Raw genomic sequence first — 72,089 nt, 5'->3', positions numbered from 1 at the left:
TACTTTCTCCAATCTCTCCTGCCTCTGCGTTTGAGCTTGTGTTCCCTGGCTCGCTGCAACTCTCCCGGCCGGAATAGCTTCTTCCCCCATCGCGTAGAAACGCGGTACTCCCTGCCTCATGTAAACATTATTCGTTCGGACAAATAATGGTGTATCAAACAGACCAGGAGGGTCCACCATGGTTAGGGGGGATAAGTCTTCAGCCTCCGAGATGATGATGTTGTTTCTGACGAATGCGCCCAAGATATGGCAGAGGGAGAGGTTCCTCGCAGGATGGGTGGCAATGAGATGGCACTGGTAAGCTATCCAGAATCCCAGATGTATTTTCCTCCCGCGCTTGGCGCACCAAAGGAGGTATAGATCTATCATCGATGTTCGGACTGCTGAATTCGACTGTCCCAGCAAGTTGAAATGCAAGTAGAGTTGTACCAGGCGTAAGATCGGGTTGTTGAAGTGGATGGAGCGGGAGATAGTGGATGAAAACTGCCCAGCGGCCGGGTGAGTTAATTCTTCCCATGCCTCCTGTGGCTCAAAATCGACGTGCCTGCGGGGAATTCCCCGTTCCCTGCTTCTCCACTCCGGCCCTATGGCCTCCTCCAGACTACACATCCCCAATCTTACTGTCCACTCAATCAAACTCATGCATATCTCACCTCCAAACAACCTAAAGCTTATTGACTCCTCATCCAAGTCTGAGGTGACCCTAAATCTGAATGTAGTGAAAAACTCATTCGCTAGCCTAATAGGGATATTCAGATCCCCATTCTCCAATAACCAAACAAATCCTAACGCACGCACATATGATAGAAAAGGTTCACGGGCATCCAACTCATCGAGGGAAGGGAAATAAAGTACCTTTCCACACTTAACTTGCTTGCTCCGGTCATCCTTGTTATCGAAAGCATCTTGTAGCTTTTTGGAGTCGAACAACTTCATCTCATCCACCAGTTCATCAATGAGGTCCACTGTCTAGTGTTTATACTTCAATCTCTCCACTGGAGGATGTACCAGTTCCCGATGGTTCAGTGGAAGCTGTTGTTCTCTGTACTCCTCGTCCTCCAGGGAGATATCACTGTCGGAGTCCGAATCTTCACTAGCAGCGTAGTCGCTGTCGTCTGTCTCCTGACGGTGCGGTGGGGTTCTCACAGCTGGGTCTGTGATGACGATGCCTATGTTCACTGTGCGTTGCTTCTTGCTGCTTGGTTTCCTTGTAACATGGGCTTTCCCCTTTCGTTTCCTCTCTTCTTGGTACCTGTCCTCGTCACTATCATGCTTATCTTCCGGATTCTTTTCTGCTTGTGTTGAAGGCTTGTCCTGGGCAGTAGGGCGGGTTTCCACATGGGTATGTGTACTATCATCTCTTGGCTCGACGTGACCTACTGACTCAGATGCGAGGTCCAAACCCTCAGCCACCTGTTCAGTCTCATCTCCCTGGTCACTCGGCGTTGGTGAGACCACTTCAGCTTCCCTCTGGGCATCCTCCAGGTTAGTAGCCGGTAAGGACTCATCCCCAGGTTTTGTAGGAGTAGTCCTGTCCTCTTCACTTAAAACTTCCACTGGATATGCTGCTGTGTTCGCCTTCGTCTTGCTGGATGCCCATTTTCCTAGGCATTTCTGCGATACTCTCTTCGGTTTTGGTCGTACTGCCTTGGGATCGTCCCTCAACACCAACTTCCGCTTGACGACCTTCGGTTTTATCACTGGAGGTGCCACTGGTTCTGGTACCTCTGTTCTTGCTACTGTCTCCTCCTGATCAATATGCGTATCACTCTCCCCTGCGTCTGGCTGGGGAGTCACTGATTGTGGTACTCGTTCTCCGGTTTGCCTCTCTTCCACCTCTTCTTCTGGCTGATGGGCTGGGCCTTCTGGGTCGTTCCTCGTACTAGCTTCTCCACCCTCTCCTACTGCCCTTGATGCGAAGTCTAGACCTCAGCCATCGTGGCAGTGTCATCGTCCATCCGAGTCACTTCGCTCAAAAGCGCTTCAAAATCCTCATCGGTCATAAGGCCTTGCTTTCTGGCCGTTTCATTCAGATCTATTTCTTCTCTCACCATTTCTTGGGGGATAGTTTCCGCTACCGGCATCCTTTCTGGTTCATCTCCTCCCTTCCGGCTATTCTGCTCATTCCTTCTCCTTTCTGCACGTACCCCTGGGTCAGAGTCGTAATAGGCGGAGATGGGGTCAACATCCATCGAGTCGCTATGTTCTGATGGTGCGGTCGCCGAGGGAGATTCCCTTTCTGGTGGAATTGCTGAGGAAATCGGAATGGAAGTGGGTGGTTGTACTGTGGGCTGCACGTTCGATTCTGCTGCCGGTGCTGCCGGGTCTTCTCCGGTCATGCTTGCTCAGCCTCCGATTTGGCTAAACCCTGCCAACGCAGTCGCCCAATCTCTGTTCGGGTCCTGCTGTCTGAGGAACTCTGCCAGTGCGTTCAAAGAAACCATCGGCGGAGCCTGAGGAATCGGCTCCTGTGGTTGTGGGTTCGGCGGCCGCTCTCCCAGTGGGGGATGCAATTCTGGGGTTTCTTCTCTGTGGGTTGAAGGGCTTTCTCACCGGTTTGTTTCTTTGCCCATTTCTTTCTTCCCATGGCTTAAATCGACGATTTCTGGTGGAAATATGGGTGTTGGTTTCTATGGATGACGGCGGAAATTTTTGGAAGAGAGAATTGCAGGTGAGGGTTTGTGAGATGAAAGGGGAGAGACGGTTTGGATATGAGAGTAGAATGGGTAGTTGAGGGTTTGTAACCGGCTATGAGCGGTTTCCAGGTTGGCGTCGATTCGTGTGGGAGACGGTTGAGAGCTCTGCCTCCTGATTGGACGTCACTTATCTTTTTTCTGCACACGCGCCTTCCCAGTCGCTGTCCGCCTGCAAAGCTGCAACAAGCCCCCAAATTCAAATTTCGTCTCTTAATGATTTCCCCCTATATTTTCCTAGAGTAGTAACAAAGTAAAAAGGACACTTAAATAAAATCGAGAGTTTCACCAAAATGGCATTCTGGTGGTCAGTACGTACTCTAAATTAAATTTAAGGACCGAAAAATATTTTTGGATTTTAATTTTAATTGCATGCAGAGATTTAATTAACTACCACGTATTTACAATATTTACATTTCCCTTAGAAAATTTGGAATTCTACTTGGTCAGTATGTGCAAACTTCGCTCAAAAGAGACTAGCCTAGTGGAATTCCAAATCTCTATCTTTTCCGCCAGTATGCAACCTTAGTATGTGGTTGCAGTGGGATCTCATCCACTACACCCACATCATTATTCTCCTTAAACACTTTAAGTCTATGTCCATTTACGATAAAAAGTTCAGAGTTAGGAATACTCCCTGAAATCTCCACTGCTCCATTAGAACGGAGTGCGGTTATGATATAGGGTCCTGTCCACTTTGACTTGAGCTTCCCAGGCATTAGCTTCAGTCTCGACTGGAAGAGTAGTACTTTCTGGCCAACATGGAGGTCTTTGGTCCTTAGATTTCTGTCGTGCCATAATTTAGTTCTCTCCTTATACCACATGGCTGAATCAAATGATTCCAATCTAAGTTCTTCTAACTCCTGTAGCTGTAGCTTCCTTTCCTCTTCACAGGCTGTAGCATCCACATTTACTTGCTGTACTGCCCAGTATGCTCGGTGCTCAATCCCAACTGGTAAGTGGCACATCTTTCCAAAAACGATTCTGTATGGAGACATTCCTATGGGAGTTTTGTAGGTTGTCTGATAAGCCCATAGAGCATCCTCTAACCTCATGCTCCAGTCCTTCCTAGAAGGGTTTACCGTTTTCTCCAGAATCTTTTTTATCTCTCGGTTAGAGATCTCCGCTTGACCGTTTGCTTGCAGGTGGTAGGGGCTAGATAACCTGTGGTGCACATCGTACTTCTTCATCAAGGTTTCGATAGTGCAGTTACAGAAATGGGTTTCCTGATTGGATATGATGGCCCTTGGTACTCCGAACCGACTGAAAATGTTACTCTTGAGAAACTTGGCTACCTCATTCGCCTCACACGTACTTGTGGCCTTGGCTTCTACCCACTTGGAGACGTAGTCAACTGCGATTAAGATATACAAGTTCCCATAAGACGAGGGAAAAGGACCCATGAAGTCTATTCCCCATATGTCGAACAGCTCACAAATAATGACCGGTATTTGTGGTATTTCATCTCGTGCAGAGATCCCACCGGTCAGTTGACAACGCTCACAACTTCTACAGAATTTGTAGGCATCTCTATTGAGGGTTGGCCAATAAAAACCGATGTCCAGAATCTTCTTTGCCGTCTTCTTGGGACTGAAATGTCCTCCACATGCCAAGGAGTGGCAATGTATTAGCACGTCCCTCTGCTCCCAGTCAGGAACGCATCTTCTTATCACTTGATCGGCTCCTACCCTCCAAAGGTACGGGTCGTACCAAAAGTAGTATTTTGCTTCACTTTTGATCTTCATTTTTTGAGCTTTGGTGACGTTCGGCACTTCTGGAAGCTCTCCTGAAACTAAGTAGTTGGCTAGGTCCGCATACTATGGCTCCTGCCCTACTTTTTCTTTTCCTTTTTCTGTCACATCCTGGCCAGTAAGCTTCATCACTTCTTCCCAGTCAATTTTTCTGGAGGCGAAAATCACTTCACACAAGTGTTCCTCAGGGAATCGATCTCGTACTTCCTCGCTGCTCCCATCTTGCACTATCCTGCTCAAATGATCCGCAACTTTGTTTTCGACCCCTTTCTTGTCTTCTACCTCCCAATCGAACTCTTGTAACAGGAGTACCCATCGGATCAAACGGGGTTTGGATTCTTTCTTGGTAACTAGATACTTAATGGCTGCATGGTCAGTATAAACGATGACCTTGGATCCCAAAAAGTACTGCCGAAACTTCTCGAATGAATACACCACGACCAACATCTCCTTCTCAGTGGTATCATAATTCCTTTGAGCTTGATTCAAAGTTTTAGACGCATAGAAAATTACATACCTTTTCCCGTCGATCTTCTGACCCAGAACAGCTCCCACCGCGTAATCGCTGGCATCACACATCACTTCGAACGGATGATCCCAGTCAGGAGCCCGAATAATTGGTGCAGATACCAGCTTTTCTTTGAGGAGGTTGAAAGCAGCCTTGCACTGTTCATCGAAATTTAATTCCACTTTGTTTTGAAGAAGTCTGGTAAGAGGCTGGGCGATTTTGGCGAAGTCTTTTATAAATCGTCGATAAAATCCTGCATGCCCCAGAAAACCCCTTATTTCCTTCTGGTCAGTAGGGAAAGGTAGTTTGGAAATGACGTCCACTTTGGCTTGATCCACCTGGATACCTCTCTCTGACACCACGTGCCCTAGGACGATGCCCTCTGTGACCATGAAATGACACTTCTCAAAATTCAAGACTAGGCTCTTCGCTTGACATCTCACCAAGACTACATCCAAATGATGAAGGCATGAGTCGAAAGAATCTTCGTAGACTGTAAAATCGTCCATGAATATCTCTATGCACTCCTCGATCAGATCGGAAAATATGCTCATCATGCATCGTTGGAATGTTCCCGGAGCGTTGCAAAGACCGAACGACATGCATCTGTATGCGTAGGTTCCAAATGGGCAAGTGAAGGTGGTCTTATCCTGGTCTTCAGGGTCCACGTAGATTTGAAAATACCCGCTGTACCCATCCAAAAAACAAAAGTACTTCTTCCCCGCCAGTCGCTCCAACATCTGATCGATGAACGGTAGGGGGAAGTGGTCTTTCCTGGTTGCAGCGTTCAACTTGCGGTAGTCTATGCACATTCGCCAACCAGTGACTAGCCTTGTTAGTATCAGCTCATTCCTTTCATTTTGAACTACTTGAATCCCAGACTTCTTGGGAACCATGTGGACAGGGCTGACCCACTCGCTATCGGGTACCGAGTAGATAATCCCTAATGACATCAACTTTAAGATTTCCTTCAATATTTCCTCCCGCATATTGGGGTTTACCTTCCTCTGCGAGTCTCGATGTGCTTTCGCCCCTTCTTCTAGCCTGATATGATGCATGCAGACTTCGGGGCTTATTCCCACCAAATTTGTAAGGCTCCATCCAATTGCTCTTTTGTTCTTGCCTATAAAGGTCAGTAGCTTTGCTTCTTGTTCTTTCGTCAGGCTGCTGCTAATGATCACCGGGTACGAGTTTTCATTCCCTAAGAAAGCATACTTCAGTGTTGTTGGTAATTTCTTCAACTCAACTTGTGGGGGAAGTGTGTCTGCTGGTAGAGGGTTCCTTGCAGCATCCTCTTCCTTCTCTAACTCTCCATCTGAAAATTCATCTATGCTGACTGGTAGCTTAGCCCCTGCGGCTCCAATAAATTCTGATTTCTGGCAGAAGTCCTTAATTGCTCCTTCTATCTCTTCGTCAGTTAACCCTTGGCTACTGATCAGATCGCACCATGCAGCCACTTCTACATCAGCCTGCTCATACACATCCAACGCTTGGAGCTTTTCCTGCAATAATTCGGTCTCAAGAAAATCTTGGACTAGGGGGTCAATTACATCAACATAGCATAGATTTTCAGAATCGATAGGTTTTTTCATGGCCTCATTGATATCAAATGTGAATTTCTCTCCATGAAAATCGATGCAAATTGTACCTTCAGCCATGTCCACGATTGTCTTGGTTGTTCTAAAAAACGGTCTCCCTAGCAAAATACCACTAGACTCTCTAGCTTCAGACTCACTCATCTTGATCACATAAAAGTCAGCAGGATAAGTAAAATCATGCACTCTCACCAACACATTTTCTAACACACCCTCAGGATTTATGCATGACCTATCAGCCAGTTGGATTAATACCCTAGTGCTCGATAACGTTACTCCCGTCAGCCGATTATATGCTGACAATGGCATAACATTTATAGAAGCTCCCAGATCACACATTGCATGCTTGATTTTTACATCTCCTATAGTTATAGGCAAAGTGAACATACTTGGATCAGTTCTCTTGGGCGGTAGATTTTCCTGCACAATTGCTGACGCTATCCCTTCCACCACGATCTTTCCGTCCTTCTGGGCTTTCCCGGCTATGAATTCTTTGATAAATTTTCCAAGCGGGGGTAGCTTCACGGCTTGGAGGAATGGTATGGTGACATCCAGCTTCCTAAAAATTGACATGTAATCCACTGGGTTTTCCTCCTTCCTCTTGGTCACGAAACGGTAAGGGAACGGTTTTTTTCCTTTCGCCTCTTCAATCGGTCCTTCAACAGCCTTCCCGGAGTTTTCCTTGGGTACATTCTGGGCTGGAGCCTCCTTCGTGGGTTCTGTTTCCTTAGGATGGTCTCTCTTGGGCAGTACGCCTCTTGTTTCATTCTTTTCCAATGGTGCCTTATCCAAAAAGAATGGATCCTGCATCTGAGGTAGAGGTCTGTTGAGCTCTTCTCCCGAGACGACGTCCTTCAGTATATTCGTCCCACTAGGCTCTCCATCGGGCTTCTTTAGTTGGGGTCCCTCATAGGTAGTACCGGACCGCAATGTGACCTTGCTTACGTTTGTCTTTTCAGGCACATGGACTGTAGATGGGAGTTTCCCTGAATTCCCTTTTAATTCACCCATCGAACTTGCCAGCTCGGCCAACTGCCTGTTCAACATGCTATGTTCGCCTTGTGCTCCTTCTAGGCATTCTGCATCCCCTGCACTACTTCATTATTGGACTGCAACTCACCCTTGATACTTTGCTGCGAAGCGAGCAATTCTCCCATCATGTCCTCCATAGATCTCCTCGACCTGTTAGGATATTGGGACTGATTTGGTCCTTGGTGATGGTTATACTGGGGGTTTTGGTTGGGTTGGTAATTTTGGAGGTTTTGCTGGTTCTGGTTAGGTGGGTAGTGGTTATACTGGCCAGGAGGGTTGTACTGGTCTTGGTGATATTGATTCTGGTTCTGGTTTTGATACTGGGCCTGGTTTTGGAACTGGTTCTGGTTCTGCTGATGTTGGGAACCTTGATTATGCTGACTCTGGTAATTTTGGAAGTTTCTCTGGTGGGGTGGTACATAGACAGAGTTTGAGTTTTGGTTATGTGGGATCTGGCTATGGGGTTGTTGGTTCCTTCCTGACCAGTTGGACTGGTGGTCAGGATTCGCTGGGCCACGATTGGGATTCTGGTTCGGGTGGGGTGGTATTGGTTCTGACCTTGACCTTGGTTCTGATTCTGATTTCCATCCCCCCATAGAAAGTTTGGATGGTCCCTCCATGGTGCGTCCCGCTGTCTCCTCTGGATCCAATTCCCACTAGAGTTATAATAACCTGCAGCATTGACTTGCTCCATGTTGACGAAGTCATTAGGCTGATCATAGCCCGACCCTTGATCTCCCTGCTCTGCACCCTTGTAGCTCCCAGTTGGGAGAGGTGGTGGCGCGTTCTTCTCAATCGAGCTCAGGAGTGTCTTTTTCAGCTCTTCCATTTTCAAATCCATCTTCTACTCTATCTTCTGCTCCTGGTCAGTAGACGAAGCACTCGCAATTCTTTCTCTGCTTAGCCGTCCCTTGAATTGTCGTATTCCTTCTTCGCGCTCAGAAGCTTCCCTAGGACCTTTTTCGCTTCACTGACCCTCAGTTGTGTGAAACTTCCTCCTGACGAGGAGTTTGCCAAGTCTTTTGTTGCCTTGTTCATCCCCTCATAAAAGGTATGATGTATCTCTATATCGGCCATACAATGGTTCGGACATGCATCCAAAAGACTCATATACTTCGCCCAATAATCACTCAAGGGTTCATCGTAACCTTGCTTCACACTGGTGATCTCTCTCTTCAGCGCACTCGTCTTAGATAACGGAAATAATTCGCCTAAGAAGGCTGACTTGAAATCGGCCCAACTCTCAATGGAGTCGGGTGGCAGGCGCATGAACCATGTGTTGGCCTCCCCTTTTAGGACGAACGGCAGAGCCTTCAATCTGTAGTCATCCTCGGTTGCCCCTGCCGGTCTTCTCTGTGCCCTACAAATCTTACAGAACTCATGAAGGAATTCGTAGTGGCCTTCATAGCTCTTTCCACAGTACGTGGGCAGAATTGCAATAACATGGGGCTTCACATCACAAGCCGTCTATCCTGGGGTGATAACTATAGCTTGCGGCGGTTCTCCGTCGGTATGCGCGTTCAGGGTCCCTATCTCCGGATCTTCATCTATATGGGCAGCCATTCTCCTTTGGTTACCCTCCAACTGTAGCACCTGTTCTGGTATTCCTCCTTCTATGGTGTCTTGCTCTTCGTCACTACTCGTGCCTAGGTCAGACAGGGCCGTCGACAGGCCAGAACGAGTGGTCACAAGTATAGTCCCTCGTTGGAGTATTTTCGGTCTCCACTGGTCAGGAGCCGAACTGCTTCTCATAAACTGAAAGAAAAAGAAAAGGAAAAAATTATGAACAATATATACGCCAAGTATCACACACAATAACAGTTAATAACGCCATTCATCACCGGCAACGGTGCCATTTGAAAGAGCAGGTTTGTGCAGGTGTCGTTAAAGCAAGGATGTATCCTACTGATTAGGATGGAAACCCCAGCTATGCCTGAACCTGGTATCAATAATTCCTCAACCCACTTCTACTGACTAGTATAGTGGATGTAAGGGTCGAATCCCACAGAGATGAATGCGCTTTGGAAATTGTGGTGATATTCTGGAAGGGTTGGTTAGCTACCACGCTTGGGTTGAGAACCTACCTAGACAAGAATTAAAGATGGTACTTTACTGACCAGGAGAGGTGAAAGATGATTGATAAGCAGTTGTGTATGTGAGAGTAGGGAACATTATGTTTTAGAAATTATGTGGGAGGTACGGGGTTACTATAAAAGGCGAAACGACATATCAGAGAATAAGTGGTAGTTAGGTGACTAGGCTGACAGATCTGTAGGGTACCAGCAGAAAAAGTAAAGAAAAGTAAAGGACAAAAGCAAAGAGTAACTAAAAAGTAAAAGTGGTCCAAAATTTGGATGTGGACATTGTCTTCTCCAACAAGTATAAACTCAAATCAAACAACTCAGATTTCATGAACGAAAATTTTAGGTTAACAAACTCCACAAGAACAGATTTACAATCTAAACTCCAAATCAAAAGATTAAACTAACGAAACTGAAATTACGCTTACTGGGTGACATGCAAGGTGGCAGAAATCACGTAAACTAGACTTTCACACTTAACCATTTCAGATCTAAAATCTAACAGCTATCATGAACTCGGATCTATCAATTCGGAAATGAAAACATGCTCGCAATACTTGAAAATTACCGTAACAACTAGATCTACGCTATCTAGGCAGAAAGAAACAGAATCAAACAGGAACCGATGCACAAAAACGACTTCATATCATAAAAATATTTGGATCACAACTAAGACTTCAAGGTAAGCAAATATCGAAAATGTAACCGATCCAACGTAAGAAAATAAAGTGCGATTAACTAAGAAAGCAAATAAAGATTATTTTGCCACTCCGGGCGATGGAACTGCTATCACTACTCAACAACTGGCTGGAACGAAGGACGGTGGATCTCCGGCAGACTGATGGACTCAGGTGACCATGGCTGTGGCGAGGAACGAGAATATGAAGGACGATGCTGTAGGAACTGATCTACCGAGAGAATTTTAACTAAGTGTGAAGGTTCCTAAAGTTGATGATCGATCCTCTCCAAGTGGCTTCCTTTTATAGGGAGGCCTGCCCTTGATTTTTAGGGTAGACTCTCTTCACGAAATTACCCTTTTGCCCTTACTTGTGGCTGATCTTCCCAGCAATCCTTCTTCTCCATCTCGAGCCTTTTTGGCATGCATACTGGTCTGTATAGCAACATTCTGATGCCCTTTTCACCTAAGTTGTCCGAGCCTTTCCATACTGACTAGAACACTTTCCTTGCACACTTTAGCAACTGTTTTGCAGATATATTCCAATTATGCACGTTATACTGACCAGTAACCAAGGCCTAGAATACGACTTATCAACTATATTTACAGGAGTTACGCGCAGGGAAGGAGCCAGGAATTCTACATAGGTGGGGCAAAAATATACATAAAGATATTTTAATACATTGAGAAGGGGAAAAATTAAGGATATTTAAAATAAATTTAAAAATAACTATTTAAAATTAGCATACATGAATTTTTTTTAGGTGGGGCATTTGCCATATAGATCCATCCCTGGGTACGCGGCTGATGTGGGTATGCTGGCTTTTTAGCTTCTTGTGGTTGTGGTGTATGTGCTCCAAGTGACTTTGGTTTGTTGTTTTGTTTTCTTTGTTTTTGTTTTGTAACTCTTTGCTCACCTCTCGATGGGTGCATCTAATGCACATATCGAAAAAAAAATCTAGAATTAGATTTTACTCCTATATAAAAGTTATCTAATTATGAACGATGAGTTTTAACGTGCTTTGTCTCGTCTCCTTGAAGCATGACGTTTAGAGTTCGATTTATCGACTTATCAAACGGTTCATTATCTCCTTTGTGGCATCATTCAACCCATCAACGACTTATCAAACGATTCACCATCCGTATGTGGCATCATTCAACCCATCCACGACTTATCAAATAGTTCATCATTGTGGCGTCATTCAACCCATCCTATCAAGTTCTATAGGTGTCTTTTCGCTTGTTTCAGCAGAGCCAAAAAACTCAATTCTGGATGGACAAAATGTAAATAAAATATGTTGAGTGGGATAATTTGCCCCTTATACTCGTCAAGTGGTTCTGCCCTTGATTTATTGGAGCGTGCATCTCTGTCGTCATATGTAACCGGCGACGGCGAGGATCACATGACAATCTATCTCTCTGTTTATCTCATCCGAGCCCACAACATCCGCACCATGTGTATTTATGTATGAGTAAATTATTAATTGGCCTTAATCTCATCCCTATCTAGGGTTGGAACGGTACGGTATACCGCGCTGAAATGACCATACCGCATACCGTACCGTGCGGTATGACCAAAAACCATACATTTATCGTACCGCTTTTGTTGCGGTATACCGGTATACCGAAAAGTCGGTATACCAAAATTTAGATATCGTTACCGTACCGCTTTTGTCGGTTTACCGTACCGTTATACCGCGGTATACCGTGATTTCCGGTATATACAGCAGTTGCGGTATATACCGTATTTGCGGTATACCGTGTTATTTGCGGTATATACCGCAATTGCGGTATAACGCGGTATACCGCGGTATATACAAAATGCATACCTTTACCGTACCTAAAACTGTCGGTACGGTATGATACCGTACCGAAAAGTACGGTATACCGAAAATTCGGTATATTCGGTATTTTTTCGGTACGGTAAGTGCGGTATTTTGGTATTTCGGTATATTTTCCCAGCCCTATCCCTATCTATAAAAGTGAAGAATACCCTACACAACAATAATTACGGTTATCGACAACTACACTTACCAATACTACTAAACTTTGTTTTAGGTCTTTTATTTTCTATTATGGACTTACGGTTATGACACTTATCAATACTAAACTTATTTTGGGCCTTTTATTTTGGGAAATAGAAAGCTCTGCAATATTATACTTGTTGAACTTTCATGTTTGCCCAAATAGATGGACACTTGCTTTTTTTTGGTTCGATTCCCCCTCTAAGCAAAGTGAAAATTTCCGTACATTTATAAGGACTTGCGGAATATTCGTAATTCAATTAATTTAGGCAACATACATATAGAAGTGATCCATGTATAAATATATTTTATTTTATTAAATTTTTCTACAAATATACTAGTATGTTTTTTTAGATCATTGTATTAGTCATTTTGTTTCATTAGGTTCTTTTATAATTTTTTGTTTAATGAGGTCCTTATACTAATTAATGCATTTCTATTTAATGGCTGGATTTTTATTTAACAAATTTTAGAATTATTTAACTTTTCCTGTGTTAATTAAATATATTTATATTTATTTTCTAATGATATAATTTATGCATCTAAAACTCCATAATTTAATAGTAGTATGATTTTTAATTATTTAAATAATCCTAACTACATACTATTATTATTAATATGGACCATATCACCAATTATAAGACAGTCGATTTTGTAAGAAAATTATAAAAAGAAGAAAAGAAGTGAGTGCCTCATATCCAAAGTACATATATAGTGCTCGTGTGAAAAATGAGTCAAATATTCCACTCTGTTCCACCTTGGGCACGGCCCAGTAGATAAGAATATATTTTAGGTAACAAGATCTGATATAATACAAATTCTCTGTATTACTATTTATTTGAATACTTAGGAGACAACTCATGCTTTCTAGCACGTTTATCATATTTCATGAGATGGTGACCTAGGTTCAAAAGTTATACTAGTTTGGTATATGTTTTAATACATAATTGATAAAGTAAAAGAGATATAAAAAGAATAAGTGATTAAAGTATTGTTAGTAGAGAATAGATTTCATCTTATTAGAAAAAAAGAATTTTTATAACTAAAAAGTTCATACTTTTAAGTGATGGATTAAAAATAAAATAGTCTATATTATTTTAGTGACGAAGAGAGTACCGAAATTTACACAAAGTTAATACAGTAACTTTGATATCAAAATCCCTACAATCTACAGTAATATCAAAATCCCTACAATCTACATCACTGATATTTTAGTTGAATGAATGTTGACTTGTAGAGAATGTTTGCACTTTGCAATAATTACTAGTCCATTCCATTGTAACACTCCTCGATTTGTTTATTTATTTGGCATTCAATAAACAGAACAGAAGTTATAGAGACTATTCATAAGTTCAAATATTACATGAAAGTCATAAAATGGTTTTTATTTTATTTTGTTTCTTTCATTTCTAATAATCATGATTATGAACGTAACATATGCTAATTAATACTAATAAAAATGAGTTACAATCATAGAATTTAAAAAACAATGATTGAACTTGAAAAAGGAAAAGAAAAATGTAGATTTAGTGGGATGGAGAGTATCTAAGTATGATCAAAGAAAACAGATGTGGTGTTATATATGTGATTAGGGATGTCAATCGGGCCGACCCGTCGGGTTTCGGGCCAACCTTACTCGGGTTGCGGGTCAATCGGGTGCGGGCTAATCGGGTTGTGATTTCTTTCGGGTTATAAAAGCTCAACCCTAACCCTAAAGGCTCGGGTTTCGGGCTAGCCCATCGGGTTAATCGGGTTGTTGCCGATAATATTAACATTTTGTCAATCCAATAAATAATGATTAAAATTACTAATATTCATACAATGTAAAACATTTAATTATGATATATCTGATATATATGCTTAAACTCAATCATAAACATGATAAATAATAATATTTGAGATATTTCATAGAATTTTAATGCATGTTTTAGAAATTTAAATATTTTTTTGAATTTGAATTTGAAGTTTTTAATTTATTTATCAATTATTATATTAATAAAAATTCAATATATAATTTGTATATTTAATATAAAATTGAAAGTTATTTTTTTATTTAAAATTAATCAATGAAATGTCGAATTAGGAGTAAAAAAATAGAATAATCGAAATTTTATCGGGTTTTCGGGCCAGCCCATCGGGTTTTCGGGTCTGGCCCTAATGGGTTGCGGGTTAATCGGGTGCGGGCTAATCGGGTTTTGATTTTATCGGGCTAGAAATTTCCAGCCCTAACCCTATAAAATTGGCGGGCTATTCGGGCCAGCCCACGGGTTACGGGCTACATTGACATCCCTATATGTGATGGTAGGGTTGATTACCGCATTAAAAACCCAATAAGCATCCACTATAGGGGCGGCGCGTCGGCCGCCGCCACGCCTACCTATAGCGTGGGAAGCGTCCGCCCCGAGGCGGACGCATTTTTTGGGGCGGAAGGCACATCGGCGAGAAGACGCTGATGACGCGCCGGGCGTGCCTCGCCGCGCCTATAGGCGCGCCGGCCTATAGTGCGCCGGTCATCGGTGCGCCGGCGGTAGCCAGACAATTTTTTTTTTGAAATTTTTTTTATAAATACCACTTCCACACACATAACTTCACACACTCTCCAAACTCCATCCATTTATTCACTCTCTAAAAATGCACGGTGGAAACGACGAATCACCCGGCACCGATGAATCGGGATATGACGACTATCCTCCTTCCCAGCCGTGGGGTTCGAGTCAAACGCCCCCTCTGTGGGGTTCGAGTCCCACGCCCCCTCCATTCCAGTCTGGATCGCCGACATCCCCGCCCTGGCAACAGACCCAATTTCGGGGTCAGCATGGACGCGCTTAACCAACCGCGACCGGAGACCCCTTTCCAATCCAGCCAATATCCTTTCATCGATGCATATAGATTCGCACTAGAGCAGATGATGGGTTGTTTGAGTTCGGGATTACCGGATACTCCGCCAGCCCGTGTGGATACGCCCTCCCGACGAGAGTCGGCGGTTCGGTGGGGCAGGTAGAAGCAGCGGCGGCGGCCGCGGCAGGGGAGGCTGCGGAAGCGGCGGTGGTGGCGAGGGCAGCAAGGCAACGGGGGCTGGCGGTAAACGGTCCACGCATTACACCAAGGGAGAGTCCATTGCTGTGGCGAGGGCGTGGGGTGCCGTCACATCGGACCCCATAGTGGGCACCGATCAGACCGAGCTGAGCTTATGGAAGCGTGTCCTGTTGGCATACAACGAGTTCAAGCCGAGAGGCGCCAAACCGCGTGACGCGGAACAACTCTGCAAAAAGTGGTCTAGGATTCTGCGAGCCACCAAGAGGTTTGCGGGCATATACGAGAACAGCCTGCTCACTGCTGAGAGTGGCCGGAGCGAAGCCGACGTGAAGGTGCTGTCTATGTCTCAATTCAACACGGAAGGCTGACCGAAGTTCAACTCCTGGGAGGAGTATCTCGTTCTCAAGAACTGCCCGAAATTCAAGGCCATCTGTGCGGAGGAGAGGGGGACAGGTCCTGGGGCGAAGCGAACTAGACACAACATAGCCGGGGACTACAGCAGCGGCAGCGGCTCGCAATCAATCGACCTCAACGACGCCCAAACGGAAGAGCCCTCCGCTACACACTCTAGGCGCCCACGGCTTCCGGGCCAACATGCCTCTATCCGAGGCGCTAGAGTGGCTGCAAGTTCCTCCCGCCTCTCGTCGGCCGCGTCTGGATCGCGCATCTCGCAGCCCGCCCCTATACCGCACTCCGTGGGCACTGGTCCCCATGAGGTCTTGCAGAGGAACCTTGATGTGCAGTTGATGAAACAACTGCAAGAAAACTGCCGTTTCTACGAGACCGCGACCGACCCGATCACCAAGGATATATACTACGCGCTCATGTGTCGGATCAAAGATCAGCTGGGGTTGTCTGGGCTGGGGCAGCGGCGGCGGCGGGGGGGGGCGGCAGCGGGGGAGGCAGTGGAAAAGAGGCGGAGGAATCCAACTCCGCCACCGAGCAGACGGTGGCAGAGTTTTTATTTGTATTTTTTTTAAATGTTCGTTGTATAATTTTCCCGTTTCCGTAATACAACGAATATTTGGTCTCAATACTTTTTTTAAATTTCAGTATTACCTCGTTTTCTAATTATTTACATTCCGATAATTTTAATTATAATTGAACTAAAATAAATAAAAAATAAAATAAATAAAAAGTGGCTAAAAAGTGTTCTTTATAGCTGCGGACACTTGTTTTTGTGGATGTGGACAAAAAAAAGTGGTTTTAGAAAAAAAAATGGCGAGGTTATTGGAAGTGTCCGCCTTATAGTGGATGCTCTTATAGTGTGAAATGGATAGGTACACCGTACACAACACAACGACGTAACCAAAGTGGTGTGCCGATGCGTGCGTCGTTTTCTAATGCACCGTCCCACATGTGATTGCTGGCTGTGTGCTACGTGTCCCATTATTACTGGGTGTTGCATACAATCTTGTTTATCGAAGATTCTAGTCACCAAAATCTACTCATTAGAGCACCCGCAACGCGGGCCGCCCGCGTTCCGCGTTTCGTACCGGCGGAACGGAACCGGCGCGCGACGCGTTGCAAAGGTGCGTTCCGTCTCCGTGTCGTTCCCAAGCCGTGCCGGGTGCCGACGGCACGACCCGCGGCACGGTCCGTGCCGCCACGCGCTTCGGCGACGTGGCTCGCCCTGCGTCGTGCGTGACGCCCACTCGCCGGCCCGCGAGTGGGCGTCGTCACGCTGACGCAATAAATTCATTTTTTTAAAAAAATGAATTTTTAAAAAAATATTTTTTATTTATAAAAATTATTTTTTATATTTAAAAATAATTTTTACAAATAAATGAATACTAGAAATTCGTATTAGCCCATATATATTTGATGGGCTTGCGAATTTATGAAACTCATTCTTGGTTGTCTCTCTTTTATAGAGACATCCTTGAATTTTTCATATTCCACTTTCGATGTGGGACAAACTCATTCTTGGTTGTCTCTATTTTATAGAGACATCCTTGAATGTTTTATGTTCCACTTTCGATGTGGGACAAACTCATTCTTGGTTGTCTCTATAAAATTGTATTTTAAATTATGTCATTTTTTATTTTTTTAGGATTTTAATTATGTCTTTTTCTATTTTTTTGAATTTTAAGTTGTAATGTTATTTTAATTTTAATGAAGTGTTGAATTGAGTTGGAAATAAAAATAAAAAATGAAATTGAATGAATAGTAATTTAAGGAACGGTTAAGGAACGGATAAGAAACGGAGGGTTGCAGGTTTCGTTCCTTAGTTAAGGAATGGAGTAAAAAAGTACAGTGGGGCCCGCAAATAGTAGTTTAAGGAACGGTTTAGGAACGGTGGGGGAACAGCGTTGTGGATGACCTTAATAAGGTTTGTTTGGATTAAATAAAGATTTGAAGTCAACGGCCGTGCCCAACTTAAGAGGAAGGAACAACTGAATTCGATCTACTACTCACTTAGTCACTCAATCTTGATGACTATGATTAGTGGGGTAAGGGATCTAATAAGTATAGTATGAATGGAGAAATAAATCTTATAGTATTATGATTAACCTTATAGTATTTGATGGTTTGGCGAATTTTTGATGGTGATGAATGCAGGAAAATGCAGATCACGACACAGAGATTTACGTGGTTCGATTTACTGAGGTAAATCTACGTCCACGGGAAGAAAAGAGGGCAGAGTTGTATTGCTTGATCTGTTTTCTACAGCTTACAATACAGACTTGCTATATGATCTTTTATGTCTCGAGAGCTCCTTTTTCCTTCTGATCTAAGTTCTATTTATACATTGAACTAAGATCGTGGCTTGCATCACCACTAACTAGGTCGTGGCTTACATCACCACTAACTAGGTCGTGGCTTACATCACCACTAAGTATGTCGTGGATGTCGTGGAGGTCATGAGATCCTGCATGGGTCCACCACGAAATAGATCGTGTAGTGGAGGTCGTGGAGGTTCTGCATGGGTCCACTATCTCCCAGTTCGGTCGAATACTGAGACCGAACTGCTGAACTATTGCCGAGCAGCTTTTGCCGATCTGAGAGTAGAGCTTGATTGGTCGGCTTTTACCGAGCTGTAGGCTAGGGCCGAACTCTTTGGTAATGCCGAACTGATACTCTTCCTTGGGCTTTGGGCTGATGGGCCGTCACTGCTATTGGGCTTGTTTAGTACGTACCCCATCACTACCCCCCCCCCGAAAAGCGAAGTGAATCACTTCGGCGAAGCGAGTCACTTCGGCATTCTGGATAAAGGTACGGGGAAGGCTGACGTCAGGGGACGTGCCTTGCGCGTGACTGCATTAAATGCGACAGTAAAATCCGGCCGTTGAATCCTGAAAAGGTGGGATTCGAAACGGTGCGATGATTTTGAAATCTTCTCCGAATCTGATAAATACGTCCTTTCTTCATCAGTTGAACACTTTTGCTATTGCTTCTTCTGCAATCTCTCTCTTTTGCGTAAAAAATTTCCTTCCGCTTTCAAGAATTTCTTCAGACTTTCAAAGAGTAAGAACCATGTCTTCTTCTTCTTCTGAGTCAGGTAGCGGTAGGAAAGGGGATAAGGGGTCTTCTAGCCGGAAAGAATCCGGGGAGAAGACCGTAGAGTATTTTCACAGCATCTTGAGCAAGGATACTGTGATATCCTTACACGAGAAATATTTTTTTCCTGGGGGGAAGGTTGCGATTCCCGACGACCTTCATAGGGCTGACTCGCCGCCGGAGGGTTACGCCACCGTTTACGAAGCCGGCTTGGAATGCGGGCTTCGTTTCCCTCTTCCCCCTGCCTTTGTAGAGCTGCTAGATTTTTTTCAACTCCCTTTAGGTCAGGTGACTCCGAACTCTTGGAGGCACTTATCGGCCTTTGCTGCCGAACTGCGTAGGCTAGATAAGGATCTGTCTCTGAGGGCAATCCTTAATTTCTTCCAGTTTAAGAGGAAGGGATCTTGGTTTTACTTGATCCCTTTACAGCCCTTTAGAGCCTTTTGTAAAACCAAATGGCCGAAATGGCAAAATCGCTTCTTTTTTTATAATAGGACTTCGGCTTCGGACTTTTCCTGGAGAGGGCCGAAGTCCGTTATTCCTCATCCTCGGGTAGAACCGTTGGACGAGCTCGAGGCCGAGCTCAATAAGATTCCTATGATTAGGAAGCAGTACCTGGAGTCTGAGCTCGTCAAGGGCGACTTCGTGTTCGACTCCTCGTCTTCGGACGAAGAGACTGAGGGTGAGGAATTCTTTTTTATGCATTACTGCCTTGACGACGAAAACTAACCTTGTTTTCTTGCTTTTTGGCAGTGTACATGCTGAATAAGATTAGCCGCAAATCCTCCGAATCTAAGGAACCGGAGAGGCCAAAAACCACCAGCTCGGCGTCTGATGCCGAGAAGAATCCGAAGAGGCAGAAGACCTCTTCTTCGGATCCAAAAAAGCCGGAGTCCACTTCGGCAAAGGGGAAGGGGAAGACCCAGAAGCCCCCAAGAGCGCCAGAGAAAGACGTGGTCTTGGCGCCTCCTTCGGAACATATCTGTGAGCCATTTTTATGGCCCACGGACTTTGCCGAGGTGAATTCTCTTCTTGATTTTCTGGCCTTGCTTTTTTTCTCTGTATTTTTTGTAGCCCCTCTGTTGACTTTTTGCTTTTTCCATTTTCAGAGGAACGATATGCTCTCCAAGCTCGTCGCCGTCGAACTCTCCAAAGCGTCCAACGACTATGCTGAGATGCAGAGGAAGTTGGCGGCTGCTTGTCACCGGGCCGAGCAGGCTGAGGCAAACTTTGAGAAAGCCAGAGCTGCTAGGATTTCGGCCCAGGATGAAGCTCAGTTTGCCAAAAACCAGTTCGTCATCCAGCGAGAGCAGACGAAACGGAGGGATGCTGCTGCCGTGGTTGCCCAAGGAGAGGCTCTCCGTGCTTTTGCGGAGAAACTCTTTCTGAGCAACCAATTTTCGGCCTTTGTCGGTGATCTGCTGAAACTGATGACCGATAAAGCCGAGCAGGGTCCCGAAGTCATCCTGCCGCTGTACGGCCGAGAGATAGCAGCTCGGCTTCAGAGTCTGCCGGTGCTTGAGGAGCTTGCTTCGTCCTCGGTCCTGCTTTCTGCAGACCAAGTTCGTAATTGCCGAGCTGACCGCGATGAGAACATGGAGGCTATCTTTGCCTCCATAGGGTCAGTTTCACCCGCTCCAATTTTCCATGGAGAGGGTGAGACCGAGCAGCATGAGCGGCAGACCGGCGATGAGCAGGCCGAGCAGGAGGCGCAGCAGATCGGCTACGGTGGCGCCGAGCAGGCTGGGGAGAGCAGGGAGGCCGAGGCTGAAGCTGAAGCAGACAAGGAGAAGGAAGCTGAACCTCACCGAGAAGGCGGAGACGAAGCTGGCGGAGTATGATTTCGTCTCCCTTTCTCTTAGTTTAGTTTCTTCCTTCTTGTAAAACGGCCTTGAAGCCCTTGTGTAGAAAAAATTTTTTCTTATGAATGAAAAAATTCTTCTTTCTGCTCTTGTGTCTTTGTATAGCCTTTCGTACTCTCTTTTACTCCTGTTGTGGTTTACTACCTGCTCAGTAATCTGAAATGCCGAACTGACATAGCTGCTCTATATTCTGAACTCTTAAGGAGCTGGAGGTACTTCACTGGAAGCGGCTGTACTCTTCGGCTTTAGACGAAGCTGAGAAAAGAGCCATAGCTGACCAGGTGAAGAATGACGAACTCTTGGCTCGTTCAGTGAAGCTGGAGGCCGACAATAAGGACTTAGAGTCTGAAAAGAAAGATCTGGAGGCCGAGCTGAATACCGCCGTCGCTGAGAGGACTGCGTATGAGGATTTCATCTGCAGGCGCGGGGGAATGACCATCTCTGAAGTTCAGGAACGAGTTGACGAACTGTGGGAGGAATATCATGTACTCCGGAGGAACAATGCGCTGGAGAGCTCGGCTTGCCAACAAGTCGTGAAATCATTGCGGCGCTGGGCTTCTCGGTACGACATCATTCTTTCCCGGCGTCCCTCAATCGAGAGATTCCTTAGGCATTTCCCGCCAACAGATGGTCACACTCCAGCTCAAACCCCTGATTCACTTGCTCAAAACCCTACTCCAAGTCAGCAACGAACTCAGGAACAGCCGGAAACGTCAAGACGAGAACAGACTCAGGAGCAACCGGAAACGTCAAGACAAGGACGGACTGAAGTTCGTAGAGGAGCTGTGATTATGAGTGAGCAAGATCAACAAATGCTTCGTGAAGAGACTCTTCGCCGCCGAGGTGCTAGAGCTTCCCGGGCTCAGGGAAGAGGCGGTAGGTCGATTAGAGCATCTCGTCGACCTGCTTATTCTTCAGCTGCCGAGAACGCCCGAACTCGGCTTCACGAGGATTTTGTGAATAGATGGCTCAACTTTAGCAACCAGGGACAGTAGAATAGTCCTTTGTAATAGCGTAACGCCATTTTGTAGGGTAGCGGAGTTGTATGCCGAACAAGATTTAATAAATGAAATTTTCATTTCGCTTCTAACACTGCGTATTAACAGCTCAGCGAAATAATTTCATCGTACTTGTCCTCGGTCTTATGAAGTAAACTTCTTTGACCGGACATGGTCCTCGGTCTTATGAAATAAACTTCTTTGACCGGACTCGTCTTTGGTCTTATGAAGCAAATTTCTTTGACCGGACTAAGCTTGTGTCCTAATTTGGCGAGTTTTATCGCTTGGATCGGACTTTCCCTTGTCCTAATTCGGCGAGTTTTATCGCGTGGATCGGACTTTCCCTTTGTTGCAGTTCGTTTCAGACGAACTGCTTGTTTCTTAAGCCGAATTGTGGTCTTGTATCCTCCTTAGAAGCTTGGACTCACAATCGTTGGCTTATTGTTGCAGTTCGTTTCAGACGAACTGCTTGTTTTTTAAGCTGAATTGTGGTCTTGTATCCTCCTTAGAAGCTTGGACTCACAATCGTTGGCTTATATATGTTCTAAAAAGGGGATCAGCCTTTGAAGAACAAGATACCTCAGTAACATTTGTAAGAGACGACACGCACATAGACAGACAAAACACACCTAGACAAGCAAGACGCACATAAACGAACGAGACGCACATAGACAAACAAAAAGCACATAGACAAAGTAAAAAAACAAAGAAAACACATACCTCTAGGACCGAACTAGACACAAGACGGACTGACCGGACTGTCTCTTACAAATGGAACTTCTTGAGGTTGGAAATGTGCCATGTTCGGGGTACTTGTTCTCCTGACATGTGAGTCAATTTGTAAGACCCTTTGCCGAGGACTTCTGACACCCGATATGGACCTTCCCATGTGGGTTCGAGCTTGCCCAGCTTTTCTGCTCGGCTTACTTCGTTGTTTCTCAAGACAAGATCTCCCACTTGAAATTGCAGCTTTTTCACCCTTTGGTTATAATACCGGGCTACTTGCTCCTTGTACTTGGCTGTTTTTATGCAGGCCAATTCTCTTCTTTCTTCGGCCAGATCTAGTTCGGCTCTCAGTCCGTCATCATTCATTTCTGAGGAGAAATTTAGAGTTCGGGGACTGGGTACGCCGATCTCAACTGGAATTACGGCTTCAGCGCCGTACACCAGACTGTACGGAGTTTCACCGTTAGAAGCTTTGGGTGTAGTTCGGTAGGACCATAGGACTTGAGGGAGATTTTCTACCCATTGTTCTTTGGCTTGTTCTAACCGAGCTTTCAACCCTTTCACCAAGATACGGTTTGTTACCTCCGTTTGTCCGTTTGCTTGTGGGTGGGAGACCGAAGTGAACCGCTGTTGAATATTCAGCTCTTGGCACCAATTCTTGAATGTCTTGTCGGTGAACTGAGTCCCGTTATCCGAAATGAGGATGTGGGGTAAGCCAAATCGGCACACTATGTTCTTCCAGACGAAATCCAATGCCTTCGAGCTCGTTATCGTAGCTAATGGTTCAGCTTCTACCCACTTTGTAAAGTAATCCACGGCAACGATAAGGAATTTCATTTGCCGAGGAGCTTGTGGTAGTGGTCCCACTATGTCTATGCCCCATTGCATAAAAGGCCAAGGGCTTTGCATAGCATATAGATCGGTCTGCGGCATCTTTGGGATATTTGCATGGATTTGGCACTTCGTGCATGTCTTGACGAGCTGCATTGCGTCTTGTACCAAAGTTGGCCAATAATACCCCCATCTCAGAACTTTTTTAGCTAAAGCTCTAGCTCCGATGTGGCTACCGCAAGATCCTTCATGAACTTCTCTAAGGATGTAGTCCGTCTCTTCTGGCCCTACACATCGCAATAACGGCTGAAGGTAGGACTTTCTGTATAGGACTCCTCCATGAAGTTCGTACCGAAGGGCTCGGCATGTGATTTTCCGAGCTTCTCTCTTATCCTCGGGCAGTTGTCCTTGATCTAGATACTGTAAGATCGGCGTCATCCAGTTCGGCGAGCTGGCTACTGAAAGTACCTCAGCTTCATCAATGCTTCTGTGCATCAATTCCTCCACCTTTGAACTTGGATATGAGGCTAACTTACTTAAAATATCTGCTCGGCTGTTTTCCGCTCTGGGAATGCGGATTATCCGAAAATAAGAGAAACTTCGGCTAATGCTTTGCGCTTTGTCCCAATATTTCCTCATCCTCTCATCACGGGCTTCACTTGTACCCAACATGTGATTCACTACGACTTGTGAATCACAATGGATTTTGAGAGACTTGATAAATAGACTTTGCGCTAGCTTGAGTCCGGCAAGGAGAGCTTCGTATTCGGCTTCATTATTAGTAGTTGGGAATAAGAACCGAAGTGAGTAAGTTACCTCGTGTCCGTCGGGAGCGATAAGTAAAATACCAGCTCCACTTCCCGTTTTATTCGAAGCTCCATCTACGAATCCGCTCCAGCAGTCCGGTGGCTCTACTTCGGATTCCAGGGGCTGTGCTAGTTCGGCATTGGTAGAATTTTTCTGTTCGGCAATGACAGGGATTGCTTGATCGAACTTTGCTTCTGCAAGAAAATCTGCCAAGGCTTGTCCCTTGATGGCTTTCCGAGGTAGGTATTCGATTGAGTGTTCTCCCAGCTCTATGGCCCATTTGGCGATTCTGCCTGATGCTTCTGGCTTGGTCAAAACTTGCCGAAGTGGAAGATCGGTTAAGACGCATACCTTGTGAGCATAGAAATATGGCCGCAGTCTCCTTGCTGCATTTACTAATGCCAGAGCAATTTTTTCCAGAGGTTGATACCTTGTTTCTGGACCTCTTAATGCTCGGCTTGTAAAGTAGATGGGAAGCTGCTTTAGGCCTTCTTCTCGTACAAGCACCGCGCTAATGGTCTGATCCGATGCCGCTAAGTATAAGAATATCACTTCAGCATCTGTTGGAGCAGAGAGAATAGGAAGCTCGGCTAAATAACTTTTGAGCTCGTCAAAAGCCTTTTTCTGCTCGACTCCCCACTCAAACTTTGGTGCCTTCTTTAACACTTTGAAGAATGGCATTTGCTTTTCGGCTGCTTGGGAAAGGAATCTATTCAGTGCGGCTAGACATCCAGTTAGCCTTTGCACATCATGTATGGACTTCGGCATTGCCATGTTCTGAACAACTTGAACTTTTAGCGGATTTGCCTTGAGTCCTTCCTTTGAAACCCAACAACCTAGAAACTTTCCCGAATCTACCAAAAAGGTACATTTTTGGGGATTGAGTTTGAGGTTGGCTTTTCGGAGCACGTCGAGAGTGGACTTGAGATTGTCTTCGTACTCCGAAGTGCTTCTGCTTTTAACGACTATGTCGTCAACATACACTTCAACCTCCTTTCCGATCAAATGCCGAAAAAGCTTATCTACCATCCTTTGATATGTGGCTCCGGCATTCTTTAAACCGAACGGCATCTTTTTATAAGCAAAGATGCCGAAGTCAGTAATGAAAGCCGTTTTTGGAGCATCATTCTCATCCATTAAGACTTGGTGGTAGCCTTTGTATAAATCAAGAAAACAGAAAATTTCGAAGCCGATCAAAGCTTCTACTTTTTTGTCTATGTTTGGAAGGGGATAGCAATCTTTAGGACAGTGCTTGTTTAGATCGGTAAAATCTATGCACATCCGCCATCCTCCTTCTTTTTTCTTGATCATCACAGGATTGGCCACCCAAGAGGGATATTTCACCTCGAATAATACATCCGCTTTCAGTAATTGGCGGACTTCGTCATGGATGACTTGATTTCTTTCTGCCGCAAAGAGTCTTTGCTTCTGTTTTATAGGCCGGACTGATGGATCAATATTTAACCGATGAGTGATTACCTCAGAGGGCACTCCGGTCATGTCCAACGGAGACCATGCAAAGACATCTTTGTACTCCTTGAGGAGCTGGATGGTCTTTTCCCGGAGTAGAGGCGTTCCCGCGAAACCGATCTTGACCGTTCTGGATGGATCATCTTCGTATAACTGAACGGTCATTGAGTTCGGCTCTGGTGTGACTTCGGTCATTTCGCTTGCCTCTGACTCCGGCTGCTGTGATTGCTATGCTTGATGATGCCGATCTGATTGCTCGGCACTTTTAAGCGCAATCTGCAGACACTCTTTTGCTCTCTTTTGATCACCTCGGATGACCGCTATCCCCCCTTTAGTGGGGAGCTTGATGGTGAGATGATAAGTAGAGCAAACGGCCCGAACTGCGTTGAGCCAGTCTCTTCCCAGGATGATGTTGTACGGAGACCGAGCTTTTACCACAAAGAACTCGATCATCGTACTGGAGCTTGTAGGCGCTTTTCCCACCGTGATCGGAAGGCTGATAATTCCTTCAGGGCGGGTGTCCTCCTGGGCGAAACTTTTCAGAGGAAGTGGTGCCGGACTAAGCCGAGCTGGATCCACTTCTAGTTTATCAAAACATTCTTTAAAAAGAATGCTGACTGACGCTCCTGTATCCACAAACACTCTGTGGATCAGTTTGTTTGCCACTCCGGCTTGGATGACAATAGCGTCTTGATGAGGAGAGATGGCCGGGACGGGATCTGCATCTGAAAATGTAATCACTTCGTCCTGCTTCAGCCTTTTATGCGTTGGCTCCTCTCGATTGAAGCCTCTGCGCTCTGACTTCAGGGACGATTTAGTCTTCCCGGCAGGGAGAGCATCAATAGTCAGGATTACTCCATCATATTGCTGCTCGTCATCGTCTTCGGGATCCTGTTGCCTTTTCGGATCCTGAGGAGCGCAGTTCGCACCTCTCTGCTTTTTGTTCTTTTTCGGCCGCTTGCTTTGGTATTTTTTTAATGTCCCTGCTTTCACAAGAGCATCAATATCTGCAGCCAAATGTCGGCACTCCTCGGTATCGTGACCGTGGTCTTGATGGAAGGAGCAATATTGATCCTGAGGTCGACGCGCGGCCGATTTCGTCATCCGCTTTGGTTTTTCGAACATATCGGAATGCAGTTCGAAAATTTCCGCTCTTGACTTGTTCAATGGTACGAACTGAGCGGGCGGCTTCTCAGGATTGAGACGTGGCCCCAATCGGTCTTGCACCGGAGTCCTTTGAATCCTTTCAAAAGGAGTTCGGCGAGGATGTCCCTGATCGCCAAAAGGAGTTCGGCGAGTTTGTCCCTGATCGCTGTGATCGGGCTTCCTCCTGTCTCCTCGGGATGAGCTGTCTAAAGACCGTTTGCGACGGTCTGCCTCATCGGCACGGGAGAACTGGTCCGCAATGTCCCACATCTGTTGAGCTGTTTGCGGACTGCATTCCACGAGCTTTCTGTAGAGAGCTCCGGGCAGGATTCCATTTTGGAATGCCGAAATGACAAGTAGATCATTGAGATCATCTACTTGTAGGCATTCCTTGTGGAATCTCGTCATAAAGTCGCTGATCTTTTCGTCGCGACCTTGACGTATAGAAAGCAGCTGAGCCGAAGTGATTCGGGCTTCCGCTTTCTGAAAGAACCTCCTGTGGAAAGCATCCATTAGATCTCGGTAAGATCTAATGCTGCCTTGGGGGAGGCTATCGAACCACCTTCTTGCGTTCCCGATAAGCAGCTCGGGAAACAGCTTGCACATGTGGACCTCATTGAGACCCTGGTTCGCCATGTTATACTGATAGCGTCCCAGGAAGTCATGAGGATTCACCAACCCGTCATAAGTCATCGACGGAGTTCGGTAGTTCTGTGGAAGGGGAGTTCGGGTGATATCGTCCGAGAACGGAGTCTTCAATGCTCCGTACATGGCGAACCCGACATCTCTTCGGTATGGAGGAGATGGAGATCTCCTGTGATTCCGGTACCGAGGAGGAACAGGAACATGTCGGGGTTGAAGATTCTTCTTCCTGGAAGACACGGCACTACTGCGGTAGTGACTTTCATGTCTGGATGAGGAAGGAGAATCCACCGTTTTCGTCTTCGGCTCTTGGCTCTTTTGCAGGAAGGCTAAGAACTCATCCTGCTTCTCAGCCAAGAACAGCTTGACAGCCTCATTCAAATCAGGCTGCTGGGAAGACTCGGTGTGTGGACCTTTTGAGCGGCTTGTTCCTTCATCGTGAAAACTGGAAGTAGATGTCTCCCGAGGCTGTTTTCCGGACCTGCGGGCTGGACTAGCTTCCTCATGGTTTTCACGAACGGTATTACGGGTAGTATGTGATCTGGTATGCATTTTTTTGGGGTGGAAAAAGGGGTCAAAAATTTGCTTTATCACAAATTTGGTTCTCTGTTTCCCACAGACGGCGCCAGTGATGGTTTGGCGAATTTTTGATGGTGATGAATGCAGGAAAATGCAGATCACGACACAGAGATTTACGTGGTTCGATTTACTGAGGTAAATCTACGTCCACGGGAAGAAAAGAGGGCAGAGTTGTATTGCTTGATCTGTTTTCTACAGCTTACAATACAGACTTGCTATATGATCTTTTATGTCTCGAGAGCTCCTTTTTCCTTCTGATCTAAGTTCTATTTATACATTGAACTAAGATCGTGGCTTGCATCACCACTAACTAGGTCGTGGCTTACATCACCACTAACTAGGTCGTGGCTTACATCACCACTAAGTATGTCGTGGATGTCGTGGAGGTCATGAGATCCTGCATGGGTCCACCACGAAATAGATCGTGTAGTGGAGGTCGTGGAGGTTCTGCATGGGTCCACTATCTCCCAGTTCGGTCGAATACTGAGACCGAACTGCTGAACTATTGCCGAGCAGCTTTTGCCGATCTGAGAGTAGAGCTTGATTGGTCGGCTTTTACCGAGCTGTAGGCTAGGGCCGAACTCTTTGGTAATGCCGAACTGATACTCTTCCTTGGGCTTTGGGCTGATGGGCCGTCACTGCTATTGGGCTTGTTTAGTACGTACCCCATCAGTATTCTATAAATGTTAGTCATGGAATTCGTTGAGTCAAATTAGGTGAAGAGTGATAGTTCCATTGGGATTTGTATGGTTACATGGGATTTCGATGTTTCCATTCACTGCATAATCATACTAGTTCGTAAGGTAAGTATGTTGCCCGATTTTGATTCAATTGTGGTGCAATATTTGTATAGAGTAATGGTTTTTCTATACAATTTTAAGTGAGCCTTTCATGTCTATGAGGCTAACTGAAGGGTTTAGCCACTACTTAGAGCACCCGCAACGCGGGCCGCCGGCGTTCCGCGGGCCGTTCCGCCGGAACCACTTCGCAGCGGAACGCGTTGCGGTGCATGGTGTCGTCGAGGAGCCGTTCCCAAGCCGTGCCGGGTGCCGACGGCACGACCCGCGGCACGGTCCGTGCCGCCACGCGCTTCGGCGACGTGGCTCTCCCCGGGTCGTGCGTGACGCCCACTCGCCGGCCCGCGAGTGGGCGACGTCACGTGCTGACGCAATAATTATTTTTTTAAAAAAAATCGATTTTATAAATTTTTTTATTTTCCCACGTTTCTCGTACACGCTTATGGTGGCGTACATAACCGCCACAATGGCGGACACTTCCCGCTTCTCGTACGCCCAATTCACGGCCTGGTGGAACGGAATTGTTGCTATGGCAGCACAACTTGGCCTTCCGACTCCCCTTAAACCTCGACCGCCTCCGGAGGATGATTCGCCGACGGAGTAGTTTTTTTATTTTCCGACGTTTAATTGTGTGTTTTTTATTTTTTTAGGATTTTAATTGTGTGTTTTTTATTTTTTTTAAGTTTAAGTTGTAATTTTTTTTAATGTGTGTTTTTTAATAAAGTGTGTTTGTTTTTTATTAAAGTGTGTTTTTTTAATTGAATTGAGTTGGAAATAAAAAAAATGAAATTGAATGAATAGTAATTTAAGGAACGGAGGATTGCAGGTTCCGTTCCTTAGTTAAGGAATGGAGTAAAAAAGTACAGTGGGACCCGCAAATAGTAGTTTAAGGAACGGTATAGGAACATCGTTGTGGATGTCCTTATTCATTCTTCTGATGCACTACTGCCTCAACCCATTTAAAATAAAAACTCTTTCTATTTTAGGCCGGTTTAAAAATAATTTTTTTTTAAATTTTCGAATATGGATTCCATAATCTACCATATTATTTCTATTCTCTTCTCCCATTTTAGGAGTTCTAATTTAGTATTTTTTAGTGTTTCACTCTAGGAGTCTCGGTTGGAATTTTCATAAATAGTAATAAACCTCGCAATACCCTAACATTTTTCCACTCACATTTTATTATAAAACTAACATACAAAAGTAGGACCTACATTACACTATCTTTTTTCACTTAACCTTCTTTTACATTTTTTAAAACACATGTCGAACTCAAGTGGGACTCTATTTAAGCGTTTATTTATGATACGAGATTATAAAAGTATGCAGTGCAATGTGCACAAATGATATTAATAAAATATGTTATAGCATAACATTTCTCTTATTTATTAAGTATTGTTAGTACTTATTTTTATTTTGTTGTTTACTACTTTCTCTGTTCCACTACAAGTGAGGCGTTTCTTTTCAGCCGTTGTTTTGCGAAGATGATAATACATAGTTAGAGTAAAGAGAACGTAAAGTCAGAGAGAGAATAATATAGAAGAGAGTCGTATATACATTATTCTCCTACTTACTTTATTTTCTTTCTATTCTAACTAATTATTACTCTCTCTGTCCCTAAATAATATGCACTTCGGGTTCAACACGGATTTGAATGCAAAAATTGGTAAAGTAAGAGAGATAGAAAGAAAAAGTAAATAAAGTATTGTTAATGGAGAATGAGTCCTACATCAGAGTTTTTAAAATTGGAAAGTGCATATTCTTGTAGCAGGGACTAAAAAGGAAAGAGTGTATATATTCTTGTGGGACAGAGAGTATCATTTTTTGCAAAATAACGTCCAAATTGAAACGTCTCACTTGTAATGGGACGGAGGAAGCACGTACTAACTCATAGTTTAAATTGAAAAATCTACTCCTTTCGTCCCACTCAAGATGACCACCTTTCTATTTTTATTTGTCTCAATCAAGATGGTCACTTTCCAATTTTGGAAATAACCTCCTATATCCTCTATTCTCATTAAAATATTCAACTACTTTTTTTCTCTCTATTTCATTCCACCTAACGATACTTCCTAAAATCTCATGCCACTCAAGAATATGGTCATCTTGAGTGGGATGGAGGGAGTATAATTTAAAATATAATAATAGGTTGGGCGGTACATTGATTAGAGTGCCAATTAAAATCGGTGGACCCCATTTATGAAGTCCGTGGATGATCACCATTGATCTTAATTTCTAAGGTTGTTTTATTATAAATGATCATTAAACAAAATATACTAAACCAACTACTCAAATCAATGATTATGGACTACAATATTTTTGCATGCTCGCTCGCGGCCATGGCCCACCACAATATATGTTGTGTTGCACTTGCCTACAAACATCACTTTCGAAAATATAATTTCAGAATGGAATATTTTATGCTACGATATCCTAAATCTCAGCTATTTGGAGAGTCTAAATATCCCTTAAGATCAAGTCGGACATAGCAAAATCACCCCCTCTATGCGATGAAAAATCTGAGTTTTCAATAAATGTGACTTTTACAATCTGAGTTTTCAATAAATGTTACTATTACATTAACTTTAGTGACCTAGTGGTTGGATTGTTGGCCTTTTAACTAAGAAGTCTATGGATCAAACTTTGAGAGTTAGTATTAGTTATATTATTTTTTAGGTTATATACTTATTTCTTTTGGCTATTTGGTGTATATTTATTTGTTATATATGCATTATGAACTCATAAACAAAATTATACGATATCAAGATCATATAATCTTTTTTGTATAAAACTTCTTAGATTTTCATTGAAATTACTAATGTTAAATTACAATATTTTGTATACATTTTAATAAGTTTGACCGATGTTCCTTAGAAAAGTATTGTGATGAGTGTGACTTAAAGATCTTATTGGTGAAACTAAGACCATCAGCCGTGGAGCGGAATTCCCGGTGAAATTCCCAAAAACACCTCCTCCTGCCACGTCATACGGACTTTCCACTGCCCTGCCACGTCATACGGAATTCCCACTGTACACTGCACAGTAGCGGAATTCCCGAAAAAAAAAATTTAATGAAAAAAAGCATAATTCTGCGGGCGTCAACGCAATGACGGACGTCCGCACGGAATTCCCCGCGGAATTCCGCGAAACGCCGTGGAACTGCGAATTCCTTCGCGGAATTCCGTATCCGTGCCTGGGACGCGCAATGACGGACGTCCGCCACGGAATTCCCGCATGCCGGTGGGAATTCCGCGTGGACGTCCGTCATTGCTGATGCTCTAATGCTTGAATACTAAGTATGCCATCTGTGCTCATCGCCACCGTTTATTTTGTTTTCCAACTGGAAATAATCTACGTTTGCTAATCTGATCTAATCCAATTGAATAAACTGAGAGTACCTATTGAATTGGACCTCGATTATTTTAATCATTGGTGGGTTTATTAGTAATTGCTAGAAATCTCTGATATTCCTCGTTTTTCACCATACCCTCCTAACCTAATCTTCTCTGTTTACTTTTGATTGTAACCAATTGTTTTCGATCGATAAACTATATATATATTAAAATATAGTCGTTCAATTTTCCTGTTTAAACACGCCAATTAATTATAGTGTCTCAAAGATTCCCATAATACTTAATTTAAAATACTATGACGTATTATGATTAGGTAGTCTTAAGACTACACCAGAGTCAAATATTAAACAATAATTACAAAGTATTTTTCTCAATCAAGCACTCAAATAATGACGATTCTCACGCATAATATCCCTTTTGCTAAGGTATTAATAGGCTGCATTATTATTATTATTATTATTATTATTATTATTATTATTATTATTATTATTATTATTATTGTTAGTAGTAGTAGTAGTAGTGTGAACTACACTAATAGTTCCTGATCTTGTCGAAAAATGCATCAATGGTCCCTAAAAAAAATTTATATCATTTTTGGTACGATAAGACTAAAGTAACCCTAGGCACCACTAGTATGAATATTTAAAGTTATGGGGTATTTTGGACCTTTCCACTCTCCTTTTAATTTTTTCATTTTTTCTTCCAACACCATTTTCTTTTATAAACTCAATTATACTTTCATTTAAATAATATTTGATGCTTTATGATTTCAAAAATTTTAATAAGAAACCAAATGTTTTAATCATGCTTTATTTATTTTTAAAATTAAATATTAGTTATTATACAGCTTAATCAATATGTTTGCGAAGAAAAAATTATATTTAATAGTAACATTTTTTAATATAAATATTAAAGTGAATTATATAAAATTATTTGTGGGATTTATTTTTACTTAAAAATTTTACTTAAAAATTTTAAATTTGAGAAGAAAAAATATTATAGTGATTATAGTAATTTTTTATTTAAAAAATGTTACTTAAATATTTAAATGTTACTATTTTTAAGTGAAAAATAAATATTTTAATTACGTTAATTAAAATATAATATAGTGAAAAATATTTGTTAAATATAATAATTAAAATTTAAGTGAATTATATCTAACGTAAATTAAAGCGAACTCTTGCAAGTAACACTTTTTTACTAAAAATATTAAAGTGAACTATAGTATTTTTTCATTATAAAGCTTAATCTATACGTTATTCAAGTAATTATTTAAAAAATTTAAGTGAATTAATTCAAAAGAAAATCTTTTTTGTTGTAAAAGGTATTTTTATGTATGTCCAAAATAATTGCATGATTGAAGAGGTACCAAAACTGTAATATCCAGATATCAAAAATGCTCTTCATGGCATTTAAGAGATTTTTTGAATGCAAACGGGTATAAACGACCGACAGGTACAAAAAATGTAATTTTTAGGGACCAAATAGGCTATAAAAATTTTTTGAGACCATTAATTCATTTTTCGACAAGATCAATGACTATTAGTGCAGTTCACTCTTATGGATATTATTACAAGAAGGAATAAGTACATTGACATCCGATCTAAAATAAATTGTGAGAATGTTTTTTTATACTGGGCTTCGATAACAATTTAAATACAGATTCTTTTTTTTATAGGATTTATAATTATGCAATTAATCCCAGATAAATTCAGAAGGCCATGTCACATCAATTTCAGATAAATGGCCGTGATCTTGATAACATAATCAAAAGCATAGCAATTCCGAGATAAAATTCTTTAATTCAGGTTATGTAGTAATTTGGTAATGTAAAGTTTACACGATGTGTTGCATCAAATTATAAGTTGGTATAAATCAAAATTATAAGTTGGCAATGGCAGGGCATAATCGTGATTGACAATTACAAATACAAGAAAACACATGATCTAATCCATATTATAAACGCGTACATATACATATACTTGGCTCTTCTGTTCTTCTACATATGTGTGCCTCCTTGTTTTCTTCTCACATTCAAATATACCATGGATTTCCACCCTTCTTCACTCTCTCCATTTCTCACTTCTACCCCTCGGAATCCCCTTCTTTTCCGGCGACCCACCTCATCTTTCCGTCCACTTATCCTTATCTGAAGATTCAAGGTGTTTAATTTTTGTGGTTTGGATTTTTTTGAAGACTTTTTTTTTTGGTCAGTTGAAGATTGGCTGTAAAGCTTAAGAATTTTGGAGAGACTTCCTTAAATTTGATGTCACATGTTTATGCTTGTCAAGATTGTTATTTTTTTGTTGATTGTAATCTGGCAATCTTGTTACAAAAGAGTAGAGAAGAGAAGGGGTTTCACTTTCTTAAATTCATGTTAATTGTCTTTGTGTGTAGAGAATCTTTGGGATCTTCTGACATGTCATGATGTTGGAATTCCATTTATGATTTCAAATTATCTGCTTTTTCTCAGTTTCCATCCAGTCTAGCTAGTTTCCTACATCTTAGTGTTATTGCAACTTGCATAAGATTCAAGTGATTTGTATGCTCAAAGGCTTGTTCTTGTTTAGGTTGAGAGCAAAAACATCTGTGGAGAGGATATGGGGCATTTTTCTTCGATGTTCAATGGGCTGGCAAGGTCAATTTCTTCAATGAAGAAAACGAAAAACTTGAAGAACAATGGTGATGGGAAAGAGGGTGTTAAAGCTATGGCCAAGGAGGCCAAGAAAAATGAGTTGATATTGAGGTCATCAGGAACTGTTAATGTTGATGGCTCCAACAACTTGGCCTCAGTTTATTCTAAGAGGGGAGAGAAAGGTCTGAATCAGGATTGTTGCATTGTTTGGGAGGTATGCTTTCATTTTGAGTCAATGATGAGATTAGCATATTATGTGGATTTCAGTTACATAATTAACTTTGTGGTGTTTAGGAATTTGGGTGTCAAGAAGATATGATCTTCTGTGGGATATTTGATGGGCATGGTCAGTGGGGGCATTTTGTGGCGAAGAATGTTAGAGACTCGATGCCTTCGTCTCTTCTCTGCAACTGGCAAGAAACACTTGTTGAGGCTGCACTTGATCCTGATTTCGATTTGGGTTCCCAGAAGAAGCTCCAGAGCTTCAACATATGGAAGTATTCCTATTTGAAGACGTGTGAGGCCGTTGATCAGGCGCTGGAGCACCACCGCAAGATTGATGCATTCAACAGCGGCACCACAGCCTTGACCATTGTTAGGCAGGTAAAAAGACTATCATCATCTTAACCAAGCATATGCATCTTTAATGATACATATTCAGTTTTGAAATTTCAACTTGGATGGCTAATGCATTTTTATGTGTCACAATCATCTGGAGACATCTTCAAAGTTATGGAAAAGTCTCTATTTGTGTAAGTGTGGTCCATTCAAAAGTAGTTGGCTAGGTTCATAAGGATTCTTAGCATGCAAGGGACCATTTTATGAGGATGTTGAAAATCCTAGTGGTTAAAATATATCGAAACTCGAATTCGGCTTATTCTTAATATTTTCAAGCATTTACATTCTAGCATAGTATACTATTAATCTGACCTAATTTGAACAATGTTGTGTTATTACCAGGGAGAAAATATGTTCTTAGCAAATGTAGGAGATTCGCGTGCTGTACTGGGTACGCCTTCTGATAACGGGGATATGGTGGCAGTGCAACTCACCATGGATTTCAAGCCTAATCTACCTCGTGAGTTTCGCACACACTCTCTCTCTTGCTTTGGCAGTTTGTGAAGGCTAATAATAAGGGTGGTGTGTTTGTGCAGAGGAGGCGGAGCGGATAACACAGTGCAATGGGAGAGTATACAGCCTGGACGATGAGCCAGGAGTTCACAGAGTGTGGCTGCCACATGAAGACTCCCCGGGGCTAGCAATGTCACGAGCTTTCGGGGACTACTGTGTGAAGGACTTCGGCCTCATTTCGGTGCCTCAAGTCATCCACAGACATATAACAAGTAAAGATCAGTTCGTGGTGCTGGCCACCGATGGGGTATGTATGAAACCTATAAGTCTTGTTTTCAAGATTTTGTTGCATTTGTTGATATAGATAGATATATTGTTTTGTTTACAGGTTTGGGATGTTGTATCGAATGAAGAAGCAGTGCAGATTGTGTGGGAGTGTCCGGAGCGGGGCAAAGCTGCAAAGCGGCTGGTGGAGCGGGCGGCTGATGGGTGGAGGAAGAAGAGAAGGGGAATAGCTATGGATGATATATCAGCAATTGTACTCTTTTTTCATTCATCTTCTTCTTCTTCTTCTCACCAATTTGAACTTGTACCTACGCTTAAGTGAGACTGTGAGAGTCATCGTCAGTTATAACTGGATTCTTAATTTTAAGAATTCAATCCCAATTTAGATAGCAAATTTTGAATATATTCATGTATCTTTGAAACTGTTTTATAATTAGATGGATGAGATTGCTTTTCTGAAGAAATATAACTAAATATAGCATACGCAGGAGTATGATATTGTCAACTGAAAGCTCACAAGATAGACTATAATTGAGTGAGTTCATATTTACAATGTTGAAAATACAATATATTGACATGATGTTTATACCTATATTGGACCAAATATGACCCTTGCTTCAGCAGTGAACACTTGATGTCCACTGACAACTTGTACATAAATTGTAAAGTCTTCAACAAATTACAGAATATATTCATCTATGCACTCAGTGGAATACCTGTGAAGATGTGTAGAACTCACCCTCGTTAAACATTGGTCTCAGATCATCTTCTTGCTTCATGAACCCCAGTGGGAAGGAAACAAGTTGCCCTCTCACCGATTTTAGCTTTGTCTCTGGATCAACTGTGATGACTTCCCCATTCTCATGAAATTCAAGTTTCTCAGGTGCCACTCCCAAGTCGATCGTTGTGTGCCTAAGCTTCTGTTTCCAATGGTTCATACTTTGTCTAAGAGCGGATCTGAAATTAACAATTGATTACATTTGTGAATTTACAAGAACCGGGAAGAAGGATATATATAGGTTTATAGTTTGGCACCTGGAGTGGATGGTGTCATTGGGGATGCAGGAGAATACATCATGATAGATCTTTGTATTCGACTGTAAAATGAAACTCAATTAGAAAGAGAGATCTGAATACTTCGACTCCAAAAGATATGCAGCATGGTTTAGTAAATCTATGCAAAACTTAGGAAAGACAAAGGTGTCATATCCTGTTAGCCTGCCTAGTCCTAAGTTTAAAACTAGCATTTCGATGATTTGGCAGCTATATAAGCATATATGCCTTGATACCTATATGCTTGTGCACACCTATACACATTATTGTATAACATTTTGCTCACCTCGGCAATTTCTAGCCAGAAATCTTTGTATGTTGAGTCAGCTATTGGGTCTTTTATTTTATCAACCTGCCTGGGACAAAAAAATTAGCACTGAAAAAGAAGTTAACACCGACTAAAGCAGGACAACTGGTAAGATGTCAAAAGATATAGGGTTTGGAATATATGCAATTAAACTCAATAAGAAGCCATATAGTCATACAAGTAAGCCCTTAGACTGTTTTAAATAAACAAAATTCCAAGTAAATGCTCTTAAAAATATTATCTTCAATAATATACTACTCCATGAATATTACCTCTTCAGTGTTTAGACCAAGATGCTCAGTCCACAAGGAAAGTCTAAGGCTGAAAGAAAACTTTCCAGCCTTCCATGGGCTCCCATCCATGGATGAATCAACAAACTCTTTATCTTCTAACAAGATAGCTATCTGTATAACACACACCATCACCACATTTTTTAATCCTATATAGAAGAAATCTAAGATAAAAGGATATATTAATACTTTATAATTAACCAATCTGCGTTATTTTAACCATGATTTTGTAACGCATACATGAATCTATGCATGTCAAACTCACATTACAATGAAATTGTCATTGTCAAGTCAGTCATTCAAGATGAAGTAGGGCAGTGCATTTGAGAACCTTGTGTGAACCAAAAGATAAGCACTACTGAAATCGCTACATGTTTACAGTATTAGGCTCCACACAACATTATACTCCTAATCCTACAAAATTGCTATCGCAGTTTAATTATTGAACCGACGGGGAACAAACTCACCTCTGAGTCCCTTGAACCCAGCAAACTCCGATCATTAATATTGCATGACCCAATCAAAGCACGGCGGTCATCTACTATCATAACTTTGCTGTGGACGTAAATCTGCAAATGAAAGATAGGTCTCAGAATAGTTTGATCAAGAAGCATGGATGGCTAAAACTTCCCATGTCAAAACTGACTGAGCATGAGAGAATGGGATTACTAGGTTCATATATTGGCTTGGAAAGTCATATCGTACTGATGAGGGAAAAGTGCTAACTGTATTTGGAAGAAAATGATTAAAAACAACATTATCCAAAATGATATATACCTGACTCGTAACCAGAGGACCACCTTTGAAAAGTCTGCCATAATTTCTTAAACCAAAGAAAGATACAAAATTATGCATCATGGGACCAAGTTCTGAACTGAGTTTTTGCAATATTGAACTTTCTGTTCTGCAAATAGTGCGGTACTGCCAATGCATTATTGCTCGAACAGTAGCTGCTCCTCCATCATCTACACCACCCTGTTTACTGAATAGTTACTCAGAGATATAGTAACAAGATTCAGATGGGATCTTTCTATTCAGCAGGAAAGTACCTGAAACCCAGGCAACAGAGGGATGATGATTATAACTCTGAAGCACTTGTTTTCTTTGTGAGCCCGCATTATGCGCTTATACAGAGATTCAAGCACACGGTTTTGTATAACTTCATCTTCTTCAAGGCCTGATATAAAAAACTGATTCTGGAAGTAGACAAGGAACAAATTTGGCATATCACTTTGCAAAATTCATGTACCAAATTAACACTAAAGAACAGGAATGTAAGATGAAAACATTTACAGAAGTACAAAGATGAGTCCTCATTCCATAACTTTAAGCCATGTACGACTAAAAACAGGAACACATTAGTCCAGAAGGGACAGGCTGGCCTATTTTAGTAGTAACATTTATTTTAACTTCAATTTAACTTATATTGTGATTTTTGCTGAAGGCTTAATTTTTCCATCTTTACTCTCACCTTGTCATGCAGGACACTGGGGTAACTGTTACTCTCACCCCATGTGACAGGACGATGATCATACTTTGTATGTTAAAAAAAATTTGATATAATTTCTTTCTAGTTAGATGTCCAGTTCAACCTAAGCTTCTAATGTGCATTTTCCTGTTGATACTATTTAAAAGTTTATAATGTTTGGATGGCATAGATTGATTGGTCCTGGGAAATGAAGAAATACCTCAACATATATGAAGTGTTCTGCCTCCTCAATGAGGGCACAGTAAGCTCTATGAATGCTATCTTCAGATTGATTTGTCCCAGCAGACCACTGGCTCACACTTCTGACAACCTATACCGATGAAATATGCATCTCAGGTGAAACTTCTGAGGCTAATCAGTCCAACTTAGTTGGCTCATGGTCCAATTTATTTTTACGTGCCTGTTTAAAATATGCTTAGCTTCTCTAGTTACTTTCATTTGCTTTTTATTGCCCACTCAAAGTAGAGTTTGTTCTAGATGCTCAAAATAAGGTAATTGTGTTTGAGTTAAGCTACGATAAGCTGCTCATGCCTCAGTAGTCACTACCTTTTCTTCTAGTGACAAGATATGTGATTCTAAATTATCTTCTTCATCTTACCTCCTATATTCTCTTAATGCTTCCAGAATCATGGGGCAAAACATAACTTTTTTGTCTAAACTACTAATGAAAGCTTCTCTCTGAGGTCTACAAGTATTCAAAGCCCAATATTTAGAAATACCACTGAGACCCCATTTATTTGCTTGAAAATTAATTATCTAACTTGGTAATCGGATCACCAAAATTTAAGTTTTTCTAATGATTTGAATGAGTTTAAGGAAAGTAGAATTATTTTCCCAAACTGGGAGTCTCATCTCCTATAGTTGAAAAACAGATGCCAATTTCAATAAGATAGGATTATAACTAACCTGGCAGCGGCATAAACTACGTGGACCAACTTGTGTTACATCATTGGCTGATTTGACCTGGCTTCGTAGCAGATCTGATTCTGAAGTTGTCTCCACTGATGTTGCATTTTTTATATTTGCAGTATCATAGTTATCGGTGAAACTAAATCTCATGTCTTGGTAAGAAAGTGACCTGCTTCTACTATGACCAATCTTCTCATTTGGAGTGTATTTACTTGAGTTGAAGTCATTCCATCTATTGTCCATGACAGAGGACTCTGGACCATTCGCTTCATGAGGCAAAAGTAGTGGGATGTCGTCAGGTGGTGCTTCTGAGGAAAAAGAATTTTTCCTACTTAATCCCTCTGGTTCAACTTGAGAGATTTTCCTGTTTATGTCTGTATCACTGCCTTTTCCCATGTAGTGCGGTAAAACCATCTGATTTTGTGGTATAAGTAGCGGTATTTTCTCTTCGTTTGGTGCTTTACTCCTCTGGTTTGATGGTCGAAATATATTAGCAGTTGAATATTTATTGGAATACACCAGAAGCCGGGAGGCTCACCTTAGCATGGTTCCAGCGCTGAACAAAATGTCTAGCAATATCCCTACAAGGGGGGCCCCATACAGCACAATGAACATCATGCCATGGCATCCGAGGGTACTTTTCTCTATCCAGTTCATCTTTTAGGGTATCCTCCCATGAATTGGGTTCTGATTCTCTGAATATCAATGGAGCAGTGAACATTGATAAGATCAAATTACTTTAACTAATCAACTATACCAAAGAATCTTCTGGTATTCAACCAAATTCCTTCAACTAATCTATGTCTTGTAACAATCAAATTCATGGACAGATATGAATATTTTCAAGAACATGAATACTTAGCCAGTACTTACTTTCTGAATACATACATGATCTATGTTTCATACAAAAAGATCATTTACCTTGGATTATAGTAGTCTTTTCCAGGCCATAAGAAAGGAGGCAAATCACTTATTTTGTGTTCAGTTGTGTCATATCGGCCGAAGCATAAATCTAGCCCTCCAATATAACATATCTTGTTATCCACAATAACAAGCTTTTCATGGTGAGACCTGCACGAACCATTGCTAACTTTTTGAAACGAGATTGGAAAATTTCTTGGATGAATCTGAACAAACTTCTCAAAAACCACAAATAAAAAAAAAGTTCTTTTATTTCTCTAGTGTAGGATTTCTGAAGCAATAACCTACCATAAGTAGACGCCAGTTGACAAATGATCAGGATACCGTAGAACTTTGACATTTTCATGAATGCTAAGAAGCTTTCTCTTACTAAATAAGCTATTAATTTTTAAAGCAAGAGAAACTTCCTTGTAGAGAAGGATGTGTATCTGCATGGTGTTATATATAAAGAATTCAGAGAACAACTACAGTCAATGAAATAGAAATAAACAAACTCCAGTAGAACTTTGCTTCAATGGCTATGGACAAGAAAATGGAGAACCAGAACCTTGAGAAGACATTCAGGAAGATAAAAGCTATTGCTTTCCAGGTAATAGAATACAAAATTAAATGTTTTTGTACATTGCAGTCAGTCAAGATAGTCAATTCGACACTGAAAGAAATCTTATAGGCTGTCAGCCAAGTGAAGTTGCATGCATCTTCATCATATCTTAGTTATCATGAAAAAAAGCTCAATTCTGGTCTACATTTAAATGAAATTTAGAAGTTCCACAGCACATATTTGTACAAAAAGCATTTAATCTTTACCACAATTGGACATTTGAGACAAAGATCAACAACAAAAGAAAAGATTGATAGCTAAGTAGTTGGCATGCTTAATGTGTACCTGGACCCCTTCCTTAGCTTTAGCCTCGAGTAAAATATCAAGCCTGGAGGAGCTGTTATTGTGATATGGCCGTCTTAAGTACAATTCTGGGCAAAGCCACCATCCGGTTATGTATATCTGCGAACATACTTTGGCTAGTTTAGATATTTGAACTGCCAAAAATGGCGAGACAATAAAATGACATGTCTGGAAACTTAACCTCGGATCTAGCTCGCTCTATGGTTGAAGCAATTGATTCAAATGCTGCTTTTCCATCTATGAACCATTGGGCTAGGCTTCCATCTTCTTCTAGTCCTCTAGTAGGAGCAAATGAATTAAAACGATGAGGATGACACCAACTTTCAGAACGCTTTGCCTCGACCTCATTAATTGCAGATATCCACTCTAGAACTTTAGAGTTGCTTGTAGTCCTTATCTTTATGCTTCTATTCCCACTACAAACCTGTTCAGCATTTAATCCAAGGAGATCGACTTAGTCGCTTTCTAAATAGTAATATATTTCAAGTTTTCTAAGACATATGAAAATTGAATGCTGCAAGTTACAACTATGTTGACTCTGATTCGCAAAGTAATCAACCATATAGGCAGCTCAAGCTTTAAACATATCATTGGACACTGAAGAAAGAACACTGTATATGCCACCCATATAGGTAACTCAAGCTTTTAAGGCATGTTAAACTTTGACCACAAAGAACCTCCAAATTATGTAGGCCAATTGATAACTATGTGCTACATCCTTCCCACTTGATATGCTTAATATCACGTGGTCATTTCTCATTCCAGTTTCAAGCTGTTTTTTTAATAAAATCAAATTAGTAAACATTGTAAACCGTAGACAAACTGAATACCCCAAAGCCTGGAAAATATTAACAAAACATGGGGTATCTATAGAGATACTCAGGTAAGTTGGGGAAGCATTATTTAGTGTTGATGCTTAGCCAAACAGGATGTGAAAATGAAGCTTACCTTAAATGCATGAAGCAAAGGATTTCGTTCCTTCGACAGTTTTGCCAAATGAACTTCATCATCTCCTTTGTTATTTGAGGTTGGTAGGACATCAAAGACAACTATGTCTAAGACTTTGGTATCAAAATGATTTCCAAGGAAAGCCAGGCATCCCGGTTTGAGAACAAGCCAAACCTAAATTCAGGTCATTTGTGATCAAACTATTCAGAATCGAGAGATCTTAGTAAGGTTGGCTATGAGCAAAAGGGAAATTAATTTGGAGGAATCAAGTGTATTTTCATTATTGAATGTGGTACTGTTTATGACAGCACATGAAACACTAGTTCAAGATCACTTACTTTTTGCCAATTTCTGCCACAACAACAAGAGCATAGCCAAGATCCTGGGCATGTATCTTTCTCTGAAGACCTATCTAAATGCTTAACCAACACATAACCTTCCTTTAGCTTTGGACCATACTCTTCTGAAAATGATAACCTAGACACCTCCAGGAACTTGCATACCTGGAACATAAAAGAAAAATTAGTCTAAGGTTATTCTTTTTCATTGCATGCAGGATAACATATCACATGGAAGTATCTAAAGATGCACTCAAAAGGCAAGCGGAAAACCCAAGCAACCTCTTGACTGGCATTAGTTCAGAAACATGATCATATGACATGCAAGCTAACTACAATATAGTTCCAAAAAAAGATATGCTCATGACGTTTACAAATACAACTGATGATTCAGACACTGGTTAGCTATGTTTGTTAGAATGGCCCCTTAAGTATTAAATCTCAACCCCTCCCACAGTGTTTTAAATGATTGAGATTATTTTCATGTAGATATGGCAAAATATCAGTAGGCACATGGCTATCCAAGCATCTAAAATTAGTGGGCCAAACATTACTAAAATTAAAAGCTGCTTTCTATATAAAACTTTAGGAAGTAAAATATGAAGGTAGCTTGTGAAAAACACCACGGTCTTAGAGTGAACATATGTAGTAGAGGAAATTAACTTAGTTTTCACTTTTCACCTCTTGTGAATTAACAATGTCCAAGTTTCCCAGAAAATGGTTCAGGTAATCTTGCATTGCAACTTTTCCCTTGTCTGAGATCTGTTGCTTACCAACGACCGGCCGAATAACTGACAAAGCGGCTCTTGATGGAACATTTCTGGCCAATAAAATATCTTGAAGATGAATAAAGGAAGGTAGAATATTTCTAAGTCAAAAAGTTCAAAAATAACTTTTCACCTGTTCCTAAGACTTTCATCGTGATATATTGGCAAAGATCCATTGTCAGGGTCATCCTCATCATGCAAAACTGTTGCATGATCTCCTACACCGATGTTATGTAGAAGTTCCTTAACCTTTTTCAGGAAACAAAAGTGTTGACAAGGATCAGAAAGAACCATGGGAGTCAATATAACGGACGGTACTCAGAGAACATGAAATGAAAATGCAAAATTGTAAAACGGGACATGTCACCCATGAAGAGATATGGGAAATAAAGAAAACCTGCTCCTGCTTCTCATGAAACTCTTCAATTATTGCACGTTTCTTTAGTGAAAGGTGTAAGTAAATAACTTGAGAAGCCTTTTTCCGCAGCTGCCACTTGAACTGTCACAAAGAAGTTTGAATTGAACTTAAGATCATATAGTCATATTATGCACATCCTATTATCCTAAGAAGAAAATTAAAAGACAAGAATAAAGTTTTACATAATATTACGAGGGAATAAAGTAAAACGGATGAAAAGTACAAAGGATGAGAATGCATAAACAAACCAATACTCGACGGAAATATAGACGGAGAAATGAGTCAATGACCCAAAGAATCCAACCCAAACAGTGTATTTTTTGTTCTTGATTGTGCATAAGTTACCTTGGTAACAGAAAAACTAGCAAGAAGAAGAATCAAACTTGACCTGACTTTCTACTGTGTGCTTGGCATATTATGCAGTAGTTTTTTAATCCAATGCATGTGACGCTCAATTCTGATTTCTGACCTTTTTCTTTCAATCAGAGCTGAATCGCAAGTGGTATTTCACTAAAACATAGGAAACAATGAAGATGTCATTTTGTGCACATGTTGCACAGAACCAAATGCAATACATAATTCCAACTGAAGATCTAAATTATTAACCCCTTAAAATCCCAACTCTCGTAAGTTGAATAAACATATTACAGCGCTAATCATCTCATACATGTGAATATTCAACAATATTCACCCTATAGAAAGAGTAAAGTTGATCTTTCAAATAATCTTTCAACTGCTGGACCAAAATTTCATGAGAAAAGCTGTGATAGGATCAGAATTCTCATTGTGCTAGTGAAACCATGTAACACAATGTGCCTAGTTCAACTGTATGGTAGGATTTGCAGAGATAATCAGTGATTTGTTCTGCATAAAGATGTGAACGTGGTTGGATGCAATGAAACAAAGCATGCCATGAGAAAATGCATGGTGCTTTACTTCATTAAGCAAATCAGATCAAATAGTCCAAATGTTAAAGAAAGCTCCAACAAATGCATTATACACTAAACTGGCAAAATAAAATAATGCTTCTATTCATAGGCACGCCAGGAAATAGCCTGAATCAGCATACTAAGCCAAATTAGGCAAAGCATTTCTTGGCAGAATAACATTACTCATTTAAACTCTGTTACGTTACAGAGTTACACAACCATCCGAGTTAGTGTCTGGAAAAATCAACTAGTCTTGTGCTCTACTAACATTTGAAGGGGAGCAGCTTAAGTACTCACAGTATTTTCTATCAAATGTCCATCAGTCCATAGAAAATCCACGCAGATGAAAATTTCCGAAAAAAGGAAAATCCAATTGAAGTGGCTAACCAATTAATTCTTCCATATATTCAACTACAACATTGCAACAACTATCTTCAGCAAAACAACCACTAGCTATGAAATTAAAATCCGATCACATCAAAATCACGAGACAATAAAGTCTGAAATTCAAATTGGGGATTAATACACCGACGCACTTATCGTGCATAAGCAAGTATACATCTATATCCGTCTAATTGGATCCGTATACATAGAGCGCCGATGCGCATGACGAGGATGAATTGAGGATACCTGTTTGTACTGGAGCTGAATGTTGTAGGACAAGAGCAATGGCGTGATGTCGCTGGCTTCCGGACGCGAGACCGATACTATAGTCGCCGTGGGCAACTCATCGAAAATCCTGGTGGATGCCGCGGCGTCCCCGCTGAATCGAAGCGAGCGAGACGACGATAACGCGGACCGATCGTGGCTGGAAATGAGCCTCTCCCTCGACATTGCGCTAGTCAATCAGGAACAACCAAACATTCCCATGCGCATTCTCTTTTTTTTACAAAATTATACGAAAAACTTAACTGAAAATACCGTATTTTTTGGCAACGAATGAGAGAGGTTGCAATTTTGTCCTCCTTATTTTAGTTTGGTGTAAGCTCTTGTTTTATGATGCCACGTGGAGGATTTAAGTGACGTGCCATGCTTGCGTAGGGATTTTTTGGGAATTAAATGGAGTTATATCCTGTCTTCGTCCCCCAAAGAAGTATAAACATTTAGTTTGACATGAATTTTAATGCATAACTGTCAAAGTAAGACAGGTATAGAAAGAAAACATTTTTAAAGTATTATTAATAAAGAATGTGTCTCACCTCATTAGAGAGAAAGAAGTTTTCTAAATTAGAAAGTTCATACTTGGGAACGAATTAAAATAGAAATAGTTCATACTTTTCAAAAACGGAGGAAGTATTAGGAATTTCATATTTTTAAATATTTTTAGAACGCAATTAAACTATAATAGCCAAAGAAACAATGCTATAGATTAAACAAGTTGAACTAGTTAATCTTCCTCCCTAATGAGTGAAAATTTACGACATTAGTCGTACAGGTGTATTTATAAGAAATATTGGAGCATGGACATACGTGTAAGATGAATTTCTGTAGTAAAATATGTTTACTTGCAAGTTATATTAATAATATTGAAACTATTAAAAGACTGTAATAGGTGTGAATATTTCTTGTGTGTGTTATTCACGGACTGTAATAGGTGTGAATATTTCTTGTGTGTGTTATTCACGGTTCTCCCCTTTTTATATTTTTAATATAGAGCATAATATAATATTTTTGGTAGAGAATAAATTATTGTTAGACTATATAATTCGGTATCAATTATGTATCTTTACCATTTAAATTATTTACTACCATCTCCGACAACTCAAGATGTCAACCTTGGGGAGCATTATGGTGCCACCATAGATAGGGTAACACCATACCACTAATATAGTCCGTTAGATCTCATTTATGAACGCCTAGAATTAAATTTCGTGAACAGAACACGGATTGCAGTCTAATGTATTAGATATTGCAATCGTGGTAAACCGCAATATTGTTGTGGTAAAACTGCAATATTCAATGAATAACACTGCAATCTGATAATGTAAAAATTAAAGATTTCATATTTTACCCCTTGACTCAACTTTATTTTACCCAAATAATACCCGCAAGTGTACGGGGTTATCGTAGCAAATAGCAAGCAAGAGTATATCGTATCCCACAGAGACAATTAAGTGTAAACTTAAGTACCACGAACCAATTTCAACTACTATCCAGACAATCAGAAATTTTTGGTTTTAAAACTAACAACTACTAAAAGCATGTAAAGTCAGAGAATAAAATAGAACACTTAAACACGAAAGCAATTAAGAAAGCTGTGTAAGATGGTGGAGAAATATGCAGAATTCAAGGATCCGATGCACAACTCATAGCCTAACCCAATTGAAATCGATTTACCATTTAAAGTCTCTAGAATTATTGAATCAATCACACATGTAGATTAAACCCCCTCCCGAGGTGAGAAACCTGTAGATTAAGTGTAACAATTGAAGTCCCCTTCTAATTCTTAGACCTAACTCCCAATAGATCGATTAGATAACAGATTCCACTCAAAACCTCAACTCTCCCGAGTTCTATTGAATTAAGGTGTGAATTATTCTTCTTTCAAGATTAATTATTTCATCTCCCGATTACTCTAAGAAACCCTACACTCCCAATTGGTGATCAAGCAATTGTTAGGAAAAAACACAAGAATAATTCAAATAATTACAAGAGCAAGATAAAAACGAAGTCAATTGGATTAATAACTATGAATCAATGCCTCTTCACCAAGAATTCTACACAAAGTGTTTAGCTACTCATGTTCAATGTAAAAAAACAAACAAAAACTAAAGAAAACAAAAGAATTCATGATACGGAATACAATTGGCGGATGAATTGAAGCTTGAATCTTCAATCTTCTTCCAAGAGTGCTTCCTAGAGAGAGAGAGTGTGTTTTTGCGGCTTGTAGAGAATGATTTTTCGTTGCCCTAGCTTCTCTCTTTTATTTTTTCTTCAAAAAAATCACGTTTGGGCTAAAAATCGTCAGTCAGACGGACCCGGCCGGGTGAAATTATTGCACATAAAATCCACCCGGTCGGGTAGAAGTCTCTGGACTTTTTATGAACAAAATTGGCCACCCGGCCGGGTGGAATTATTGCACATAAAATTCACCCGGCCGGGTAGCTCCCGGCAGTCCGCGCGGCTTTCGTAGATCGGCCATATCTCTCTCATCCGAACTCCGATTGGGGCGTGTGAGGTACTCACGCGAAGCTCTTTCGATGATGAAGACAATGGTACTCTCAAAATAGGATTCGGACCCCATATTGATAGGCAGATTAACGTTTGAAGCAGACCCCAGTCACGGCTTGGCTCATTTTGACCCTTTTTTACCTATTTTAACTTCAAACACTTGATAAACTCATCAAAGCACCTTTATAGTGAAATATGAACGTAAACTCAAGTAATATGTATTTAAAAACCAATTATCACCACGTTTAACGCCCAATAAAACAGTTAAAATACGAGTTTATCAACTCCCCCAAACTTAATCACTTGTTTGTCCTCAAACAAGAAGCAGACAACAATCAAATATAAACTCGTACACATAAGTTGGATCTCATCATTGCCTCAGTTAATAAACAATAGCATGCATCAATAACTTAACACACATGTAAACCAACTGATCATTGCTTCAAGTTACTAACACGTATGCAACCTTGTCAATTTGCCCTCACAAGATAGATATGTAGTGTAATTCTCCCACTCTCAAAGTGTATAGGTAAAATACAAGCTCTCAAATCAATCAATCATGCATAGTTTACCATAGGCTTGCTCGAAATCTAACCTCTCCTCTACTATTTTGTGACTATAAATCAAGGATCTGAAAGGTTTTATTTGTAGGTTGTAATGTAGGCTTTTTGGTTAGGTGAGGAAAATTTGGCCCAAGTGACTTATAATCCCTTTCGAAACTATAATAACTTCGTTCTTAAAACAACTCAACTCCTCAGTAGTCTTTATAGACTCTTCTCATCTACCAATTCTCCCCCAAACTTGGTTTCTTACGCATTTCTAGACTTCGTCTAGCTTATACCCCCTCTAGGCTTCGCCTAGCTTATACCACCAAATTATTCTTTTTTTTTTTACAACTCTTTTTTTTTCACAACTAAAAGCATACATCCACTTTCCCAAAGATATTCAAGCCAATACTTCATCTTTAAACTCTTCTTATCATCCAAAAGTGTTCTTTTCTCCCAAACTTATTTTCAAGCATATATACAACCCCAAGTTATCAAATAATAGACTATTAGGCTCAAATATGGCTAACAAAGGATTATGATTTTTATTTTAGGGTGAAAGTAAAGATAAGGCTAGAACGGATGGCCTAACGTCACTTCCTAAATCTATACTCACTATGTAGACTCAAGGAAGATCGCGAGCAAGTTCTAGAAACATATAACACAATGACGATAATCACACATTTAGAAATATATAGGCTCAAGTCTCACAAGGTTATGGCAAAGGACAAGGCAACGAGCAATCCACTTTAGACAAATCACAATAAGGACATACAAGCATGCTTGGTCATATCAACAAGTTTTCACAAACAATTTAGCACATAGCATCATTAGCAACTCATCCAACAAACATGCTTGAATTCAATTCAAATTGATCCGACCCCCCATTCAATTTCATCCACGGGGTTTATTAATCCTAAACTAAAATCCTAAACAAAAAAAAAATTTAAAAATCTACTCAAAAATAAACTAAAAAAAATAATAAAAACAGTAAACTTCACCATCCACCATATCACCCCCAAACTTATTCAAAGCTACGCAAAGAAATAAGTTTGAAACGTTGGTGGAGAGGTGATGCTTACTTAGCAACAACACCAAAAGAAATACATAAAACAATAAAAGATACCTTCCATGGGTTGCCTCCCATGGTAGCGCAACTTTTTACCGTCGTATGCCCGACGTCTCTAAATATCAACCGAGATCCTCTTTCATCCCAGAGTTGCCTCCAGGTGATCGCTTGGCTCCTCCTCCGTGAGGAAATAGATCATTCCAAGTCTTGGTGAGCCACCACTTTTCAGGCTCTCTCGGGATAAGCTCCTTCAGTGTTGGAGCAGTTGTCTTTCTTCCCTTGGCAGCAGTTGGTATTTTACCCCCCATCCTAGGGGGTGCAGTAATGATCACCGAGTGCACCGGTGAAGGGCAACTATGGTCTGCATCGATCCATGCTATTGGCTCCGAGTTAGTGGAAGCCATCATCTCCATGTGAAGCTCATAAAAGTCCTTCTGCTTCACTTTTCTGACTGCACTCGATCCTCCTTCTTCAGTAATCACTTGGTGCTTCAGACGCACCACTTTGCACTCCTCAGTTCTTCCATCCATGCTTCTCGGTTTGTGGGAAAACGTTTGACTTTCTTCTCCCATGAAGATTGTCAACTCTCCCTTTTTCACGTTTATATTTTCCTCGGCAGTGGCAAGGAAGGGACGTCCTAGCAGTAGGGGGACTCTCTTGTCTTCTTCCATGTCCAAGACCATAAAGTCGATGGGAAAAATAAATTCCCCGACCTTAATCAGTAGGTCTTCCACGATGCCCTTTGGATACACGACAGATCTGTCTGCCATCTGTAGTGTGGCTGAGGTGGGCTTCAAAGTACCAATGTTCATTTGCTTGAACACCGATAGTGGCATTAGATTAATGCTCGCGCCTAGATCGCAGAGAGCATTCTCCACCTTATAGCCCCCAATGAGGCAGTCGACAGTGAAACTTCCAGGATCCTTCAGCTTGGCAGGCAGTTTCCTTTGCAGCAGAGCACTGCAATTTTCAGTTAGATTAATAGTGTCAACCTGCCCCCAACTGGTCTTCTGGGCTATCACCTCCTTCAGAAACTTAGCGTACTTAGGCATCTACTGCAGTGCCTCGATCAAAGGGATGTTCACATGCACCTTTCTGAAGATGTCCAGAAATCGAGTGAACTGTTCATCTTTCTTCTTCTTCTGATTCAGTACCTGCGGGAATGGCACCTTTACTCCACAAGTGGTGCCAGTATTCTCCTTTTCAGCCTCCTTTTCCTTCTCTGCCACGGCAGCCTTGGGCTCAAGAACGGTATCAGATGTGGTCGCAGGCAGTGAGGGAGCTTCATAAATAGTGCCACTCCTTAGATGCACAGCTTTGCATTCTTTGGGATTTATGATGGTGTTCGAAGGGAATTTTCCCGATTGAGTAATAGTACTCACAGTCTGGGAAATCTGGCTGATCTGTGTGTCGATGTTCTTCAGATGAGTGGCCATACTTTGCACATCTGTCTCAACCTTCTCCATCCTTTGATTGTTCTGCTCCATGAGCTTGTTGGACTGTAGCATGAAAGACTTGAGTATGTCTTCCGTGGTCATCTTCTTCGGATCATTAACCACTCCATCAGTAACTGTGAACCCCGGGGGTAGTTGCAGAGCATTATTTGGGTTTCCATAAGAGAGATTGGGATGCCATTTTTTCCCGAACTGATTATATCCTCCACCCTGAAAGTTGGGGCGGTGATTATTGAAGTACCGGTTGTTGTCCCCTTGATTCACATAGTTCACGTCCCCCATTTTTCCTTGGGGTTCTTGAGACGGTTGCCCCATTGCTATACAGTCGAATTTCATGGTCAGCGCATCCAACTTGTCGGATAAGGCGCTCATAGAATCATGATCTGTAGTAGAAGCCACCCTATGCACCTTACTCCTGTCGTTGCTCCATCCTTCGTCATTAGATGCGAGCTCCTCAATCACTTCCATGGCTTCATTCACTCCTTTCTTGAGAAAATTACCGCCTGAGCTCAAGTTCAACTCCCGTTGTGCTTCAGGCACGCATCCCTTGAAAAATGTAATGACTTGAACTGTCGGGGTTAACCCATGGTTGGGACACCGTTTCATCAAAGATTTAAACCTCCCCCATGCGTCTCTGATATTCTCTGCAGGAGTCATCTGAAAGGCAATGATCTCGTGTTGCCTCTTTATAGCTTCACTAGGGGGGTAGAATTTCTCCAAAAATTTTTCCACCATAGCATCCCATGTTCTAATCGATCCTGGCTCCAAACTCTCCAACCAATCCTTTGCTGAATCCTCTAATGAGAAAGGAAACAGCCTTAGTCGAACCTGCTCATCTGTAACTCCATTCATCTTTGTTGTGTTGCAAATCTGGATGAACTTGGTGATATGCTTGTTAGGGTCGTCAGTGGATTTGCCCCTAAAAGCAATGTTCTCCGCCATCTGGATTAGTCCTCTTTTCAGCTCAAAAGTATTAGCCGTGATGTTGCTATGAACAGTTGGATTTGCCTGGCCTTGGTATACATATTGATTCTGCACAGGCACAGGTGGTCCACGGTTGACCTGTTGACGCAACTCCTCCAGCTGTCGTAGAAGCTCAGCATAATTGGGAGGAGGGGGTGGTGGACCGTTGTTACCTTCTTCGTACTCCATCAGACTAGGAGAAACGGGATCAAACAAAATATGGTCCTGAACTGGTGATCGGATGGGTGAAAGGTCGCTTTGAACTGAAGATGCTCCTATGCGGTTAGGCGAAGAAGCTTAAATTTTCTGCGTGAGTCTCCTATAGGCGTTCCTCTTCCGGTTTGTTGCTTCGATCTCCGGATCGAAAGGTTCTAGAGGCAAGCCTTTAGAACGTGTGTGCATACACCTGAACAAGAAACACAAATGTGAGAACTCAAAAAAATTAAAAATGAAGTAAAAAGAAACAAAAAGCAATAAAATCTGAAGTAGTAATTTTGATTATTATCACGATATCAAGTTATATAACACAAAATTGTCCCCGGCAACGGCGCCAAAAACTTGACTCAACTTTATTTTACCCAAATAATACCCGCAAGTGTACGGGGTTATCGTAGCAAATAGCAAGCAAGAGTATATCGTATCCCACAGAGACAAATAAGTGTAAACTTAAGTACCACGAACCAATTTCAACTACTATCCAGACAATCAGAAATTTTTGGTTTTAAAACTAACAACTACTAAAAGCATGTAAAGTCAGAGAATAAAATAGAACACTTAAACACGAAAGCAATTAAGAAAGCTGTGTAAGATGGTGGAGAAATATGCAGAATTCAAGGATCCGATGCACAACTCATAGCCTAACCCAATTGAAATCGATTTACCATTTAAAGTCTCTAGAATTATTGAATCAATCACACATGTAGATTAAACCCCCTCCCGAGGTGAGAAACCTGTAGATTCTAATTCTTAGACCTAACTCCCAATAGATCGATTAGATAACAGATTCCACTCAAAACCTCAACTCTCCCGAGTTCTATTGAATTAAGGTGTGAATTATTCTTCTTTCAAGATTAATTATTTCATCTCCCGATTACTCTAAGAAACCCTACACTCCCAATTGGTGATCAAGCAATTGTTAGGAAAAAGCACAAGAATAATTCAAATAATTACAAGAGCAAGATAAAAACGAAGTCAATTGGATTAATAACTATGAATCAATGCATCTTCACCAAGAATTCTACACAAAGTGTTTAGCTACTCATGTTCAAAGTAAAAAAACAAACAAAAACTAAAGAAAACAAAAGAATTCATGATACGGAATACAATTGGCGGATGAATTGAAGCTTGAATCTCCAATCTTCTTCCAAGAGTGCTTCCTAGAGAGAGAGAGTGTCTTTTTGCGGCTTGTAGAGAATGATTTTTCGTTGCCCTAGCTTCTCTCTTTTATTTTTTCTTCAAAAAAATCACGTTTGGGCTAAAAATCGTCAGTCAGACGGACCCGGCCGGGTGGAATTATTGCACATAAAATCCACCCGGTCGGGTAGAAGTCTCTGGACTTTTTATGAACAAAATTGGCCACCCGGCCGGGTGGAATTATTGCACATAAAATTCACCCAGCCGGGTAGCTCCCGGCAGTCCGCGCAGCTTTCGTAGATCGGCCATATCTCTCTCATCCGAACTCCGATTGGGGCGTGTGAGGTACCCACGCGAAGCTCTTTCGATGATGAAGACAATGGTACCTTCAAAATAGGATTCGGACCCCATATTGATAGGCAGATTAACGTTTGAAGCAGACCCCAGTCACGGCTTGGCTCATTTTGACCCTTTTTTACCTATTTTAACTTCAAACACTTGATAAACTCATCAAAGCACCTTTATAGTGAAATATGAACGTAAACTCAAGTAATATGTATTTAAAAACCAATTATCACCACGTTTAACGCCCAATAAAACAGTTAAAATACGAGTTTATCACCCCTCCGCGTTTTTAATTGATTCAACATAATGTTGTCACATGGCAGCTTGACAAGCACACGATTTTCAGATCCAATGGCCTAAAATGGTGGTATTGTGTCATAATAAAGAGTGTTGTCATTTTAATACATCTATGTCAACCTTTCCTTTATTATTTGTCACAATTAAAATGTCCACTTTCTACATTTAGAATTAAATCTCTCTCCTCATTAAAACATTTAACTATCTTTTTATCTCTACTTACTACACCTAACAACTCCACCTAAGATCATGTGCCACTCAAGAATATGGACATCTTGAGTGGGACGGAGGGAGTACTTTATTTGGTATGATTTTCTATTTGGTATGTTTGACACTCTCCCTCAAGTTGAGCAACGACATTTCCGATACTCAATTTGCCCAAGGCTTAATTGAAGACCTCCAGACTTAGTGCTCGAGAGTATGTTTGCAAACTGATCTTCTGACTGAAATAATGTAAGTTCTATAATCCCCCCCTTCAATCTTCTCCTTGATGAAATGACGGTCAACTTCCAAATGTTTAGTCCTATTGTGTTGGACTGGATTTTCTAAAATGTTGTGGACCGAATCTTATCCTTAAGTTTTTATACCTCTTAAGAATTGAGCTTGTGTCTGCAAGCATAATGCATATAGCTATTTCAGTCACGTGGGGGGTTGTTGGAATCGTGACCGGTCAAAGGTTTTGACCGAATGTGATAGAATATTTAATTTTACAAAATTAAATGATATAGTGTCAATCTAAGTTCGAAGTAGATGACTGTGGCAAATTTATTTCTCTAAACCGATTCTTGGTGAGTGAGAAATATTGGATTAAAGTTGGTCACAATTACAAGCTTTAAAAGACCAATGAGATGAAACCTAGGGATTAACTAAGAGTGTTAATATTCCCACATTTGGGGTATGTTTGATAGCCCAAGTTGGAAAATCCAAGAGAAGAAACAAAATAAGAAAATAAACCAAATTATAGAGTAATGTATTTCTTGATTTTTATGTTTTTAAAATTCAGCAGATGTTTGATACACCACAAGAAGAATGGGATATCCATTGGGTAGACATTATTGCCCTTTATCTTTTCTATTTTTATCCAACATACCATAATCTGCCCTAGTCCTAGAAATATATATAATTTCTCTGCATTTCTGGTTTCCCAGCAGCAGCTCGAAGACTCCGGACGAAATTTTTACCTTGCCTTACTTAAATCCTTGTTGCAACCCCAATATGTGGAACTGGAAACAAAGCAAAAAATGAATGAAAGTTCACACATGTCTTTTGAATGCCAAACCTCATTCAATCTATCTCTTTGTTCAATTGAAGCATACCCAAATATGGACGGACATTATTTTTAATACAGTAAAGGTCAATTTTTGTCCTAAACATATGGCCGATATAAGAACTTGGTCCAAACATTCGCTTTTTGAAAAGCAGGTCCATAACAAATGAAATTTGTGTCGATCTGGTCCATTTTTAACGGTTCCGTCAATTTTTGACGGTCAGCCGTCGATTAGCAAAATTTTGACCCGATTAAGCTTAATATCGAATTATTAGTCATCTAATTATTGCAAATGTTCAGGACGTATTTGATATTGATAATGAAAATATTGGACTAGTTTGACGGTATTTTGTTCTATTTTTCTGCTTCATCTTCGATGAAATTGTAGTCCATAATGCTATGTGGATGTTTCAAATCCAGTTTCAGAACCTTAATATGCATTTCAACATTATCGGAATTCAAGAACATAGATTCAGGGGCTTACATTCAAAATTCAAAATTCAAAATTCAAAATTCAAATTCGAAATTCAATTGCTTCGTCGGAAAAGGCAATTGAGGTTGACGGTGACGACTTGGTCTCGTCGATGGGCCGCCGCTGCCGCCGAAACTCCTGCAACAATGTGACCTCTCCATATCCGACAAGTCCAAAGGATTTTGGACCAAGTTGCAAAGAAAGAAAATTAGGTTCTGGTGGTGTGGGGAAGAAGAAATGAAAGAGAGGGAGAATAAAAAAATTTGATTTTGATTCATGTTTTTATTTAAGGGTTTTCTACTTTACAAATATTACAGAAATTTTTAAAAAAATAGCTACAGTAATAAAAAAATGGCTAATCCGGTCAACTTAACACTAATTAACGGTTGACCGTCGGAAATTAACGGAACCGTAAAAAAAGGACCGTATTAACACGAATTTCATTTGTTATGGACTCGTTTTTCAAAAAGTGAATGTTTTGGACCAAATTCGTAAATCGGCCATATATTTAGGAGTCATGAAATCAAGGTTTACTGGAAGTGTCTACAGTTCCCCCAATGGATAGAAATAGAGTTCTTTAATGATGCAAAAACATTCAATTGTGAATAAATCTTCTCGAGAAATAGGGATGCACAAAGTGAGATAAATTTGTGTAAAAAAGAAATTGATGTATCGTGTGGTGTGGTGCTGCATCTCTGACTGAAAATCAGAAAGAAAAAGGGAAGAGAAGATGGAGTGATGCTGCAAATCTAACCGAAAATCAAAAAGAAAAACAAAAGAGTTGAAAGTTTGGTGCTGTAAATCTGACCGAAAATCAAGGATTAAAATAGAAGAGAAGATGGAAGAGATGATTGGTTTGGTGCTGTAAATCTGACGGAAAATAAAAAAGAAAAAGAGAAGAGAAGATTGAAGAGAAGAGAGGATTGAGCGTGAAATTAGGTAGGGCTAATTTTGGAAGCAATTTTGTTTCTTGATGCAATGGAAAACAAACCTATGTTGAACTAACGATAAGTTTCCACCGACAAGCTGGTACACACTCTTGGGCCTTTGCGGGCTTGATGAGGCTCGTTTCATGCATGTGTTCTATGATTAAAATACACCCAATTCTGTGAATCTAACGTGCAAATGTGAGTCAAGTGTGAGCCATATTCAGAAAATGAACGAATAAGTTGGGGGGACGAACGGATCAGGGAATGAAGTAAAAAACTGCAGTGCTGAGTTGATCAAGTCAGAATCAAACGGAGCCAGCAGGAGTTTCCCATGTAAAAGATAGAGCTAAAGACCCCACCCCAAAAGCCAAGGGCATGAATGACATTTTGAGAGCACGGTACCCCAGGGATCAGGACCCTATGCCTCTCTATAAATAGGAAGCCAAGCGCGAGTAGGAAAGGGGGTTACACACACGCATAGAGAAATACATTTTAGGAATTCAGCTCTCTTCTAGGGCTGAAATGGTAGCCCATTTTGTTAGGGTTTTGTATACTAGAAATCACCTTTCGAGTGATTGCATACTGTAAAACTATAATGGTTATTTTCCAATAAATGCAACAGATTATTTTTGTCATAATGTTGTTATGTTTTACATTTAATGGTTGTTTATTACATATTTAAATGTATGAGCAAACGTAACAAAGTCTAAGTCTTTGTTTTAGTAGACCGGTTGTGGGCGTCGTCCAATTTAAGGTAACACGGTCAGTTCTAAACAAAGAAAAATAAGAATTTCACAACCTAGATAGGCCTAGACTACCTATCGCGAAAGGTTGCAATGTCAGTCCGATTATTTCTAAACCTTATTGAAATAAGATGACGTTGGTGAGGTATAGCACTGAATGGATCTAGCAGCAAGACGAGTCTTTATGCTATCTACTGAAAGATGAGGTCTTGATAATTAATTTCTTAATCAATGTACGTTAGCATTGAGCATACGATATTGAGTATCCACTACTTTGACTTACCAAAGGTGCGGGTTTTTCGTAACCCAACGATCCAGGTATATTGGGTAGTGGTGGTCATTATCTAGAGATGCTAGGATTGCTATTATGTTGAAACGTGCGCGAGGAGAGTCTCGTTTGATAACATCCACAAGAGGAGCTCGAAACGAGGTTTTATTATTCGGAACCTAGCTAGTTGGAGTTTGATTACTCTATGAATAATAAATAAGAGTTTCTTGCTAAGTCCACTCTTGGAATTCGAAATATGTTAATTAATTAATTCTATAGCAGACATTAATTAATTAATGGATGTTTCCATCTTAAGCGCGGGAAATAAATCAAATACAATTAAAGGAAACCCGGAATACTTGTAATTTCGGATTTGGAAGGCAGTGCAATATTACTTCTGTAGTGGCTGCTCGTAATATTCCAATATAAGCTTATATTAAATTGTGGGTTCAATTTAATTAATAAAAAGCTAATTGGGTGAGGCCTGTTCCAGATTCTTCCTTAGATCCCTGATTGGGCCCAATATGTGACTTATATAAATAGGAGAATAAAGGAGACAGAAAACACAACAATTTATTCATAAAATTTTCGTCCCCCTCCTTTAAGAGAATTTTCAAAAATTGTGCTCTCCTCCGTGAGCTGAGTTCTGTCTTCCATTATTCGAGTCCTAGTACGTTGGTGAGATTTGCCCACACAAATATCAGCGTATAGTCCGGGACACCAGTCAGAAGATCCGAGGTCTTGTATTGAAGATCTTCACGTGGAGACGGAGCAAGCCATCATCGATTCTTGATTGAATCAACGAGGTAAATTGGCTAATTCCGTAGTAAGCATGTTTTAGGAATTTAATGTGCTAAAGCATGTTTTAATTCAAGTTATGAGCATGATACATGTGATAATTACGCGAATAGATTTTGTCTAAATAATCTGCTAAATAGATCAAATTCATGTGATCCGTTTTGTTACGCACGCTTCCGCTGCCAGCCCCTTCACATTTTACTTCATATTCCTGATTTCTGTCACGCACACACTTGGGTTCTAGTTTAGTTTTAGTTACGTGGTGTTGGGTGGTTGTTTTATATCAAGTTTGGAGTTGTGTAACACCGTCCCGACAAGGGGCGAAGATACAATCTTTACTTTGCGTTTACTACGTTTGTTTTTAAGTTTCCGTGTTGTTATCAATTCTGAATTTTTTGCGAAGTAAATTTGATGATATGATTTCAGCTTATCTTGGTTTATTCTATCGCCCATGCATGTGTTCTCTGATTCATCTTTAGTTCCTGGTTTATGAGTATCTTTTAGCTAAGTAATTTTGTCGCTGTTCAATACGTTGAATCTGAAATGCTTACTTACGATTTTTGCTTAGTTGCGAAGAAATTATGGATAAAGTGTTTTAGATGTTCAGATCTGGTTGTTCGTAGTCGCGTAGAGTAGATCTAGGCAGGTTTATGTTGATTGAAAGTTTGATAATGTCTGATTTAGCTTCTGAAGTGGTAGATCTGATAGATGATTCGTGATTGTTGCATGACTATGGCTTAGTTATTTGTTTACGAAGATGCATGTTTAATGTTTAGGGTAGATTCACTTTTACAAGTTTGTTAAGTTAAGTTTGTTGGGTCACAGGTTGTTTGGAAATGTTCAGATCTGATTATGCTCTGTTTTCATGTTGATTCTGTAAGGAAGATGAACTTGTTAGAAAATGTTTACTTTATCGTACGTTTTGCAGGAGACTGACACTAGTCCTTTTTACCTTGTTTGGCTGCTTCCGGAAATTACAGTATGAGTTGTCAAGTAGATTTTAGTTTTGTTCTAGCGAGTGGATCAGTTCAGTTAGTTTAGTCTCCTAGTTCGTGTAATCGAGTAGTTTAACTTAACCCACCCTGTAAAGCGTGGCCGCAGCCATTCCCATTTTGTCCGCAACAAATGTAGAACACATCGCTGCGAGCTGTGGGCCCCGTGGGCCTTGTGCCTCGTGCTCCATGCACCGTGCCCGTGCTCCATACTCCATGCACCTTGCCCCGTGTTCTGTGCACCGTGCTAGCATCTCATCCACCATGCCTGGTGCCTCGTGTTTCGTGGCCATGGGAGGGTGGGGTGTGTGGATGGGGACGAGGGCGAGGCCGTGTATGAGCCAACGTGACGCGGTGAAGCAAATGTAGTTGGCACGTAACCTTGACACACGTCGTGTCCTGATACGCCCATCCAAGTTTGGCCTCTAATTAGCTCTTACACCCGTAACGACTTGTAACCCCTGGTTGGTTGCGGTCAAGCCATGATGGCAGACTTAATTTACTCTTATCTCCCATATGCATAGGACTACACCTATAAATAGGGTAATCATCTATGCATTCTAACACCATTTCCCAATTCGTGTCAAAGCTCTATTCATCGCCATTTTCCAATTCGGTAGAGCTATGCTGCTAAGGTGTTGCTACTTCAGAGACGAAGCCATTTTATCTTTGGGGACGACATGTCAATCCGAGAGCACTATAGGAAAGTATGTTAAAACTCTTAAATCTTGTCCCACATCGACTTGGTGATGATCCTAACTCATCTATATAAGTATGGATAACCCTCCCACTTATAAGGCCTTTTAAGGGATGAGTGGCTTATTTCTAATATGGTATCAGAGCGGGCCCAAGTCGATGATGAATTTTATCTCTTTATATCTTCTCTTGTCTACCCACGTGATGAAAGTCCAATGTGTCATTCCGGCCCACACGTGAGGGGGCGTGTTAAAACTCTTAAATCTCTTCCCGATAATACCATCGGACTTATGCTAGAGAAGAGTAAAGAGATAAAATCCATCATCAACTTGGGCCTGCTCTAATACCATATTAGAAATGAGTCACTCACCCCTTAAAATGCCTTATGGGGGGGATTATTCATACTTAGATGAGCTAGAATAATCATCAAGTCGATGTGGGACAAGATTTAAGAATTTTAACAATGTATCTCGTCTTGCAGAAAGAGGACTCCTCGACTCAACTTACCTTTATATTATAATGTTTCAATTTTTGTATTTTTCTGTTCTGGTTGTTTGCATATAATTTTTCTATTTTTCATTGGATTATATAACACCAACTAGTATTTTGTATCTCTACAAAAATTTTCACCGACAGTTTATGTCACTTGTACATTGCATATCTTTTATTGCTTAAATACTTCTAGATTAATATTTAGGATGGTTTATTTCACTTGTAAGTTGCTTTTTGAAAAAGAATATTTTCTGATACACTTCAAGCTTTCAGGAAAAATATGTTTTGAGCCTGAAAAAGATGATTGAATAATTGTATGTTGATGAATCCGCGAATTTTTGGTGGTAGTAAATGCAGGAAAGTAGAGATCACAACACAGAGATTTACGTGGTTCGATTTACTGAGGTAAATCTACGTCCACGGGAAGAAAAGAGAGCAGAGTTGTATTGCTTGATCTGTTTTCTACAGCTTACAAATACAAGCTTGCTATATGATATTTTCTCTCTAGAGTTGGTGAATCCTCTATCGGATCTAAGTTCCGTTTATATATAGAACTGAGATCGTGGCTTGCATCACCACCCTAAGTTGTGGAGGTCACGGAGGTCATGAGATCCTGCATGGCCACTAATTAGGCGGTGGCTTACATCATCAGTAATTATGTCGTGGATGTCGTGGAGAACTGAGAGCCTGCATGGGTCCACCACTAGATAGATCGTGTCTCCCAGTTCGGTATTGCCGAGCAGCTTTTGCCGATGCTGAGAGTAGAGCTTGATGCCGACCTGAGGGCAGAGCTTGATTGGTTGGCTTTTACCGAGCTGTAGGCTGAGGCCGAACTCTTTGGTTGTGCCGAACTGAACTCTTAGCCGAACTCTTTGGTCATGCCGAACTAATACTCTTTCTCGGGCTTTGTGCTGGCTTGTTTAGTACGTACTCCATCAACCAGCTTAAATATAACTATATTTTGAATATTTTTATGCGTGGCTCCGCCTTTCAACCCAAAATAAATTCAAAATAAAAAACAGGAGTACAACTATTTCGTATGTTTAAAATTTTATGAAGTAAACGATCGATAGAAATAAAAGTAATTTATATGTGTCATGTCAATTCCAAAAAATCCATCAAATTCTTAGAAATTTTGCCCAAACCAACATATGATGGAGTACGTACTAAACAAGCCAGCACAAAGCCCGAGAAAGAGTATTAGTTCGGCATGACCAAAGAGTTCGGCTAAGAGTTCAGTTCGGCACAACCAAAGAGTTCGGCCTCAGCCTACAGCTCGGTAAAAGCCAACCAATCAAGCTCTGCCCTCAGGTCGGCATCAAGCTCTACTCTCAGCATCGGCAAAAGCTGCTCGGCAATACCGAACTGGGAGACACGATCTATCTAGTGGTGGACCCATGCAGGCTCTCAGTTCTCCACGACATCCACGACATAATTACTGATGATGTAAGCCACCGCCTAATTAGTGGCCATGCAGGATCTCATGACCTCCGTGACCTCCACGACTTAGGGTGGTGATGCAAGCCACGATCTCAGTTCTATATATAAACGGAACTTAGATCCGATAGAGGATTCACCAACTCTAGAGAGAAAATATCATATAGCAAGCTTGTATTTGTAAGCTGTAGAAAACAGATCAAGCAATACAACTCTGCTCTCTTTTCTTCCCGTGGACGTAGATTTACCTCAGTAAATCGAACCACGTAAATCTCTGTGTTGTGATCTCTACTTTCCTGCATTTACTACCACCAAAAATTCGCGGATTCATCACTGGCGCCGTCTGTGGGAATCAGAGAACCAAATCTGTGATAAAGCGAATTTTTGACCCTTTTTCCACTACAAAAAAAAAAATGCATACCAGATCGCAGAGTACCCGTATTCCTGCCCGTGAGAACCAGGAGGAAGCCAATCCATTGAGTCTTCCCAGCAGCCTGATTTGAATGAGGCTGTCAAGCTGTTCTTGGCTGAGAAGCAGGATGAGTTCTTAGCCTTCCTGCAAAAGAGCCAAGAGCCGAAGACGAAAACGGTGGATTCTCCTTCCTCATCCAGACATGAAAGTCACTACCGCAGTAGTGCCGTGTCTTCCAGGAAGAAGAATCCTCAACCCCGACACATTCCTGTTTCTCCTCGGCACCGGAATCACAGGAGAACTCCTTCTCCTCCGTACCGAAGAGATGTCGGGTTCGCCATGTACGGAGCATTAAAGACTCCGTTCTCGGACGATATCATCCGAACTCCTTTGCCGCGGAACTACCGGATACCGTCAACGACTTATGACGGGCTAGTGGATCCTCATGACTTCTTGGGATGCTATCAATATAATATGGCGAACCAGGGTCTCAATGAGGTCCACATGTGCAAGCTGTTCCCCGAGTTGCTCATCGGGAACGCCAGAAGGTGGTTCGACAGCCTTCCTCAGGACAGCATTCGATCCTACCGAGATCTAATGGATGCTTTTCATAGGAGGTTCTTTCAGAAAGCGGAAGTCCGAATTACCTCGGCTCAGCTGCTTTCTATACGTCAAGGTCGCGACGAAAAGATCAGCGACTTCCTGACGAGATTCCATAAGGAGTGCCTACAAGTAGATAATCTCAATGATCTACTTGTCATTTCGGCATTCCAAAATGGAATCCTGCCCGGAGCTCTCTACAGAAAGCTCGTGGAGTGCGGCCCGCAAACAGCTCAAGAAATGTGGGACATTGCGGACCAGTTTTCCCGTGCGGATGAGGCAGACCGTCGAAAACGGTCTTTAGACAGCTCATCCCAAGAAGAGAAAAAGAAGCCCGATCAAAGCGGCCAGGTGCTTCCTCGCCGAACTCCTTTTGAAAGAATTCAAAGGGCACCGGTACAAGGCAGATTGGGGCCACGGCTCAATCCTGAGAAGCCGCCCGCTCAGTTCGTACCATTAAACAAGTCAAGAACGGAAATTTTCGAACTACATTCCGATATGTTCGAAAAACCAAAGCGGATGACGAAATCAGCCGCGCGGCGACCTCAGGATCAATATTGCTCCTTCCATCAAGCCCACGGTCATGATACCGAGGAGTGCCGAAATTTGGCTGCAGGTATTGATGTTCTTGTGAAAACAGGAACGTTAAAAAAATACCAAAGCAAGCAGCCGAAAAAGAACAAAAGACAGAGAGGTGCGAACTGCAATCCTCAGGATCCGAAAAGGCATGAGGATCCCGAAGACGACGACGAGCCGCAATATGATGGAGTAATCCTGACTATTGATGCTCTCCCTGCCGGGAAGACTAAGTCGTCCCTAAAAGCAGAACGCAGAGGTTCCAATCAAGAGGAGCCAACACATAAAAGGCTGAAGAAAGACGAAGTGATTACATTTTCAGATGCCGATCCCGTCCCGGCCATCTCTCCTCACCAAGACGCTATTGTCATTCAAGCCGGAGTGGCAAACAAACTGATCCACAGAGTATTTGTGGATACAGGAGCGTCAGTCAGCGTTCTTTTTAAAGAATGTTTTGATAAAATGGAAGTGGATCCAGCTCGGCTCAGTCCGGCTCCACTTCCTCTGAAAAGTTTCGCCCAGGAAGACACCCGCCCTGAAGGTATTATCAGCCTTCCGATCACGGTGGGAAAAGCGCCTACAAGCTCCAATACGATGATCGAGTTCTTTGTGGTAAAAGCTCGGTCCCCGTACAACATCATCCTGGGGAGAGACTGGCTCAACACAGTTCGGGCCGTTTGCTCTACTTATCACCTCACCATCAAGATCCCCACTAAAGGTGGGATAGCGGTCATCCGAGGTGATCAAAAGAGAGCAAAAGAATGTTTGCAGATTGCGCTTAAAAGTGCCGAGCAATCAGTTCGGCACCATCAAGCATAGCAATCACAGCAACCGGAGTCAGAGGCAAGCGAGATGGCCGAAGTCACTTCAGAGCCGAACTCAATGACCGTTCGGTTATACGATGACGATCCATCCAGAACGGTCAAGATCGGCTTCGCAGGAACGCCTCTACTCCGAGAAAAGACCATTCAGCTCCTCAAGGAGTACAAAGATGTCTTTGCATGGTCTTCGTTGGACATGACCGGAGTGCCCCCCGAGGTAATCACTCATCGGTTAAATATTGATCCTTCAATCCGGCCAGTAAAACAGAAGCAAAGACTCTTTGCGGCAGAAAGAAGCCAAGTCATCCATGACGAAGTCCGCCAATTACTAAAAGCGGATGTACTATTCGAGGTGAAATATCCTTCGTGGGTGGCCAATCCTGTCATGATCAAGAAAAAGGAAGGAGGATGGCGGATGTGCATAGATTTTACCGATCTAAACAAGCACTGTCCTAAAGATTGCTATCCCCTTCCGAATATAGATAAAAAAGTAGAAGCTTTGATCGGCTTCGAAATTTTCTGTTTTCTTGATCTATACAAAGGATATCACCAGGTGTTGATGGATGAGAGTGACGCTCCGAAAACAGCTTTCATTACCGATTTCGGCATTTTCGCTTATAAAAAGATGCCATTCGGTTTAAAGAATGCCGGAGCCACTTATCAAAGGATGGTAGACAAGCTTTTTCGGCACCTAATCGGAAAGCAGGTTGAAGTGTATGTCGACGACATAGTTGTCAAAAGCAAAAGCACTTCGGAGTACGAAGACAACCTCAAGTCCACTCTCAACGTGCTCAAGAAAGCCAACCTCAAACTTAATCCCCAAAAGTGTACCTTTTTGGTAGATTCGGGAAAGTTTCTGGGTTGTTGGGTTTCAAAGGACGGACTCAAGGCAAACCCCTCAAAAGTTCAAGTCGTTCAGGACATGGCAATGCCGAAGTCCATACATGACGTGCAAAGGCTAACCGGATGTCTAGCCGCACTGAATCGATTCCTTTCCCAAGCAGCCGAAAAGCAACTGCCGTTCTTCAAGGTGTTGAAAAAGGCACCAAAGTTCGAGTGGGGAGCCGAGCAGAAAAAGGCCTTTGACGAGCTCAAAAGTTATCTAGCCGAGCTTCCTATTCTCTCTGCTCCAACCGAAGCCGAAGTAATATTCTTATACTTAGCGGCATCGGATCAAACCATCAGCGCGGTGCTTGTACGAGAAGAAGGCCTAAAGCAGTTTCCCATCTACTTTACAAGCCGAGCATTAAGAGGTCCAGAAACAAGGTATCAACCTCTGGAAAAAATTGCTCTGGCGTTAGTAAATGCAGCAAGGAGACTGCGGCCATACTTCTACGCTCACAAGGTATGCGTCTTAACCGATCTGCCTCTTCGGCAAGTTTTGACCAAACCAGAAGCATCAGGCAGAATCGCCAAATGGGCCATAGAGCTGGGAGAACACTCAATCGAGTATCTACCTCGGAAAGCTATCAAGGGACAAGCCTTGGCAGATTTTCTTGCAGAAGCAAAGTTCGATCAAGCAATTCCTGTTATTGCCGAACAGAAGAATTCTGCCAATGCCGAACTAGTACAGCCCTTGGAATCCGAAGTAGAGCCGCCGGACTGCTGGAGCGGATTCGTAGATGGAGCTTCAAACAAGATGGGAAGTGGAGCTGGTATTTTACTTGTCGCTCCCGACGGACACGAGGTAACCTACTCACTTCGGTTCCTATTCCCCACTACTAATAATGAAGCCGAGTACGAAGCCCTCCTGGCCGGACTCCAGTTAGCGCAAAGTCTGCTCGTCAAATCTCTCAAAGTCCATTGTGATTCACAAGTCATAGTAAATCACATGTTGGGTACAAGTGAAGCTCGTGACGAGAGAATGAAGGAGTATTTGGACAAAGCGCAAAGCATCAGCCGAAGTTTCTCCTATTTTCGGATAATCCGCATTCCCAGAGCGGAAAATAGCCGAGCAGATACCTTAAGTAAGTTGGCCTCAGATCCGAGCTCAAAGGCGGAAGAATTAATGCATCGAAGCATTGATGAAGCCGAGGTACATTCAGTATCCAGCTCGCCGAACTGGATGACGCCGATCTTGCAGTATCTGGATCAAGGACAATTGCCCGAGGATAGGAGAGAAGCTCGGAAGATCACGTGCCGAGCACTTCGGTACGAACTTCATGAAGGAGTCCTCTTTAGAAAGTCTTACCTCCAGCCATTATTGCGGTGCGTAGGACCAGAAGAGACGGACTACATCCTCAGAGAAGTTCATGAAGGATCGTGCGGTAGCCACATCGGAGCCAGAGCTTTAGCTAAAAAAGTTCTGAGATGGGGATATTATTGGCCAACCTTGGTACAAGAAGCAGTGCAGCTCGTCAAGACCTGCCCGAAGTGCCAAATCCATGCAAATATCCCAAAGATGCCGCAGACCGATCTATCCACTATGCAGAGCCCTTGGCCTTTCATGCAATGGGGCATAGACATAGTGGGACCACTTCCTCAAGCTCCTCGGCAAATGAAATTCCTAATCGTTGCCGTGGACTACTTTACGAAGTGGGTGGAAGCTGAACCATTAGCTACGATAACGAGCTCGAAGGCATTGGATTTCGTCTGGAAGAACATAGTGTGCCGATTCGGCATACCCCACATCCTCATCTCGGATAACGGGACTCAGTTCACCGACAAGACGTTCAAGAATTGGTGCCAAGAGCTGAATATTCAACAGCGGTTCACTTCGGTCTCTCATCCACAAGCAAACGGACAAACGGAGGTAACAAATCGTATCCTGGTGAAAGGGTTAAAAGCTCGGTTAGAACAAGCCAAAGGACAATGGGTAGAAAATCTCCCTCAAGTCCTATGGTCCTACCGAACTACACCCACAATCTCCAACGGTGAAACTCCGTACAGTCTGGTGTACGGCACTGAAGCCGTAATTCCGGTGGAGATCGGCGTACCCAGTCCCCGAACTCTAAATTTCTCCTCAGAAATGAATGACGACGGACTGAGAGCCGAGCTAGATCTTGCCGAAGAAAAAAGAGAATTGGCATGCATAAAAGCAGCCAAGTACAAGGAGCAAGTAGCCCGGTATTACAACCAAAGGGTGAAGAAGCTGCAATTTCAAGTGGGAGATCTCGTCTTGAGAAACAACGAAGTAAGCCGAGCAGAAAAGCTGGGCAAGCTCGAACCCACATGGGAAGGTCCGTATCGGGTGTCAGAAGTCCTCGGCAAAGGGTCTTACAAATTGGCTCACATGTCAGGAGAACAGGTACCCCGAACATGGCACATTTCCAACCTCAAAAAGTTCCATTTGTAAGAGACAGTCCGGTCAGTCAGTCTTGAGTCCTGTTCGGTCAATGTGCTTTCTTTGGTTTGCTTGGTCTTTATTTGTCTCTGTGCGTTTTGTCTGTGTGTTTTGTCTGTCTCTGTGCGTGTCGTCTCTTACAAATGTTACTGAGGTATCTTGTTCTTCGAAGGCTGATCCCCTTCTTAGAACATGTACAAGCCAACGATTGAGAGTCAAAGCTTCTACAGAAGATACAAGACCACAATTCAGCTTAAACAAGCAGTTCGTCTGAAACGAGCTGCAATAAGCCAACGATTGTGAAGTCCAAGCTTCTAAAGAGGATACAAGACCACAATTCGGCTTAAAAATCAAGCACTTCGTCTGAAACGAACTGCAACAAAAGTCCGATTCTCGCGATAAAACTTGCCTGAATTAGGACAAGGGAAAGTCCGATCCACGCGATAAAACTCGCCGAATTAGGACAAGGGAAAGTCCGATCCCCAAATTAGGACAACGGAAAGTCCGACCCGAGCGATAAAACTCGCCAAATTAGGACACAAGCTTAGTCCGGTCAAAGATGTTTATTTCATCAGACCAAAGACGAGTCCGGTCAAAGATGTTTATTTCATCAGGCCAAAGACGAGTCCGGTCAAAGATGTTTATTTCATCAAGACCAAGGACCAAGTCTGGTCAAAGAAGAGTTCACTTCATAAGACCGAGGACAAACATCAACTTACCCCGTACCATTATCCAGGATGCCGAAGTGATTCACTTCGCTCTTCGGGGGGGGTAGTGATGGAGTACGTACTAAACAAGCCAGCACAAAGCCCGAGAAAGAGTATTAGTTCGGCATGACCAAAGAGTTCGGCTAAGAGTTCAGTTCGGCACAACCAAAGAGTTCGGCCTCAGCCTACAGCTCGGTAAAAGCCAACCAATCAAGCTCTGCCCTCAGGTCGGCATCAAGCTCTACTCTCAGCATCGGCAAAAGCTGCTCGGCAATACCGAACTGGGAGACACGATCTATCTAGTGGTGGACCCATGCAGGCTCTCAGTTCTCCACGACATCCACGACATAATTACTGATGATGTAAGCCACCGCCTAATTAGTGGCCATGCAGGATCTCATGACCTCCGTGACCTCCACGACTTAGGGTGGTGATGCAAGCCACGATCTCAGTTCTATATATAAACGGAACTTAGATCCGATAGAGGATTCACCAACTCTAGAGAGAAAATATCATATAGCAAGCTTGTATTTGTAAGCTGTAGAAAACAGATCAAGCAATACAACTCTGCTCTCTTTTCTTCCCGTGGACGTAGATTTACCTCAGTAAATCGAACCACGTAAATCTCTGTGTTGTGATCCTGCAATCCTCAGGATCCGAAAAGGCATGAGGATCCCGAAGACGACGACGAGCCGCAATATGATGGAGTAATCCTGACTATTGATGCTCTCCCTGCCGGGAAGACTAAGTCGTCCCTAAAAGCAGAACGCAGAGGTTCCAATCAAGAGGAGCCAACACATAAAAGGCTGAAGAAAGACGAAGTGATTACATTTTCAGATGCCGATCCCGTCCCGGCCATCTCTCCTCACCAAGACGCTATTGTCATTCAAGCCGGAGTGGCAAACAAACTGATCCACAGAGTATTTGTGGATACAGGAGCGTCAGTCAGCGTTCTTTTTAAAGAATGTTTTGATAAAATGGAAGTGGATCCAGCTCGGCTCAGTCCGGCTCCACTTCCTCTGAAAAGTTTCGCCCAGGAAGACACCCGCTCTGAAGGTATTATCAGCCTTCCGATCACGGTGGGAAAAGCGCCTACAAGCTCCAATACGATGATCGAGTTCTTTGTGGTAAAAGCTCGGTCCCCGTACAACATCATCCTGGGGAGAGACTGGCTCAACACAGTTCGGGCCGTTTGCTCTACTTATCACCTCACCATCAAGATCCCCACTAAAGGTGGGATAGCGGTCATCCGAGGTGATCAAAAGAGAGCAAAAGAATGTTTGCAGATTGCGCTTAAAAGTGCCGAGCAATCAGTTCGGCACCATCAAGCATAGCAATCACAGCAACCGGAGTCAGAGGCAAGCGAGATGGCCGAAGTCACTTCAGAGCCGAACTCAATGACCGTTCGGTTATACGATGACGATCCATCCAGAACGGTCAAGATCGGCTTCGCAGGAACGCCTCTACTCCGAGAAAAGACCATTCAGCTCCTCAAGGAGTACAAAGATGTCTTTGCATGGTCTTCGTTGGACATGACCGGAGTGCCCCCCGAGGTAATCACTCATCGGTTAAATATTGATCCTTCAATCCGGCCAGTAAAACAGAAGCAAAGACTCTTTGCGGCAGAAAGAAGCCAAGTCATCCATGACGAAGTCCGCCAATTACTAAAAGCGGATGTACTATTCGAGGTGAAATATCCTTCGTGGGTGGCCAATCCTGTCATGATCAAGAAAAAGGAAGGAGGATGGCGGATGTGCATAGATTTTACCGATCTAAACAAGCACTGTCCTAAAGATTGCTATCCCCTTCCGAATATAGATAAAAAAGTAGAAGCTTTGATCGGCTTCGAAATTTTCTGTTTTCTTGATCTATACAAAGGATATCACCAGGTGTTGATGGATGAGAGTGACGCTCCGAAAACAGCTTTCATTACCGATTTCGGCATTTTCGCTTATAAAAAGATGCCATTCGGTTTAAAGAATGCCGGAGCCACTTATCAAAGGATGGTAGACAAGCTTTTTCGGCACCTAATCGGAAAGCAGGTTGAAGTGTATGTCGACGACATAGTTGTCAAAAGCAAAAGCACTTCGGAGTACGAAGACAACCTCAAGTCCACTCTCAACGTGCTCAAGAAAGCCAACCTCAAACTTAATCCCCAAAAGTGTACCTTTTTGGTAGATTCGGGAAAGTTTCTGGGTTGTTGGGTTTCAAAGGACGGACTCAAGGCAAACCCCTCAAAAGTTCAAGTCGTTCAGGACATGGCAATGCCGAAGTCCATACATGACGTGCAAAGGCTAACCGGATGTCTAGCCGCACTGAATCGATTCCTTTCCCAAGCAGCCGAAAAGCAACTGCCGTTCTTCAAGGTGTTGAAAAAGGCACCAAAGTTCGAGTGGGGAGCCGAGCAGAAAAAGGCCTTTGACGAGCTCAAAAGTTATCTAGCCGAGCTTCCTATTCTCTCTGCTCCAACCGAAGCCGAAGTAATATTCTTATACTTAGCGGCATCGGATCAAACCATCAGCGCGGTGCTTGTACGAGAAGAAGGCCTAAAGCAGTTTCCCATCTACTTTACAAGCCGAGCATTAAGAGGTCCAGAAACAAGGTATCAACCTCTGGAAAAAATTGCTCTGGCGTTAGTAAATGCAGCAAGGAGACTGCGGCCATACTTCTACGCTCACAAGGTATGCGTCTTAACCGATCTGCCTCTTCGGCAAGTTTTGACCAAACCAGAAGCATCAGGCAGAATCGCCAAATGGGCCATAGAGCTGGGAGAACACTCAATCGAGTATCTACCTCGGAAAGCTATCAAGGGACAAGCCTTGGCAGATTTTCTTGCAGAAGCAAAGTTCGATCAAGCAATTCCTGTTATTGCCGAACAGAAGAATTCTGCCAATGCCGAACTAGTACAGCCCTTGGAATCCGAAGTAGAGCCGCCGGACTGCTGGAGCGGATTCGTAGATGGAGCTTCAAACAAGATGGGAAGTGGAGCTGGTATTTTACTTGTCGCTCCCGACGGACACGAGGTAA

At 41.9% G+C, this 72,089-nt stretch overlaps 3 protein-coding genes across 5 annotated transcripts; 1 reads left to right on the top strand and 2 right to left on the bottom strand.

Annotated features, from left to right (window-relative positions):
* The first annotated feature begins 34,070 nt into the window (after positions 1-34,070).
* Positions 34,071-36,573, top strand: LOC121795381 (probable protein phosphatase 2C 34). Its single transcript, XM_042193902.1, has 6 exons — positions 34,071-34,270; positions 34,679-34,957; positions 35,038-35,346; positions 35,704-35,821; positions 35,898-36,121; positions 36,203-36,573. Exons 2-6 carry the CDS (start codon positions 34,709-34,711, stop codon positions 36,419-36,421), a joined length of 1,119 nt encoding a protein of 372 aa, XP_042049836.1. The 5' UTR covers positions 34,071-34,270; positions 34,679-34,708; the 3' UTR covers positions 36,422-36,573.
* A 19-nt stretch (positions 36,574-36,592) lies between these two features.
* Positions 36,593-46,285, bottom strand: LOC121795380 (phospholipase D zeta 1-like). 3 transcript variants are annotated; one of them, XM_042193901.1, is made up of 20 exons: positions 46,003-46,285; positions 44,423-44,524; positions 44,159-44,274; positions 43,940-44,078; positions 43,259-43,423; positions 42,921-43,094; positions 42,154-42,396; positions 41,955-42,071; positions 41,357-41,496; positions 41,069-41,218; positions 40,686-40,842; positions 40,145-40,615; positions 39,438-39,548; positions 38,799-38,945; positions 38,527-38,724; positions 38,217-38,318; positions 37,732-37,863; positions 37,439-37,504; positions 37,135-37,196; positions 36,593-37,056 (listed from the first exon to the last, which is right to left on the bottom strand). In XM_042193901.1, exons 1-20 carry the CDS (start codon positions 46,204-46,206, stop codon positions 36,804-36,806), a joined length of 3,249 nt encoding a protein of 1,082 aa, XP_042049835.1. In that variant the 5' UTR covers positions 46,207-46,285; the 3' UTR covers positions 36,593-36,803. The 3 variants fall into 3 exon arrangements, 1 of the variants encoding a protein (XP_042049835.1); XR_006049462.1 differs by having other exon boundaries at positions 37,040-37,056; positions 37,439-37,528; XR_006049461.1 differs by lacking the exon at positions 36,593-37,056 and having other exon boundaries at positions 37,439-37,508.
* Positions 46,286-51,209: 4,924 nt separating this feature from the next.
* On the bottom strand, positions 51,210-52,763 carry LOC121796709. Its single transcript, XM_042195502.1, has one exon. The coding sequence runs from the start codon at positions 52,761-52,763 to the stop codon at positions 51,210-51,212; it is 1,554 nt and encodes a 517-aa protein (XP_042051436.1).
* Positions 52,764-72,089: the final 19,326 nt, after the last annotated feature.

Source organism: Salvia splendens, chromosome 3 (assembly GCF_004379255.2).
Source record: "Salvia splendens isolate huo1 chromosome 3, SspV2, whole genome shotgun sequence".
NCBI classification, from domain to species: Eukaryota; Viridiplantae; Streptophyta; class Magnoliopsida; order Lamiales; family Lamiaceae; genus Salvia; species Salvia splendens.
The sequence above is the reverse complement of the archived record's forward strand: the minus strand, read 5'-3'. Positions and strand labels throughout refer to the sequence as shown.

Bases quoted from the DNA above. Each gene is read 5' to 3' on its own strand.
- LOC121795381 (XM_042193902.1), top strand. From the start codon at position 34,709: ATGGGGCATTTTTCTTCGATGTTCAATGGGCTGGCAAGGTCAATTTCT. The intron at 35,822-35,897 runs GTGAGTTTCGCA...GTGTTTGTGCAG, and splicing joins TTTCAAGCCTAATCTACCTC to AGGAGGCGGAGCGGATAACA. The intron at 36,122-36,202 runs GTATGTATGAAA...TTTTGTTTACAG, and splicing joins TGGTGCTGGCCACCGATGGG to GTTTGGGATGTTGTATCGAA.
- LOC121795380 (XM_042193901.1), bottom strand. From the start codon at position 46,206: ATGTCGAGGGAGAGGCTCATTTCCAGCCACGATCGGTCCGCGTTATCG. The intron at 44,079-44,158 runs GTGAAAAGTTAT...TTTATTGGCCAG, and splicing joins GATGAAAGTCTTAGGAACAG to AAATGTTCCATCAAGAGCCG. The intron at 41,219-41,356 runs GTAGGTTATTGC...TGGTTCGTGCAG, and splicing joins TCAACTGGCGTCTACTTATG to GTCTCACCATGAAAAGCTTG.
- LOC121796709 (XM_042195502.1), bottom strand. From the start codon at position 52,763: ATGGAGTACGAAGAAGGTAACAACGGTCCACCACCCCCTCCTCCCAAT.